This window comes from Achroia grisella, unplaced genomic scaffold (assembly GCF_030625045.1).
Source record: "Achroia grisella isolate CSIRO2021 unplaced genomic scaffold, CSIRO_AGI_Agris_v1 utg17986, whole genome shotgun sequence".
NCBI lineage: Eukaryota > Metazoa > Arthropoda > Insecta > Lepidoptera > Pyralidae > Achroia > Achroia grisella.
The window spans coordinates 4,089-66,801 of record NW_026712681.1 but is presented as its reverse complement, the minus strand read 5'-3'; the positions used below and the strand labels follow the sequence as shown (position 1 = coordinate 66,801).

Here is a 62,713-nt window from a genome sequence, read left to right as displayed (position 1 = left end):
CACATTGTACTTGGTAATGTATTATTCATAGTCACATATACAGATTATACTTATAGAATACACAATACACAATTGTTGAGACAAATTGAATCTTAAATACACTATTAATAGGGAGAACATCATAATCTATACATATAAATAAAATTGAATGTCTGTTTGTAACATTGAAATAACCGTTATTTACTACATGCATATGAATATATATACACCAAAATATCATTTTTTACAAATTTTTGTCTGTCTTTGTTCCGCCAATCTCTGGATTAAGTAAGCATTTTGACGGAACTTATTGGCTACCTGCCAATAAAAAGTCCTGTCAAATTTGGTCTGGATATAATAAGGAGCAACTTAGGGCTACTTTTATTTAAAAAATTTAATAAAAAATAAAATCTAAGCCGACTTAGTAGCGAGTACACCTAGTTTTATTAAAATAGGTAATGCAAACAAGCTTGACTACATTGTAACTCAACAAATTCACACAACACCACCTAGATTCCAAGTTAAGTAGCTAAAGCTTAAAGTTATGGGACTAGATAACTGGTACAAATACATAGTTTTTTTTTCGTAAATATGTATACAATATACATAGAAACACCCAGATTGTTACAAACAATCATACTCAGAATACAAATGTTTGTATCGTGCAAGGAATCCAACCTGCAACTTTCGGAAGTAAGGTGGTGTGCTAAAACTGTTAGACCACAGACATCAAAGGTTAATAGATATTGCATCTATAACTGAGAACAGTATCGTGTCCCTTGGTACATCACCAATAATAAAATTCACAAGGAACTTTGGGAAGGACTAACAGTAAAGGAGGAGATCCTTAATTGTAAAGCAAAATAAAAAGCAACTATGTAACCACACTTAAATCAACTGGCTGTCTAATTACTAAATACTTTACCCCAAGCGACTAAAAGAAGCGACATTGTGCAATGTTTGCAGTTTCAAGTTTTTAAGGAGAGATCCTCCGCTGGACACTCCATTCTTAGATCCCACACCCAAAAAATCTGCTTATAGATCTGGGACTGATTGCAGATAGGAAGAGAAAAAAAATATTCCATCTATGAAGATTTCATCATAGATATAGAAAAAACCACTGTAGTTAAGCTACTAACCTTGTCAATAGCGATTGCAAAACTGTACTTAGGTTCTTCAGATAAATTTGAAGCTTGGTTTATTGTCATCCTATACTACATCCATAGTTAAATTAAGACTTGAGATTAAGAATAGTACTGCTGGGTGTATGTTTAGAAGTCCCACACCTGGTGCACTGAGTCATGGCTGCCATCTGCTCTTAAATATAGTAATGTGTCATATTCTGAACAATGTATGCAGCCAGGATTTAGTAGTGATGTTATCTGAAACGAAACATGGGTGATTAATTTGTCTTTAGTTGGAATAGAATAGAATAGAAATAATCTTTATTCAAATAAACTTAATATGAGCACTTTTAAATAGTCACATTTGAATAGACATAGTTGAATAGTTTTTTTATTCTACCACTCATTCGGAACGCAGACTCCTAACAAGAAGATTGTGCAAGACACTTGTGTGTTGCTCTTTTAAGCATGATATATCAAAACCAATATTTTTTTGTAAATTGGATATCTGCAATTAGTATGGGTACTATAAGCAGCTGAGTTGTTGGTAGTTGATGTGGTAGAATCTCTATCCTTGACAAAGTCCTCATATTTCAGCTAGCTAGAAACCTTTCATCCAGCTCCAGATTATTTGCTTTTTTAGTCTCTTTGCTGGGTTATTGACTAGACCTCCTTTGTGATTATATTCTAGAAGTTAGCATCAGTAAGAAATAACTCCTGTAGTGATTATAGTTAACTTAGAAAATGGTCTATTTGAAATAAATGTAAGTAATTATATATTTCTAATACCTACAAATCATTTGATTTTTGGTAAACAAATTTAGTTCTGCTAATTTATAATTACAGTTCATGTAATAAATATGTATACTAAATGTGTTCAAACATAGAACAAAGACAACAGCATAATCCTAATTAAAAGTTATACTGATAAAAAATTACTATATATTAAAATGCAAACAAATCGATAGCCAGATAATGCTAAATGTACAACATACTCATTTAACGATTGTTATGGCTCCAGGAGATAACAAATATACAAACAAACTAGCAATGTTGACAAAAATTATTCATACAGTACTAATTCATTGTAATTATTTAAGGTAACATTGTCGTATAAAAAGGTTTTGCTAATGTGAAAACATCGCGCTACAAAAAGGGGTGGTTTAGACTACTGTAAAACAATAAAACCAATTCATTCTTACCTTTCTATTCTGGCTGTTTACCAAGGATATTGATAAAATAACTAACAAACTCCACAAATACATATGTGTCGTCAAAGGAAACATTTTTGTCATAACTATTGGCAATATGTTTTTTATTATTGTTGCAGTCTGGTAAGCCTTGAGTTCACGTCATGAGTAGGCGACCATAACATCAGATGCACATAAATAATTGGATGAAAGGAACGCCTCGTTTAGATGAGGTTTTAGATATGATTGTGTACGACAATTAACTAATAATGATTAATTTATTATAGAATTAAAATATTTGGTCAGATAATCATACAGTACAATAACAAAGAATAGAGGCACAGACTAATATAAAATTATGTCGTGTAAGTCTTTCTGATCTGTGATTTCGTGTCAATCTGTGCTGTAGTCTGTCGAGATTTTATAGTTTTTTTTTGTTTCGGTTTTTCTAAAGGCAAAAGGACTAAGCCTATACAGCCAGTAAATAGTAATTAAAGTAGCACGCTTTGTAGGTCTCATTTAGATGTCCGCTATATTTGTATATTTTCGATACTTATTGGAAGAGGATAGCATATTTTTTTTATTTAACAGGATTATGTTATTTCTCTGCCTCGTAAAAAATGTAAACTAAATAAAAACTAAATCTTAATCTTTGTAATTTCCAATTAAAAGCTTCTCACATGTATAATGTACTTACACCAAAAAATATGTATATATTTTTCCTGTCTGTCCGTTTTTTATTGCAAATCTCTAAAACAGCTGAACTGACGGACTTTCACTCGTAGATAGCTAACGTTATTAGAAGTAACTTAAGACTATTTTCGTTTTTGTAGTTTTATTTAATTTAATAAAAAAGGAGTTAAATTCCACGCGGACGAAGTTGATGGCAAAAGCTAGTATACAATACAAAAAAAAAATAAAAAACAAACAGTAAACTTATTGTATATTTACATTTCACAATACTGTCCTTAACATTGTTTCTTACATTGCTCTTCGTCAAGCTGAGGGGAGTGTTGTCGTTTCGCCTTTGACTTATTCGAATGCTTGTTTTGATTTCGTATCGCCTTCGACATTTTCTCTTCACCAATGCTGAAACAAAATGTTCGGTGTGTAGTGCGGTGGTTGGTGGTCGTCACCTCACCACGGTAGCGTTAACAGAAGCTTAGCGTGCCTTGGCGGGCCCCGTATACGCCCCTGAACGTTACACATGATGTGATGAGGTATTGCTATATAATATATTGCTACGTAGTATACCAGTGAAACTCGTCAAGATCGCTGGAAGGCATTGGATGCGAGCAGCGCAGGACCGATCGTCGTGGAGATCTTTGGGGGAGGCCTATGTCCAGCAGTGGACGTCTTCCGGGCTGCGATGATGATGATTATGATACCAGTGAAATAATTGTAAGATTTATTATACATTACTAAGTTTATTTGGTAGTGTGCTAAATGACTTATAAGTATATATATTGAGGTCCATAAATAAGTGGTACAAAATTACTCACTTAACATTAGCCCTGGAGCCAGGGCCCCAATAAGGGGTAGGATTAAACTGGAATCGAAGTCGTCCATCGCGTCGGCTGATCGGGTTAGCATCCAGCCGCTCTGTGAGGTCCACCTCTGACTGTATGGGTTGGGACAGGATGAACTTGGCAACTGGATCTGCGTCCAACCTGCAGTTCACAACTAGTCATTATTATTTATTTAACTTCAATGCACAAAAATAGTGTGTACATATGGCGGTCTTAACACCTTGCGGTGTTATCTACCAGGCAACCATAAGTGGCACTGAGAAAGATTTTTTAATTTCTATAAAAAAATATACATACATAAATATAAATATTATATGTAAATAAATACTTAATGATCTGATAATCTAATTATAATTACATGCTTATGTAAGTAAAAAAAATGGAGAATAAAACAAAAATTATCAAGAGAGAATTGTAGGGAAATTACAAAAAAAAAATTAAAATAAGGAGAAGGACAGTGAAAGAAGTTACAAATTTAAATAGTATTACAAAGATATGTCTGTGAGAGGCGGAGAGGAGAGGATTGTTGGTACTGGGAATTAGTGACCCTATTGAGTTGATGCTAGAATTGTATCATGCAAGTTTGACTCCTATGTGGCTTCTCTGGAATATTTTATGTTTTATTCCTGATGAATTCACAGTGATGTGCAATAAATCTTACTTGACACTTATTCTCTCATCCTCTAATCCTCTATCGGTGCTCCAGTGTATACCGTTAGCGCAGGTGGGTGCAGCATTCCATCATCACTTATTAAAAAACCAACCAGAGAAAACTTTGTACAAAATTTTACTCTGATTCATCAAGTGATGTTTTCAGACTCACATCAACTTTAGCATTCTCGTGTTTAGTCAGCTCTCACGTGGAATTTAAATTTATTTTTATAAAATAAAAGTAGCCTAAGTTACTGATGTAATAAGGATTACATCAGCTACCTGCCAAAAATAGTCCCGTCAAATTCGCTCCCGGCATTTTAGAGATTAGCCGGAACAATCAGATAGACAGACAAAAATTGTTATTTTGGTGTATGTATGGTACATACACCAAAATAATATTTCAATATATTCATATGCATCTAGTAAAAAAGGGTTATTTTAACATTATAAACAGACACTCCAATTTTATTTATATGTGTGCCATATGCATTGCCATTAAGAAGTATCAAGATATCATGTCTCCGCACCCTATATTTCTTTAAATGAACACAAAATTCTTACTTGGCCGGCTTAACTGGGTGCGTCTTCTCCCAAGTGCGTAGGATGTCCCACATGAGGTGCGCGGGCGCAGTTGTCTTTATCGACAACTTGGACGCATGTGAGTACGACACCTTATGTCCAGCGTTCATTATTGCTGACCTGTAAGACAAGTAAAGGCACTGAAATTTGTATTTTTTTTATGCAATTAGAAGTGGCAAATGGTATATAATAATAATCCAGGACAATTCGCACAGCGCCATGTAATCCTGTTTATGAACTAATGTGTAGGTAACACATGAAAGTATCTATATAACTTGTATCACCCGGGTGAAAGCTTATTTTATTAGCATATTCGTATTAGCTTATATATTATTATGATGTATATGCTATATTACTGTAGTGTCATCTAAATACGTTCAATAGTTTTTGCGTGAAAGAGTAACAAACATCCATCCATAATCACAGACTTTCGCGTTTATAATATTAATAAGACTAGCTGACCCGCGCAATTTCGTCTGCAACACATTTACTCAATTTACATAATATCTTTTTAAATTAAAAAATAATTATTGACATGACCCAATAAAAGCCAAATAAAAAAGTATCATCGTTTTCATTAAGATGCATAAGCTAAGCTAAACTTTGATGACACTTATATAAAGTGTCATCAAAATCAGTTTAGTAGTTTTTGCGTGAAAGAGTAACAAACATCCATACTCACAAAGTTTTGCTTTTATAACATTAGTAAGAAAAAAACCATCAATCGAAACGCAGCTTACTGCTTGGTTAGAGAAAGATATATGCTAATAATTTATAGCAAATCTTCTCGGATTAGTATAAAAAAAATTAACGTATTACCACACCTCATTACCATCATAGGCATAGTCTCCAAGTGCACACGCCCGAACATCTTGTCCAGGGTGTAGTACAACGGTACGCTGTGGAGCTCCTCCCGAACCATAGACAACACGCCTTCTATCCGCTTCGCTGTTCCGAACAGAGCCGGGTGCTCTTGTACGTGCATTAATACTCTGGATACAAAAGCTTCGTCGTGTATAGGCGCTGACCAGATAGGGCCACCAAGCTGTAAATTGCAGAATGGCTGTATTTCCTTTAGCTTACTTTATTAGGATAAATAAATATTTAAAAAACTGTGTACCTATATCGTAGTTCTACCTTTCAATAACAGTTTAGCACACCGCCTTAGTTCCGATTCCTCGCATGGCACATTTGTATTCACAAGTATGACTGTTTGTATCAGTCTGGATGTTTTCTATGTATGATAAGTATGTATTTACGAAAAAAAATGTAACTATGTATTTGTATCAGTTATCTAGTATCCATAATTACGGCTGATGGAATAGTGTGACGTGGATGAGAATTAGCGTCGCTGGCCGGGCCGACGCTGTACTCCGCTCTGTCGCGACCCTACCTCCCGAGGTACTAGACCTGCCGCGGCAGGATTAAGGAATATAGTAAACTTACATGATGCCTTTGATTGCAGTGCACACAATGCTCGCCCACGACCGGCGCGGGAGGTAAGTACGACTTCATCTGTTCGGGGTTCTTCTCACTGGGGTTGGGTTTGAAACCACCCAGCGGCTGCAGGGTTATGTGGTCACATCCCACGCAGTGGTACACCATTGACAGTTTACTGTTAAATTAATTACCACAATTTTATTTTAGAAATATAGGTAATCTTTATTGAAATAAACTCAATATAATCACTCTTGAATAGTCATATTTTTTATTCTACCACTCACTCGGAAGGCAGACTTATCACAAGAAGAATGAGCAAGAAACTTGTGTGTCGCTTAATTATATTGTGTTAATTAATTTTGTCCAAAAAGAAAAAAAAAGTTAGGGGTGTACAACCCTTATGCCTAGGAGTATGAAAAATAGATAATAGCCAATTCTCAGACCTACTAAGCATACAAAATTTCATAAAAATCGGTTAAGCCGTTTCGGAGGAGTATGGTAACTAACATTGTGACACGGGAATTTTATGTAAAATATTTGTATGTCAGATACCTAGTGGTCTTCTTGCAGTGTATCGCTCCTGAGTATACCTTTACAAACACACGGATGTAGAAATCTGCAGATATACTGAGCAGTGGCACTATGTAGCGGCTGTATCTATTTGCATGTTGCTCTATACATTGTAACAATATCCTTAATGCCTGGAAAGAAGAATGATAAAAATTTGTAAATATGAATGAATACAAATGTTTGTGCCGCGCGAGGAATCGAATCCGCGACTATCGGTAGTAAGGTGGTGTGTTATAAACCGCTAGACCACCGAGGCTGTGTGATATTTTGAATTTTTTAAACTCACCATTTCATGGCAGCATTTAGTTTTCAAACTAACAGCACCATATTTACAGTAACATGTTTCTGGTGAGTTACCAGCTAGTACCGCCATGTCTGTGGCGGTAACGAGTAGCAGGCCTCCTTCGCTGACACTCTGGACTGCAGAGTCGAGGAATATAGAGGGACATCCGTACGGGTCTAAATCGATAGCCGTAAACCGCTTTGCCGGTTGCTTGTGTTTGTACATCAGCATGCTGGAAATAAAAATAATAATAATCACCACATATGTATGTAGTTTACTATGGGCATAAAATGGAGATTAATTAGTTGACGACAGCCTCTGTGGTGTAGCAGTTTAAGACACAGAATTATTTCTGATTGTTTGAGTTCGATTCCTTGCATGGTATAAACATTTGTATTCATGGGTGTGAATGTTTGTATCAGTCTGGGTGTTTTATAGGTAAGCATTTATCAAAAAAAATTATCTATGTATTGATATCAGTTCTCTTGTACCCACAATATAAGCTCTGCTTAGCTTGGGACTAGATGGTGCTTGATGGTGCTGTGTGAATTGTCCTAAGATATAATTATTAATAATAGAAGCAATGGAAGTCAAACTCTGTGTTAAAGGACACCGAATATAGAGATAAATTGTAAAAAGATTTTAGTTAAAAAGGAATTCCACAAATAATCAATTGATATTTAGGGATAAGAAGCATTAGTGTTTTTAATTAGTATGTCACCAAGAAATACTTTCCCAATGAGGTTTTGACAACTTTTTATAACAAATGCAAAACGACAATATGCTGGTGCAGATAGAGGTAATAAAATCAAAAGTTTCCTCTTTATAATATTACTTAGGTCAGTAAGTAAATAAACAAGACACAGTAATTTGTATTCAATATAAAAATATTCATACCAAGCATCATCATGGTTGGTTTCTATCAAATTCTCCACCTGATTGTGTATAACATTAGCCTTGATAGTTTCAACAGCCTGTATTGAAAAGTCATTGGCAACAATTTTCGTAACATTTGGCACTTCTTTAGCATAACGGATACTTCTTAGACCAGTTGCAGATAGAGCTTCTAAAATAGTTATATCGATCTGCAATAAAAATATAACAACAGAATTAAATAACATATTATATATTGCTACTAACTGACTTCACGCAACTTCCTTTGCATTATATAAGGACATAGAGAAGGAGTTACAAAGAATGAAAAAACATATCTTTGGAACAATTAAAAACTATTGGAACTCAACGAAAGCTCTAAAAAGAAAAAAATTCAGCATATTAGAAACATTTTTCATTAATTCTCTAATACAATCTTAGTGTGATGTTATATTGAATGAACTCAGTGCTTTAGATGGTATTTTCTATATATCTTAATATGTACTTACAAAAAAACATAAATATAAAGTAAATGCATTTTTATCAGTTGTCTACAACACAAGCTCTGCTTAGCTGGGAATAATTATCATAATATTTTATCACTTTTCATGCAGGCCACCTAGATGGCAAACATTGGCTATCTAACATTTAGAAAAGTTTAATTTAAACTGGTAACTTAATCCAGGGATGTTTTATAAAATTTTATATATGCGATTTAAAAGTGGTTGGACCCTACTAATACTAGTACAATTTGCAATACAATAAAGTACAATCAACACTAGTGAAGCATGTTGAAGACAATATGTTAGCTTAAATCATGACATCCTGCATTATCAATGTTTAAAGCACAATTACAAGCAAATTATTAAATTAAATTAATTACATTACAGTACAATTAACTTTTTTTTTTCTATCTCACTTAATATATTTTGGGATTTTTGTAGTCAATTATGTCAACTGTATATATCCAACTTAATTATAACAACCTTAAAAATAATAAACAAAAATGAAATAATAACCAACTTAGAGGGATCTACAAAGACAACTTACTGCATTACTCTCTGTATTACTGTTTTCTGACATTACATCCATCTGTCCATCTTTTTTAGTTTTCTTCTCTGCCTTAGCACGGTTCTCAGTCTTATAGTCATCAGTAAAGATACTCAGTACTGCAATACTTAAATCTCTATTAAATTCTTGCACAGGATTGTAGAATACTTTCTCAGTGGTCAGGCAGATTTCAGCTTGGCCTTCTTTTATAGTTTTGTTTGGGATAACATCTGTTGATGTTTCCATTCTCATTTTATGCTGCAAACACAGCCTATGTTAGGGCAAATTAACAATAATAATAACAAATTTATGTCAACATTACCAATCTAAACGATACAAGCAGAGGCGAGAAGGCAAGTATGTAGTGTATATTTGCTAGACAAAATGCAAAACATAGTACTACTTATATTCAAATTTTTTCAATAACTCATTGATTATTCCGTGAGTTTCGGCTAGGAGGTGTAGGTAAAACAAAATATATTCTTAAAATGCCTTTATCCTAATGAAAATTTTGGCTAAATTCATGTTTTTAAAACGGTAATAGCGCAGTTGCATTCTGAGATTGGTTATTTAATTTAATTATTATAAAACTAACTTGTAAGATAGGATTAAAAAGTTTCCAATATCTTCGAAAATACATAAAAGAACATTAAAAAATTCACATGAATAAAATGATTCAGTATTTTGATTTATTTTCAATTCTATTGAAAATTTAATTAGAATACAAAAACACGTTGCATTGTTTTGACAAGCAGTCACAGACAGCTGACAACACTATATCAGTTCACAGAGCTCCACCTATGTCAATGTTGACAACAGAAAAACAAGCACAGAAATTGTATTAAATCTGTGCTGTCACTTTTGTTATAAATGTCATGTCATTTGAAGTATCTGGAAAAATAACCTATTTATTTTAAAATAATTATTATTAAATGAAACAAGACCTAAAAACTCAATTATTTATAAAGTAAAATGCATACTGCCAGTCGTTTGGCTAGGAGCTCATTGTTTCAGAATGTTAAACTTAAAAATTTGTCTGTAAGGTTATCTCGCAATATTACGAAAGTTGCATCACATATTAAACCGGTGGAACTAGAAGAGAGGGTATTAAGGTCCGGTCATGGGCTTTACGGTGTACGATACAGCCGCAGCTGCTGCTATAGCGATATTTACTCCCCTACATCGCGACAGGTAGCGAGTACGAGGTTTTACTCAACAGGGAATAAGAATGATCCCCCTGAGGGCGATCCAGAGTCCAAAGATGAGACGCCGCTGTTCTCAAGCCAGCTCCCGGCTACTGTCGCCGTGCCTGAAGTCTGGCCTCAAGTTCCTGTTATTGCAATCAACAGGAACCCAGTGTTTCCAAGATTTATCAAATTAATTGAGGTATATCATAGCTAGCTTTTATTATTTTCAATATATATTAATTGAAGTGAGTTAAAGTACCAATTGTAGTATTAATATACCATATAGTAATCTGTTTACTAACAAATAAACTGTCATTCCAAATATTGTAGTGATGTAGTGATTGACAAAACCTGGGATCTATATCCACTGCTGGGAATGCATTTCTCAGTAAGAATTATTAGTTTTAGTAACACTGTAACAGTTATATTACTATTAAAATTTAAATTTTATAAATAATTTAATTATTGTCACTATACTGTATTGTTGTTATGTTAATGAATGTTTACGCAAAAAAGAAAGTTTTATAAATATAATGTTTGTTCTTAGTACCCTCATTCTATACACCAGATTGTAATAAATAAATGTGCATCTTATATTTCATACATTATTTGGCGAATTCTTTGATGCAGCTGTTTAGCACAATATCTCATTTTCCAAAAGCTTGGTTCAATTTCTTAATTTAAAAACACTACTTATTTCCAGATATCAAATCCAGCTCTAATTGACTTAATAAGACGTAAAGTGAAATTAAACCAACCATATGTTGGTATATTTTTACGTAAGAAAGAAGATGACAAGAATGATGTGGTGTCCAGTTTGGATGACCTGCATGATGTCGGTGTATTTGCACAAATACATGAGATGCAGGACATGGATTATAAGTTGAGGCTGGTCGTGATGGCCCACCGAAGGATCAAGATCACTGGGCAGTTTGTTGAGGAAGAGATAGACACTGGTCCAGCAGGTAATATAATGGTGCAACCAAATTATCTGCATTCCCTTCCACGGGTTATAGTATTAGATGTACTGTATGTAAGGAATATTCATTCATTATTTTTAATTAATTAAATGATTTTTAACAAAAATTTATCTGCATCAATAATTTTTATTGTTGTCAATTTTGTTAAGTATCATTGAAAAATAATAAAAAAAATGAATATATATGAAAATAAAAAATGAATATTTGTAAATATTCATTTTGTGTAAAATAGACTGTTTTGGTTGCTAAGTCTTAAGTATTAATCTGAATATAGCCAGAAGGGCTGATAAAAAAAAGTCTTAAGTATACTCTTTAAGGTATATCACTGAAAACTGCCTTGGTGACTAAATAAAGTCTTATTAACATGCTATTGAATGAATGTGTAAGTGAAGTAATTGTTTTATTAACTTGGAAATTAATTAATTTAAATGAGGTGATTCAAAGTTTAATTTTTTCATTAGTGCAGTATGTTAATCATTTCGCTATCAAAGTTGTCTAACTGTTAATATATTCAATAAAAATATACTTTTTACTATTATATTTCAGTAAAACTATAAATAGAATAGTATCTACAGTTACCATTATAACATTTTAAACAATAGGTCACCAATTTTATTAATAAATTACATTATTTTCAAGTCTACTACTACTTCTAACATCTACACATAATATTTTATGATATATAAAAACAAACTGGCTTCATTTCTGAAATGTTTCCGCATTTCAGAAATGAAGCTGAAGTTTCCACTATTTAACGTGGAGTTTGACGTTACACGCGAAGAGACAGATGCTGAACGACGGCGGCGGAAGTACCGTAACTCGCGGAAGAAGCTGGAACCAGAGGCCGAAGGTACGAAGGAGGCGCCTAAGAAACCTCCCCCAGACCAGGTCATGATGGTGAAAGTGGAGAACTTGATGCACCAGAAATTCCAACAGACTGAAGAGGTGAAGGCGTTGACACAAGAAGTCATCAAGACCATACGGGATATTATCAATTTGAATCCTTTATATAGGTATTATGTTATAATTTTTTATTTATATCAAGAAAAATCAAAATTATCATCATCATCATCATCATCATCACTTAACATCAGTCGAGATGAATGAGTGAATGCACTCAAATTTAGTAATAAAAAAAACTTAAATAAAATTCAAAATCATTGAATCATTTACATTTTATTCAATTAGGTTTTATTTTGACTCCCATTTTGTTTTGTGTCCCGGATTGGTCGGCCTGTTCATACAGTGGTGCCATTGTTTATAGTGATTGCCACAATTTATATTATTTTGTTTAATTCCTCTACTATTTTAATTATTAATTTCCGCTACTACTACATGTGAGACCACAGAGACCACAAATATTCAGTTTTGAAACCTGACCACCGCTACAGAAAGCGTTACGACTTTCTCTATTGGTGATCAAATTCCGACCATTACTGATTCTATATCCATATTGCGACACATATGTTGCTTCTGAACGAATCATGAACAGCCAATGGACTCTCTAGAGTTAGGATATTGGTTGGGAGCCTAGTGTTCTGTTACACTAGTGACTGTTCGGCTACCAAACTGTGACTGAACTTCGAAAGTTCGGCTAGCTACTTTTGTTGAGAACTGGCAAGAAACTCAACTGGTACATTATTTATCTGCATAATAATGATTAACGGGTATAAAATGTAGTCTTTGCCAAATGGTATCTAGCTATATACATGCACACTGTTTGATGATTGGTTAAACGGTTAAATCAATGGTGTTAAGCACTACCATTTTGCGCCGCTGGCATAGAATAAAATAGATAAACTGTTTATTGAAACAAACTTAAACTTAAGCACTTTTCAATACTCATACTTATTTTTTAATCTACCACTCATTCAAAAAGCTTATCACAAGAAGAACGAGCAGGATACTTGGATGTTGGTTTTTTTTCGTTATGTTTTTACATTTTGATGAATACAAATTAGCAAATAGCACTAATTCATTAGAGCCAAAATATTAACAGCATAAATACTGCTAGAAAATGTGTTAATTTAGAAATCTAATTTAATATGTAATAGTTCATCAGTAAAAACCGTTTTATTCAGCCATCTTAAGAATCTCTCATGTGCAATAGGTTTTAGTAGGGTTAGTTAAAAAATACATCCAAGTATATAAAATATATTGTAGAAAAAATATGATAATAAAAACTGTATACACAGTTCAATTTTCGAATAAGCTATTGCGTTATAGATTCCACTTCTTAAATACAGATTCACTTGCAAGTGATGGTTGAATCAATTATTTCTGCATCTGCAGGGAGTCTCTTCATCATATGCTGGCTCAAGGGCAGCGTGTGGTCGACAACCCCGTTTATCTGAGTGACCTGGGAGCGGCACTTACTGGTGCCGATACTGCTGAACTTCAAGCCATACTTGAAGAAATGGATGTGAGTTGTTTTACAATACTAACTGACCCGCGCAACTTCGCCTGCATCACACTCGACATTTATCATTATATTTCGCCCAATATACACAATATCTTTTTAAATTATAGCCTATGTGTTATTGTGATGTATAAGCTATGTTACAATAAAGTTTCATTAAAATCCGTTTGGTAGGTTTTGCATAAAAAAGTAACAAACATCTATCCATCCTTCTATCCGTCCACGCTCCCAAACTTCCACGTTTATAAAATTAGTATGAAATATGTACCTTCATACTAATTTACATTGACCGTATATTCGTTACAGATACCCAAAAGACTGATGATGTCACTCTCTCTGCTAAAGAAAGAGTATGAACTGTCAAAGTTACAACAGAAGATTGGCAAGGAAGTGGAGGAGAAAGTGAAGCAGCAACATCGGAAATATATACTACATGAACAGCTCAAGGTATGTACTATAATGTAATATGAGGCTAAGTATGCCCACATATAAATTGTAATTAAGGAACGAAATTATAGATGAATTATAATGATGTTGTCATAAAGTAATTTTTGTCACCGGTTTGGTGTTTGGACAAATTGGTTTATTTATGCCAACTTTGCTATTTGGCAGTTAATATTCACAGAAAATTCTTAAAAATGTTCTGAACAACATTTATTTAAAAGAGCAACACGCAAGTTTTTTTCTCATTCTTATGATGAATGAGTGGTAGAATAAAAATATGACTATTCAATAGTGCTTATATTGAGTTTATTTGAATAAAGATTGTTTCTAATTTTTTTTCGACCTGAATATGTAATCTCTGTAGTGCAGTCGTGGCTAAAGTGTTGTTAAGTTGCTGTAGTCTTGTAATACAGTTTTAAAATTACATCTAAACAAAACACCTTTTACTGTGCCTTTGGGTTTTTAAATAATTAAACATGTTTTTAGTGTACTTTGTTTAAATGTGAGTACTTTTTACAGATAATAATGTTACACAGATATATAATTCGGATACTTTTTACTATAACTCAACAATAGTCATCAATAACATTTTAAAAAAAAATATATATGTGATTATCAGGTAATAAAGAAGGAGCTAGGGTTAGAAAAGGATGACAAGGACGCCATCGGTGACAAGTTCCGGGAGCGGCTCGCAGACAAGACGGTTCCGCAGGCCGTGCAGACCGTCATCGATGAGGAGCTGAACAAAATGAACTTCTTGGAGAGTCATAGCTCAGAGTTCAAGTTAGTAGTCACTATCTCTAAAATTATAATTTCCATTGCGTAGACGAACTTAGCATTCCATTGATTTCCGAGCAAGTCCCGGGACTTGTGAACCGTATGTAGATTTAAGGGGCCCCTTGCCAACGTACGTCAACACTCGCCTTCACCGCTTCTCTCCCTGTCCAGCCAATTATAGGTTTCCGAAATCACTTAGATTATGTTTTAAAGGCTCTTTAAAACATATTCAGATAACCTTATTTAACTAATATAGACATTATACAAGTCATTAGATTAGATTAGACATTAGTATGTGAGGCTGCCTCTACGTGTGCTTTCTCACGTATTTGCGTAATAGGTTGAGATAGAGAAATAAAAAATAAATATATTTTTATTCATTTGACGGCTATTGGTTCGGTAGTCTATTGGTTTTGTACACAGCTTTACTTCCGATGGTCGCGGGTTCTATTCCTTCCATGGTAGAAACATTTGTATTCATGAGTATGATTGTTTGAATCAGTCTAGGTGTTTTCTATGTGTGTATTTACAAAAGAAAATGTCTAAGTATTTATATCAATTGTTTAGTACCCATAACATAACAGCTCTGCTTACCGTGGGACTAGATGACGCTGTATTAATTATCCAGGGTATTATTAGTATTTATTAATCATCTTAATTATCTCTATATAGTGTCACACGCTGTTACCTTGATTGGCTGACATCACTACCCTGGGGCATCACCTCCGAAGAGAACCTGAAGTTAGAAGATGCCCAGGTGATCCTCGATGAGGACCACTATGGTATGGAAGACATCAAGAAGCGGATTCTTGAGTTCATAGCCGTATCGCAGCTCAAGGGTAGCACCCAGGGCAAGATTCTGTGCTTCCATGGTCCTCCTGAGTCGGCAAGACTAGTATAGGTGAGTAGAATTAATATTAATCCAGGAATATTCACATAGCGCCATTATTTCACACAGTCCCACGGACTATATGACATTGTAAACAGGCCTTGTATTATGAGTATTACACAACTGATATTAATACTTAGGTTTTAATTTTTTAAATACATACATAGTATTTGTGATTGGAAGGATGAGTACAATACCCACGACCTGGTGAATTGGTTGAGTTCGAATATGTTCCCTGGTTTTGAGAGAGCTCTGAATCAGCAGTTTTTCTGGTTCTCTGTTGGAGTCTATGTATATATACCTACTAAAAATATATTTAAGTATTTAATATACAACTGTGTCTAGTACCTATAACACAAACTTAGCTTGGGACTATATGTCGCTGTGAAAAAGATTTTTTTTGACATTCCTAATCCCAATATGATTCAGCTGGTGAGAAGGAAATTGTTAGTAATGTGTACCAGTACCGCGTGGTTACGCGGTTCCCCTTGCAAATGATCGTGGTAAATTGCTATTTGCCAAGATGGGTTAACTGACATGACTTCATGCTCATTTTATGGTGCCACATACCATTATCATTCATGAAAAAAAATGAGTATTGTGTTGAGTTTGAACGTGTTCTCCTGCTCCATCAGCTCGGTCGATCGCACGCGCCCTCAACCGGCAGTACTTCCGGTTCTCTGTGGGCGGCATGACGGACGTGGCCGAGATCAAGGGCCACCGCCGCACCTACGTGGGCGCCATGCCCGGCAAGCTGGTCCAGTGCCTCAAGAAGACCGCCACGGAAAACCCCCTCGTACTCATCGACGAGGTCGACAAGATTGGCAAGTGAGTATATATATGGACCTTGGTGGTCTAGCGGATTAGCGTACTGATTTATAGAAGCGGGTACAATCTCAACATAATACAATTGAATAGAATGGAAAATCGACATTTGAATTTTTTAATCTGCCGCTCATTCGGAAAGCTATCTCATCGCAAGAAACGTGTTGCTGTTTTAAATAATTGTTGTAACTTTACATTTTTAAGTTAAAATGGGAATACGAACTCCCAACAGGCACTAATTCATTATTTATTATTTTTTGCACATTTTGTCCCACTCAACATTACTTATGCCACGCTAAATTGACGGGAAGAAATCATTTAGAGTATTTTAGAGCCCTCCTTTGTTAATATTATTTTTGAAGATACTTAAATAATGTATTTAAAGTGCAATAAAGAATCTAATTGTAAAATACCATTCTGTATGAATAAATCGTACGTTGCTAGAAAAGTTGCTGGAAAAACCCACGGTACACACAATCACATTCCAGCAATGGCATTTCCAAACCGATACAATATTGAAATCTGAAAGAAAAGAGCTTATTCCTTCTCAAAAGGCCGTCAACGCAATTCTCCTGGTGCGGTGGTAATTTTAAAATCAAGTGAGCCCCGAACTATTTTGCCCCTACGTTATAAAAAAATGTTATTTCCACCAGGGGCGTCCACGGCGACCCGTCATCTGCATTACTGGAGCTCCTCGACCCTGAACAGAACGCCAACTTCCTGGACCACTACCTGGACGTGCCCATCGACTTGTCCAAGGTGCTGTTCATCTGTACGGCGAACGTCATCGACCACATACCGGAACCGCTCCGGGACAGGATGGAGCTGATCGATATGTCCGGTGAGGTTTGCAATATTGTTTTACTGTACTGATATATAATAATATAATTATTAGAATATTGCTCGCAACGCGTCCATTCCGTTCGCGAGCTACTCGTATAATGCCATTTTTGTCCGAGTCACCGTTCGTAGGCCGCCATCTTGTTTGACTGACTGAATGCACCTGGGGATAGTATATCCCACACTATCTCCGGATATTAAATTCCAGGCTTTAGACTATTTATTGTTTACACACATGATTTAATCTATACGGGATACAAGTACTAATTATTGTAAGACCAAGCATTTATAATTAATTGAATTTATTTTTTCATTTTCTGCCATTAATATATTGTAATAAAATTAATTATAATAAAATGGTACTACATACTAATCAGTACTACATTTTTTCTGACGAGTTCATCACTGTCCGGCGACTTCTTCACACATGCAATATGAACGCGCCGCGTCTGTGCGAATTTTTATTTTGTACCAAAATTTGTATATGTAATCTTTACGTTCTGGTTACGGCCTAGATTTACGGATTAGACTATTTCCTTTTGACAAAATTGCAGTAGCATATGCTTTTGGTCACTCTATTCTCTAGAATTTACAAATTTTTGGTTTTTCGGTTGGTATTTTTGGTAAACATCTACAAGCAGAAAATAATAGGAACTGAGTTTCCTGTCAGTTCCTCTTGGCTGAAATGCTCTCCGAACTGACGGTCGTTTTTGACATATTATAAGAGTCTGTAATAGACCTAAGGAATAAATATATTTTGATTTGATTAATATAAACAATTATGTTTTAAATAATCTCTCATAGAACTGTAATTACGATCATCATCCTCCTTATCTTATTTATAGGTGTAGTTTGTTTATAATATATATTTATAAAAATGTATATGTATGTATGCCCATAATATGTTTGTATGTAGTATATTATATATATGTGTGCTCTTATATTTATAACTATTTAATATATATATTTGACGACCTCGGTGGTCTAGCGGTCTGGCACACCGCTTTACGTCCGATGGTCGCGGGATCGATTCCTCGCACGGCACAAACATTTGTATTCATGAGTATGATTGTTTGTATCGGTCTGGGTATTTTCTATAAAAAATATCTATGTATTTGTATCAGTTGTCTAGTACCCATAACACAAGCTTTAGCTAGCATAACTTGGGTCTAGATGGCGCTGTGTGAATTGTCATGAGATTATTATTATTATTATAATATTATATAATTTTATTTCGTAAACTAACCGCCTTCGAGTACCTCTGCACTCCCTAAGGTTGGCTGGTAGAGAATGCTATGCTATAATATATAAGAGTCTGTAATAGACCTACATGAATAAATATATTTTGATTTGATTTGATTAATATAAACTTGGTCTGCATCAGGTTACGTTGCCGAGGAGAAGCTGGCGATAGCTCAGCAGTACCTGGTGCCCACCGCGAGGACCAACTGTGGCCTCACCGCCGAACAGTTGGATCTCACGCCGGAATCGTTGCATTCCCTCATACGATCCTACTGCCGGGAGTCGGGTGTCAGGAATTTACAGAAGCATATAGAGAAGGTGATTGTTTTTATAGATTTACAGTGTCTAATATAACTATATTGTTTATGCCTCATTAACTACCAGCCCCGACTTTATATAGGTAGATCCAATACATATATACGTGTATATATGTGCATCTACTTAGCGCTTCAGTTAGACACTGCTTTTTTATCGTTGCGGGTTTGATCTCTCGCAAAGTACAAATATTTTATATTCATTGTTTGTATTAGTCCGGGTATTTCCTATGTATATTATGTATGTATTTACAAAAAAAAGTATGTTATTATGTCAGTTTGTCTGGGTCTTAATGTCGCTGTGTGAATTATCCGCGGTTATAATTATATATACAGACACGAATTTAAGTATCTGGCGTAAAATTAGTTTCATTTATAAAATATATATATATTCGTTTATACAAATATATAACAAATCGGTAAAGCCGTTTCTGAAATTAGCGTCCACAAACACACAGACAAATAGACAATAACTCTAAAAACTTTATTTTAATTAGTATTAAATTAATGAAGTTCCCCAATACCAATTTTTCTGATATACATAAACAGTGATCACTTACATTTTTATTGTATGTGTATATGCGAGTAGATAGCGCGGAAAGTGGCGTACAAGATAGTGAAGAAGGAAACGGAGCAGTTGACTGTGACGGAGGAGAACCTCAGCGAGCTGGTGGGGAAGCCGACGTTCAAACACGACCGCATGTACGACGTCACCCCGCCCGGTGTCGTCATGGGGCTCGCCTGGACCGCCATGGGTCAGTACACTATCCTCTCAACTACAGGTTTCATACCGAAACAGATATATCAGTCAATAAATACCCTGAACACGCCTCTTAATATATACTTCTAACTGCAGGAGGCTGTTATCCTAAACACATGCCACATTGTCAGAAAATTTTTACGAACAGATTTGGCCGATATTTATAGTATATTCACCTAAAAATATAACATTGCTATGTACTTGGCTTAGGCCGGTACATACCAAAATTATCGGCGAAAGCTGAAAAGAAAAATAATAAAAAAAAAATAATAAGACTTTATTTCTGTATCCGGTATTACAACCTCGGTGGTCTAACGGTTTAGCACACCGCTTTATTTTCACCGCTGCTATCGAGTTATGGGTACTAGACAATTGATATATACAGATATATTTTTTGTAAATATATAGAAAATACAAACAATCATGACTACATATATGCGAGGAATTAAACCCGTGACCATAGGAAGCAAAGCGGTGTGCTAAACCATTGTGGAGGTATTTGACACAGGCAAGTAGGGAATAACTTTTTATTTCGGAAATACTCGTCAAGTGCAATGTTTACATTTTTTTTCGTTTTATAAATACATTTAATGCAGTCATGACTCCTTTTATTATTAAATGTAATTAAACCGCTTATTATTATTATTCTCGCTATCGTCTCACTCTCTCAGCTTTTGCTATTATTATTATTATTATTATTAGCATAGTAGATCGAACGTCGGATATCTTGGAATTACCCTTAAATAAATTCAAAACATCTGTTAAATCATATTTACTGAGCAAGGCCTATTACTCACTAAACGATTACTTGAATGACGAGTGTGCATGGCAATAGTTGTTCATGCACTGAATTTTCATTTAATGTTAGACATAGACACCTATATAAAAATACATTGTAAATAAACTGGCTTTAAAAAAAAAAGTAATTCAATTGAGTTTCTTGCCAGTTCTTCTCAATTGGATCTATATACCGAACTGGACGGTAGGGAAAAAATAAAATTATAATGTAAAAATTTGACGTTCATAAGCGGCTAAAATGTCCTACATGAATAAATGATTTTTGAATTTTGAATTTTGAACAATTTAAATGATTTTTTTGTGTATATTTCAAGTGGTTCCTAGATGGTTTAAATTATGGTGGCGCTGCCTTTCCGGGCATGATGTCGTCTATCGGGTGCGCTAGTGTATATATTATTATTTTCCAATCAGGTGGCAGCACGCTGTACATCGAGACGGCCCTACGGAACACGCAGCGTGATGATAAATCGCCGATGGGTTCCCTGGAGCTGACCGGCCACCTCGGGGACGTGATGAAGGAGTCCGCCAGGATAGCACTCACTGTCGCCAGGAACTACCTCGCTAAATACTACTCCGACAATGACTTCCTCAACACCAGGTCTGTTGTACTATGAAATATAATAAGAATAATTACATTGTGTGTATTGATAACTACAAGAAACTAATTGCTGAAATAATAAATAAATATACAAACTTAAAGGAAGAAGTAACAAGAATGTGGAAACAGGAAAAAAATATATATAAAACCGATAATAGTAACATACCTATATTATAGTCTGAAACAAATAACATTTATTTGTTTCGAAAACACCGAAAATTAAAATTATTTTAGTTTCTTACTTTTGTAGTAGCATCTCTTAGTTCATAGTAAATTCGTATATAAGGTTACATAAGGTAATATAAGGTAACATTTCTTTCTCTCTTGCAAGCTCCCAGGTTCTCGACAAAGTAGGTCATACCTAAACCTTTAAAGGGATGTGTACACACACACCCTCTTAAACTTTAATTATTAGACTTTGAATTGACTGAAAATTTAAGTTATGTGGAGACGTAAACTAATGGAAGGGTGCCGAGTGCTGATAGAAATATTACAATGGTAAACACAGACTTTACAACTAAACATAACTTTGAACAACGTTGTAATGTCATCTGGGTGGTGTCCACAGCCACTTGCACCTGCACGTGCCGGAGGGGGCGACCCCCAAGGACGGCCCGTCCGCGGGCGCCACCATCGCGACCGCGCTGCTGTCGCTGGCGCTGGACAGGCCGCCGCGGCCAGACCTCGCCATGACAGGGGAACTATCTCTCACCGGCCGGGTGTTACCCGTCGGCGGCATCAAGGAGAAGATTATAGCGGTCGGTATCATGTTGTATAAAATAAATAATACCCTTAGACAATTCACACAGCGCCATCTAGTCCCACGGTAAGCAGAGCTTGTGTTACGGGTACTAGACAACTGATATAACTACTAAATTATATTTTTTTGAAATGACTTACATAGTAAACACCGAGATCGATACAAACAATCCTTCTCATGAATACATATAATTATATCAATTCGAACCCGCGACCATCGAAAGTGAAGCTGTACGCGATACCGCTAGATCACCGAGGTCGTCCTGTTTATATGTATTTATGATTTCTTTTTCAGGCAAAACGAGTAGGCGTGAACTGCGTGATACTGCCAGAAGAAAACCGGCGCGACTTCGACGATCTGCCCACGTTTATAAAGGACAATATAGATATACATTTTGTGAATGCTTACGACGATGTGTTCAAAATCGCCTTCGATCGACAGGTTTAGCCTCAAACTGTTTTAGACTGTATCGCTTTGTAATAAGTTTCAATGTAGCGTGTTGAACGATTGAGGTTGCTTAGTTGCGAGTTGTGTAAAGTAGGTTTTAATTTATGGTTATGTTAGAGTGTATTTTATATGTAGATATTCATCACCATTATTGTCATTTATAGCTCCATAGTCTGGTGTCTTACAAGAGGTTTGTTTAGACTATTAAAATTATTTTTGCGAAACTAGACCTTATACCTACTATCGGCCTGCATTAATGGCCTCGGTAGTCACGGGTTCGATTCCTCACACGACACAAACATTTATATTTATGAGTATGATTGTTTGTATCAGTCTGGGTGCTTTCTATGTATATTATGTATGTATGTATTTACAAAACTATGTATTTGTATCAGTTATCTAGTACCCATACCACAAGCTTTATCTAGCTTACCTTGGATCCAGAGATTATTATTATTGAAATCCTGTCAAACTTTTTTTAAAAAAGTCTTCTGCGGGAGTCTGCCATTACTATTCACTTATTAATTCCGCCATGCAGCTTGCTTTAAAAGATGTTTCAAATATTATTAATTATTCCATTATTATTATATATAGTTTGACAGGATTTCAGTAATAATAACAATCTCTGTGTGTACCCGTCTGTGCTAACGGTTTACGCTGAAGGAGCACCAGTGACTAGTGGACCGGATAATAAAATGAACATGAGGTCAGGTCGCTGAGTCTATCCTGACAAATTAACCAGGAATTTATCATGATGGTTTTCAGGGGGAATAGCGTGAAAGTCAACCTGACATCGTACATTGCTAGCAATGAGGTCAGTCCATATTACTGACGATCCTCTTCCCAGATGTTTCGGTTGAAGGGTGAGTTATAGCAGTGGAATTACAGGAAATAGAGGCAAGAAAGCTTAGCACTCTAGAATAGCAACGCATCAGAGGGGCACTCAGTATGTTTGTAATTTAAGCTCAGGAGTTTGTTTGAACGCGTTAATCTCAGGTACTACTGGTTTGATTTGAAAAATTATTTTTGTGTTGGATAGTCCATTTGTCGAGGAATGCTTTAAGCTATATAACATTACGCTACGACCAATAGCAGCGACGTATCAGTGAAAATTGTTACAAAAACGGGGAAAATTATTTATATCTGAGGGCTTCCGTTACGTGCGCTGCGCGAAGTCGCGGGCACAGCTAATTCTATATACAGGATGGGTCATATTAATTGAAGCCATTGTGTTATATATTGCGTAATGTAACAAAATATATGTGTATGTAATATATATCAGTTGTTGGAATTGTGAATTTATTGTATGATAGAATGTAAATAGTAGCTAAGTTAGATTTAGTTAAATTCCAAATTGTTTAGTTATTAAGCAGGTTGTTTGATACGTGTGGAGTCACATGCTTGTGTATGTAAATATTTTATTACAATGTCATATAATGATATTATTGACAGTTGGGTTTTAATAAATTTTAATTCAATACCTATTCGTTAATATTTCTGACCAATTCTCAGATGATGGAAAACCCGATAATAAACCATAATTATTCTGTAGATGGTGGTAGGCTCGCCCCATTATATTATAACTATTAATAATTAGCATATCTTTTGACGGTTGTTGGACCACCTTATGACAAGTAATCAAAAACCATCATATGGCGTAAAATATGAATACGTTTGTCATTCCTAATAGGATAAAAACAATTCAATTTACGCATTTTTCTCCCGTAAATGTTGCTCCAAAAAGGGGTACCTAGATATTTAAAGAACAATATTATCAGAGAACAATATTTCTTGTACCCCAGGTTAATACTAGGTTTATAATTTAGATTTAAAGACATCACATTTTTTTTAAAGAATAGACATCGGACTTTTTTATCATAACCGTTTTTTTTTAATAAAATTTAATAATCACGGTACAATCATTTCTACCGTCCATTGTTGATGCCTAAAATTGCATAATTTAATATTTTGTTGATCACTTTAAAATGGAGTAATTTGTTAAAGTAGCCATTTTAATTCACAACCTTATTTCCTTAGAAAATGTTGGAAGAAACCTGGCGTCGCATGGAATAAAGAGATTTGTACGTTCAATACACAAGAGATACTGAAACATTTGTTAAAGATAATAAAAATAAGAAAGATATAACTAATGTAAATGTTTATTTTAAATATAATGTTATTTTTATTATATGTGTTTCATTTATTTATAACTTATTATATATTACTTTATATATAAATTCCCTTAAAAACTATTGAAGAAATTCTATTTCTTTAGTGACTTTCTGCCGTCTTCAAGTAATTGCAATAAAACTGGATAAACTTCATCATATGTTGTGATTTGGTTATCTCTGACGTGGTTCTGATACCGCTGCAATGCACCAGCAACAAACTCTATTCTCTCCCTCTCGTTCCTGTGAGTCTCCAACCACTGTACCAGCCTCTGTATGTTCCATCCAGCACATGTGTGGGGTGCCATCAACTGTGGGCCAGCATGAGAAAACAAATACATCATAACCAGCGAGTATGGTAAGCAAGCACCCTCGGATTGGCTCTTGGCAATATCATGAGGGTTTTTCTCCAATATTAAGTACAATGCTTTCAATTGCCTATAATAGTCTGACAGTTCTGTGAAATCACTCACTAACGGTGATAAGGCTGTTTCTAAATGTTTACAGTCTATTTGTAATTTCACTCTCCCAAATTTACTTAGTGGCCTAACATTGCACACATGTTGTATGAATCTCTCGATGCAGACTACAGCAATATTGTTACAACATTCGGTCAGTGCTGGCTTCTCACGGAACATAGACAAGTATATATCTTTGCAACGTGACACAAATTGTTGCAGTTCTTTCATGTAAGGTGAGCATGAAAGTGACTTTCCAGTTGGATCATCAGCTCTAGTCAAGTCTGGCTCCTCATGCATGGTCATAAGGATGATATAAAGTGAGTTTTTTATAGATTCCGCATACAATTGTAGGACAGGTAAACTGGATATATCTTTCAAGCTATTTTGCACAATTTGTATACTTTCAGCAGGTAACATTGCATTCATGTTTATGAGGACCCTTTTTATTTGAGACGAGAAGTAGTACATAGCATTGCACAGTTCTGCATTCTTTTGCTGTGAGCTGGTTGGTGATTCTATTATTTGGGCAACATCACTATCCATTGACAGTCTCTGCTCTGCTTCCATATTCATCTGCTTTATAGATTTTGCAACACTATTAGCTAAGCTTATGCTTAACTGTTTATCACCTAGGGATATACTGAGTGCTTCAGTTATCACTCTAATGGCATTATCTATTTGGTCCATAGTAGGTACTTGGTTCAAGTACCACATGCTCCTAACAGGCTCTAACAGTTTACCGAGAGATTTTGAAAGGAATGAATTCTCCCATTTGGATAAGCATGAGCGATTCATTTCCAAATCTTTGCATTTCAATTTTAAATGTAAATCATTGAAGCATTTTAGTAACTTTGGAAAATCTATCTCAATAGACTGATTGACAGACAAGGAGCTTTTTTCTAGCTGTGTGCTAAATATTTGTAAAAGGTTAGACCAAAAGTTCTTGGCTATGTTTCTAAAATTCCCAATGGCATGGAGTTCATTTACTACATTCTGCAACATGATCACTTTTGCACAGCAATTATATATCTCTTCTTTGAACAGTTTCTCAATATTGTCCCAAAGTATTATTTTAAAATCTAACGAGCTCATCATATTGGCTTTACCTGGTGTGACCTTAGCAGAGCCAGACCTTTTTACTTCAAAATGTCCTTCTGCTTTCACATTCAAAGCATTACCAATTCCTTTTTTCAATTCACTTAATATGTTGTCAACAGTGTTGCGAATCTGTTCATCGGTACATTGCAAATTATGAAACACTTTGAAGCATTGCAGCAATTTACTTTTATCACCACTTAGCAAACTAGTCTGTAGTGATACAGTAGCATTGCTTAATAATTCCTTCCTTTTATTATCTACTTCCTTTAAAATTTCGTCTAGTAAAACGATACCTTCGAAATTATAGTCGTTTATTAACTCATTAAGTTCGAAAAGTACGATTGCTTCCTTTGCTGGGTTGTCTTTTATGTTTATCAATTTGTTCCACAACGTGATGATTTTAGAGGTCTGCCTTAGTAAATTGCAGGTGATTTGAACTCTTTCCAACATTAATGTTTGATTCTCTAAAGCCTGATAAGGTGTGTTTACACGTTCTTTTAGTTTTTCGGCACCACGCAACAAACTTTGAACCTGCGATTGTACTGATTCTAAAGTGGTTTCCAAGTCAGTAATATGACTTGCCTGAGTTAAAAGATCATTGTGTTTCGCTAGTACTTGTTTTTCAAGACTTCTCCCTAGTTTTTCGATTCCTAATGCTAGTTTATTGACTTGGTCGGTAACAGACAGATTTTCGCCTGATACAGGTTTTACGCTGTCGTCCAGGAATTTGCTGTAAAAAGTATCATTTTCTATTTCCACACACACGTCTTTTGCTTCCATATTATTTAATATATATAGATATAATTTTATATTATATTATCCGCAAGAAACTATGAAATTAAAATGATAAAAATGTCAAATTTTTCTGACAGTTTTTGGTGTCGTAGACAAGTCACTTCAGTATAAGTGACATTGACAATCCGTCATTGTTAGTGTAGCCATATTAAAAACTGTTTGTACTACAATAAATGAGCCAAAGTACTCTCATTTTCATTTACAATTATCAAGTTATCCAGCTTACAAATCTGTAAACTTGATGACCCTTAAGTTCTAACGTATTGCAATGAATAGGAACAGTTCAGGTTCACTTAAAACGATTTCTAAGGACACAGTCGTCATCATAGTCTCTCACCTTCTAATAGTCCTGGGTTAGATCCGCACAATACTTCATTAATGAACTCGATTGTTTGTATTAATCCAAGTACTTTTCGATTTAGATTATATAGGTATACATTAAGCAGTAAAATTAGTATATTTAGCAGTAGTGTAGCGTGACAGATGGCCCTGGTTCGACATGCCGTGAAGATAGAAAGCTATATACGTGATACGTGAGATACTTCAGATTATACAGTTACATCACTAATGTTTATACATTTTGAATTAATTTTAATATTAATGGTGAACAAGTAAAGACTGAATACAGTTAGATCAATATACTATTATTTAATTTAAGGGACAAAAAAATGCAGAATTGGTTTGTCAATTTTATTTAGTTCAAATAGCACACATTCTTGTGCTACACTGTTACAGAATTAATCGTAAAATATCTACTATTTCCAACAAAATTGTGCACTAGCATCATAGTTGATTTATTTATTTTATTACAAAATATTCATCATTGATAAAATGCTTAATATGACGTCATTTCCTTTATCATGTACATAATAGCGTGAAAACAATTACATTAAAAAAAATTGACGGGCCCAAATTTTATGGCATATAAAATATTATGGGCATTTTTTATCATGGCAGCATTAAATATTATTTGTCTATACTCCATTGGTCTTATTTAACGCGTGGAGTTTTTAAATTTCGATAATTTGAAGAGAATTATAATAATATGTCAAGAGTTTTGGTCATATACACTAAAGTACGCGCATTTGTTTTTATATTTAAACAGATACATTGCCATTAATATTTACTTTTTTTTAGAAAATTTTTAAAAGCTCAACGCGCCAATTTTTTTCTCAATGGAATATATCATTTATTTTAAAAGCAAATTATTATACATATCAAACTACTTAGTTAATTATATAAAATAACTTAAATCTAAAGAAAACTGTCAAGTAAATCCATGTTTATTGTTGCGTAATAATAAAAATTCGTTTCGGTTCGTTCATTGTTTCCAGTGAGTAAGATCAAGGGCCAGCGCTTATTGACAATGGTACCTACCTATTTCAAATAAAAAAAACTTTTTTTAAATACCCTATGATTAGATATGGCAATAAACTGTAATGTTACTTGCCAGTTCTAATCATAAGGGTAGTGATAAAAAAATATTGTCATGCAAAAAAAATGTTTTTATGACCAAAAATATTTTATATAAGTAAATAATTTTGATTTGATATAGAACTAGCCCTTTTATTATTCTATAACTGACATTAGTCTGTGAGCGCTGGGCCTTGGAAATAACGTATAGGTTACAAAATGATTTATACTGCACTATAATTCCTGTTTCATAATTACTTAATTAACTTATAAACGAACAATTTACTTATCATGTATATTGTTGGAAAGGAAGCTATCTATAATATGTACATTATACAAAGACAAAACTTGTGTACTGTGAAAATGGAGACTGTAATCTAATATTCACAATTTCCGTTTCATTATGTTGATAGTAGGTTAACTTTGTTAGATATGCATTAAATAGATTTCTTATAGGAAAATAACAAAATTTAATACCTACATCTCATCATCTGGTTTTAGAAAAAAAAAATAGGTTATGTTTTTATGGTCCTATTTTTAGCATATAGGTAAAACAGTAACGACTAAAATAGAATTATTAGAAAAAACCGTAAAATTATGACTTCTCATGAGACCAAAATTAGCATTTATGATATTATGTTCAAACTGGATATTATTATAAATTTCTATTAGAAATATCTAAGGTATGGTAGGAGCCAAAGATATTTTAACCTAGAACAAAATGACTGACAGAAATATAAATTTTCAAACAGTTTTTTTTCAATATACGGGCATAAAATTAGACAAAGAGACATTAGTCGATTTGAGCATAAATCTAATTTGACAATAAACTGAATGAATTAATAACAGGCATGATGATTACAGCAAAAAAAAACAACGAAACATTGGTTATTATTTTTAAAATTGTTAAAAACTTTACAATTAATGTATTATTTATTTTATAAGTGAGATTTTCGTTACATTACATAAAATAAAACAGCAATCCAATCGATATTTGTAAGAGACACGTCGTAAGTGCAAAATATGTTTTACCAAAAACAGCCAGCTATCATCATGCCTATTGGCCATTGACAAAACCACAACCATTTTAAATCTTGTAACACAGAAAGGAAACATTCAGATATTGTGAGATATTACATTAACTTAAAACTAGAGGCGCGCAATGACATATTACATAGAAGATAGAAAACGCTACAGTATACTTTAGTTTAAGAGGGTACCTATACATATTGGTTGATATACGCAAGAATAGATCTTCATTATTATGTAGTCTTAACATGATTGTATAAATTCACAGATTATTCTTTTTAATGTGCGAATTCAAATATATAATACGATAATAATGTGACCATCCGTCCCGCTTTGTGTGGGACAGTCCCAATTTAATTTTAACTGTCCCCCTGTTCAACAAGAGGAAGTGTCAGGCTTTAGCCAACTTCAGCTTAAAAATATAAGACCACAACGTGTATGACGCCTGAAAAACTAAATACATGAGAACAAGATGTTCAAGTAAATTTATTAATTTACTTATATGTGGATATATGTGCTTATTTTTTAGGCGTTTCACTTTGCCAAGACAAAAATAATGGTCACGTTAATCAGTACGGGTACATATTTGTTCTAATGTCATTTATGCGCTATCATTGCAAATTTCGCTTACGGCTACAAAATCTCGACGTTGTCTCAATTTTCATCTGTACATCAGTATTATTAAAGGCAAAGTAACTTGCGAATAAAATGTAACAGATCTCATTATTTAACCCCAGTTTCCACTCACATATAAGCAGTAAATAAAATACATTTCGTAAATTGATAATTGTATTGTTATATATGAGATTTGTAGAAAACTTGTTATATATACTTAATTATATGTAATTCATTACATGTGTAGACACAACAAAATACATGTGAAAAGGACATAGTTTCATTAATTTTTGTTAAGTAAATTTTTTTGTATATATATTATGAATATTTAGTTGAATTAGAAAGTGATTAACATTTAAATCACTGCGTTAGATCATACTTAACTACAAGTAGAATTAGCTACAGTAGAAAACATTTAACAATGACCTTATATAACTTTATAATAACACTTTGATATTGTACATATGAAAATTAATCGTCATGCTTGTACACAGAATAGTCTGCGTGCTTATTTACGCGGGAAAGAAAGTTAAACAAAAGCCTCGCTGTCATCGCAACGTCGCAACAATAACACAATTATTTGCTTTTTTTTTTAAATTCTATATTGACCTTATTACAATATTATGATGTTTTCATAAATGTTGATAACCTAGACTGAATGTCCGACTTCTTCTACTATAATACTAAAGGCCATATTCGTTAAATTACTGTCGTAACAGAAAATGTTGTACTAGTTTTTATTAAAATAAAAGTACTAAGATCAGGATCATGTTAACATTTCATTTCAACATGTTAACTACTTTTTCGAGAGTGGGGCACAAGATGGCGAAGTTAAGTTGTCACTGTTCAGAATTATATCTAGCGAAAACAATGTTATTTATCTTCATACATCTTCTTCAACATTGGTCTTCTGAATACAGCATAACCTGATTTTCCGGTGATCTAATAGTAGAACGCAGTTTCCCTACGTACTGATTATGTTTTTGGTTTTATGTGATTATATTTTTAAAATAATAAAATCGATGCGACGTTGCGTGCAGGCAATCTTTATGATTAGAAGTATTATTTGGGCTTTTGCTAAATTATTAATAATCAATTTATTTTAATTGGATGTGTAATTTATTTCTGTTTATTAATTAAACAAATATTAAACTGATTTTTGAACGGCTAAGCCTCAACGCGATTTTTAGGTTATTTTGAATGTTACCATAAATTTAAAATTAGACATATTTTAGCGCGAAACGGTTTTGACATTTATCTACCTATCTAACATTGTAGAGTAGTAATAGTCTTCAGTGTTCCAAGCTTAACAATAATGTGTACAATATTCAACTTCGGAAAGTTGATATTATTATAAAACATATGGCAATTCGAACTTTTACTACAAGTGTACTATGTCTTTTAATAGCACCTTGAGATATTGGTGAATGTGATAGAGATTGAGTTTTCACGGTGTACTCATTAGATATTTATATATATACATATACACGTCTTTGTATTAATTTGACATCCTTAATAATAAAAACGTCAAACGTAACATTAACTATTGGTATGTTTTGTCTTTTTCTTTCAATATATTTAACTTAATTGTAAAGAAAGTAACAAACCAGACTAATAGTTAACATAGATTTGTAAGCTTTTGTTTTTATGTATAAGAACATTATTCTATTGCAATTACTATTATTATAAACATGTGACATGATTGTTATTAAGTAAATTACGTTCACATGTGACATAATGCGGCAGGACTGGCATTCTATACTGTACAGCAGTCCAATGCCGCACTTATAAGTAAAATTGTGTATTTTGTCGCAGATCATAACCCAATCTCCAATGTTCCACCTTCAAGCCTTCATCCCATCCCATTGGCTTAGTCAGCTCCGTAGGATGGGACTTTCACTATCAAAATGTACTCATTACACAGCCAAACATGTTGACTGCATAAAAATATGCATTGCATGCAGGTAACTAATGTTTACGGATATTCATCACATAGAGATTAAACCCCAATTTTTTAGAAACACCTAGACTAATTAGGGGATTATATTTTTTTCTGTAAGATTTAACACTTTAATTACGTGTTCATTTATGAAAACTACCAGAAGAAATTTTGTCCATAGACAATTATCAGAAACAATTATGTAGACTATTTTATATATTAATCTAGTAACACAAATGTTAGATAATTTAGGTATTATTAATTCAATTGAATAATGTAAGATTTTATTTCAAAACATACTTAAATCAAGCTATATTTGACCGATTGTTTATCTGTCCAATATGGTTTTGCCAAAATTTTTATATATAAAGCTTAGAGTAATCATCACAAAACTATTGACAATGAAATAGTGTCACTAGTAACATTGTTCACAAGTTGAACTGTTTCTGCTCTAACTGAAAATGTTGGAAAATTTTAATTAGACAATAAAGGATAAAGATTTGGGTGACTACATTATGCAAATCTGTTTACCAACAAATTTCTATTTCAAATGATTCCTTTATATGACACCTATATTTGTATTTAAAGATTCCTTCGATAATTTCGTTAAAGTCAGTGAAAAAACATTGTATTATTAATTTTTGAGTACCATTTGACTTAACTTCACTTTAAAAGTTTGTAAATTGTCAGTTTATTGAAGATGTTTGTACGTCAAATGACAGTACAATTACAATTAATTACAGAGTAATTAAAACTTTCAACGCCAATATTTTTTATGTTTTACGGCTCTGAATACAAGTCCTTTTGAGCCCAACTTTAACAAATCCACTATACTCAGAAGTTTACAATACAAATTACAAAAATTAGAGGCGTGACATTTCAAAACAGAATTGTCAGCAACAGATGGAACATAATCAGGCCATAGACAAGAAATAAAATGGCTATATACCTATTGTTTCAACAATGAACTATCAAATGTCATATATAAAAAAAATGTTATTGACAATAACATTTAGTCTTAATATAATCAATACAAGCTTACCATTAAGCAATATTTCCAGCACTAGGATATGGTTTGCGAGTGGAGTACTAAACGAAGTTCAATGGACTCTAATAGATGATATCCATAAATATCAGTTGCACATTAATTATATTTTACAGTAGTATGCACTTGAAAGGGGCCCGGGAACCCCTTTTGTTTCCTCTCCTATATTTTTTACCGCGGCTTTCCTTGTCCTTGCGGATCTCGCGGACTAGAGTGTAAAACGCATCATCGACCCCCATCCGCGTCTTAGCTGACGTCTCAACGAATGGCACGTCGTAACTCCGCGCCACCTGAAAAATATAAAGAAAAATTTTAGCTTTTGTAGATGTTATAATAACATACAACGACGACCTCAGTGATCTAGCGGCGTAACATACGGCCGTACTTCCGCAGTCACGGGTACGAATTCTCGCACGGTAAACACATTTAATTTTTACTTACTTATTCATAAGTATGAATGTTTGTATCGTATATATAGTATATTATATGTTATACAGTATATTGTGTTTTCCATATAATTTATGTATTACAAAAAAGAAATCTACGCATTTGTATCAGTTGCTTGTACCCATAACACAAGCTCTGTTTTGCTTGAGACTAGATGGGGCCTTGTGAATTTTCCTGGGGTTATTATTATTAATGACAATATTCAACCGACACCATGAGACTCATAACTGAGAAACGCCGAGAGCGTTCCCAAATAAATAGATCCCTATTTGTAAACGGAATGACAACAAAACGCGAGAAATGCCTGAGATATTATTATTATACAATAATTTGTAAAATATTTGCTAACTGGTAAAAGAAAATTAATTTGGTTCCTACACATTATGACCTAACTTGACTGCGTTAAATACATAAAGGTTAAAAATTGCATTGCATTGCAATTGCATCTAAGTACTAGTTACAATTAAATTACTTGAAATTTAATCCAGTCCTACAGGGCCAGACGACCACTTCTCGCTCAACCATCAATACCTATATACCGACGAATGGGTGGTGTCCCGTCAGTATATGCTGGTAGCACAGGCAGGTACACCATTCCAATATCATCCATGTGGGCCAGGGATTGTTAGTAATGTGGACTAATGATCTTATTGCTAACAATGTACCATGTCAGGTTGAACTTCACATGGTTCAGTGCAACACGAGTTTGTCAGGATGGGCTACTCTCCTATTCATCTTATCGTCCTACACCAATGCCTTGCCAGGGTAAACCATTATCGCGGACGGGTGCATCATTAGATTATCATTCATAAATATATATCATCCATGTCAAAAAAAACTGCTCCCTTACCTAATATTATCACTATTTTAAAATTTTATTTCTGAATAAAGTTTATATAATAAATATTATTATTACTTTTGTTAGGATTCACATCGATATTGTCGAAAAATCTGATATTTTATATTAAAAGAAGGTAGGTTTCATTATTACTTAGTATCGTTAAACTAGTTGCGTATAACCCCCACTCATATCTTCCTCTTTGTATAAAAGGGAGGGTTTTTGTAACCTCCGGTGAAGCTGTAAGGCCAGCTACGGCCAACAGCATTAGAGTAGTCCGTAAAAAAAAAAAAGCCACGGCATTCTGTCTTTGAGCACAGGATGTGCTGGTTGTATTTTAAATGCTAAAGTGAATTGTTTAGAGACATAGTTAAATTAATGTTATATAGCTGTTATTTTATTATAATACATACTTTACTAGTACATAGAGTTGATATATCTAACACTTTACACGTAATAATCTTTACATAGTATAAAATGAAGTCGCTTCCGCAGTCTATTCGCTTAGATGTTTTCAACTACGCAACAGATTTTAATGCAGTTTTTAGCAATAGATAGAGTAATTAAATAATTGTGAAGCCGGGGCGTGTAGATAGTATAATATAAATGTAACATATGTAATGAATTTAGAAGCTATGTCAAACAATGTGCCCATTTTTGTGCTCCTAAATAGCTTCTAAATAAATAAAGATAAAAACAGTTTTAAACAAATTTATATCAGTTCTCTCATTATACATTATATATAACAGTCCACTGACATAATATTTGAGGTATGCAGGCATATACAATGTTTAATCAGACAACAGTTGCTCTTATGTATTAATTACTATGTGTCACCTACTCTGTCATGTCTAATTATAAACAAAAGTAGAGAAGGGAATTGTTAGTAATGTGGACCATGTCAGGTTGACCTCTACACAGTTACCTTTATGGTTTCCATTATGACAAATTCTCGGAAAATTTGACAAGATAGGCCAACTGATCTGAACTTATAATCTAATTTTATCATCTTCCACAGGTGCTCCAGCAGTGAAAACCTTTAGTGCAAGCAGGTGTACCATACCATTATCATCATTAAAAAAAAATTAAGGTAACAAAGTAAGTGCAACATTCTATAGATTTGTCTAAAACAAATAAAAACATGTATTAACATTACTCACAATTGGTTATTATTTGAAATGAAATGAAATTTATTGATCCTACAAAGGTTACTATGTTTACAATTGGTTTTAAAATGTGATATAAGATATAATATAAGGAACATGAATGGGTAAACAGGAATGACAGAATACCAAATGTGTACATACAAGGAAGTTTGAAAGTTGCGCCAGTTATAGACAAGTTGCGAAGTGATTTGATTTGAGACGAGACGAAGATTGAGCTGGTATGTGGAGGAACAAGGATTATGTCTTAAGGAAAGTATTATATGAATGTAGGTGGATGGAAAGGGAGAGGACGCGCTAAAAAAAGATGGATGGATTGTGTGAAAGATGACATGAATAAAAGAAGAGTATGTTCAGATATGACGACCGATGGAGATCAGTGGAAGAGAATGACATACTGCACCGACCACAAATAATGGGATAAAGGCAAGGCAATGATGATAAAAATATAAGAAATAGTAAAGAGGATAGATAACTGGCCTACAATATAGGTTGATTAATAACCTGTGTTTACTACTATCAGAAATAAATAACAATTTGTTGAATCAAAAGAAGTGCAGTTTGATGCAACTGGTTTATATTAGAAGTGATCACATCTCACATAACATTCTTATACTGATTTAGTTTATCAAATCATACAGTTCACAAGAGAGAGTATAATTTTGTCTCTAGGCTTCATAACACAACTGCCTTAACCATTATAGAATTTTTAAACCAGAAGAAAATTGGCTGCTTGACAACCGAATAATGTAATGTCAGTTGGACTTTATAACCCTCCTTTAGCTTCTCATCTGGATATTGTTTAACAAAGCAAGTAGCAAGAAAATCCTAATATGGGATGATTAGAAGGAAAGGCATTCTTTCATGTAATAATGATTTTTGGTACAAAGATAAATCATGTTCTAGATTTACATATCTAAATTTTTTTTATTAAGAAGGAATATATCATAACATCCTAACATACTAACTTTCACATCTATACAAATATATAACATTAAAGGGTCTGTTTGGAATTTTAGATTAATAGCTTTTCACTAAATGCATATGAAATTATGTATAGTCATTACATCAAATAATTTGAGATTTTTATTGCCTCTCCCTGTTAATCTTTAAGCCAGCTGGACCGATTTCTCCAGGACTTTCACTAGCAGTAGCTAAGTTCCTCCTATAACATAGGCAGTAACTAAAACTTATAGATTTTTTTTTATAGAACAATGAATTCTATTCACAAGAAGTTGCGGGACATAAACATGGAATTTGATTTATATTTTTTAAAATTGCCTTTTTCATGTAAGTACAGTATATGTACTTTCATATACATTTAATTAAAAGTTGTTAATTTGATATAACAAACAGGCACTAATTTCCTTTACTTATATATTTTGTCTATATAATTAATAATTTTATTATATCTATTATACTTGTCTGTCATTCAAGAGAGTAATAAAATTAATTTAAATTTTACAATATTTGATAGTTTTATTACTGAGTCAATTCATCTTACTTACCTAACTTAATATAGTCAGTATCAAATGAGATCAATGACATGGTAATTGCTTTGTTCACACATTTGTGTTTGAAATGATGTTATTAAATAATAAAAACTAAAGTACAATAAGTCACTATTATTCTTTGGAACACCTATGGTTGACTGGCAGAATATGCCCCATGGTGTGTCCCCATATATCATGTTAAGTCCACAAATGTTTATTTGTATTGTGTGTATTATGGGATAAAATGCACAGAAGAATCATATTTTAATGTGAATGCTCATATTATTGGTTACACAGACTAACTATATTTAGGTACCTACATATAATTAACTTTCTTGATAAAAAATTATGATAATGAGGGTGACAATAAAAAAATATGATACACACAATTATTGTTATACAACATTGAAGTTAAAAAAAATATAAATAAATAAAGTGATCAGAAAGCAGAGTTAAATCCATTTTCTAAGCACTTTAGAGTTCAAGATTTTTTTAGATTATATATAACTAGCTGTTCCCACGACTTCATCCGCATCATGGAATTTAACTTTATTTTTCTAAAATAAAAGTAGTTTAAGTTATTCCTTATTACATAAGCGACCTGCCAAAAAAAGTTCCGTCAAAATCAGTCCAGCCATTTCAGAGATTAGCCGGAACAAACAGACAGACAGACAAAAATTGTTATTTTGGTGTATGTACCGTATTTATATTCATATGCATATAGGTATATTGTTAAGTTGTTTAAGTGGAAAAGAAATTTAATTAAAATAGAAATTTGTAAACTAAAGGTTTTTAAAATATTTTTTACAATACTACACTTATTATTTAACAATAAGTGTGATATTGTAAAAAAATGTTTTTGAACTACACTCTAATCATGAACAGTTATATATAATAGTGCAGCCACAACACACAATGTTTTTGAACTCTACACATCATGAGTGGGAATTTTGAAATTATATTTAAATGTATAATTGTTCTATTCTCTCTACTTTCTAATAGCAGTGACAATAGTCATATTAGAAAGCTTTATAGTCTGAAAATGTAGACCAAATACCAACACTTAATTATCTTCACTTAATTTACATTAGATTGGTTGGAAGAGATCTCCTTCAGAGATAAGGGCATCCTTACTCATATATTTTTAACAACAATGTTTTATTTTAACATATTAATTTGGAGTCATCACACACATACATACATTGCAATTTATAAAGCTATCTTCATAATATACAAAATTTGTGACTGTTGGATGGATGGAATGTTAAACTTGATGAAATTTTATATGCATACAAAGTAGGTCATAAAATAGGTTGTTATCTATTTTTTTAGATAAGGGTTGGTCTAAAAAAAATTTGTTTATGATTTTACAATATAAAATAAATACATCAAATTTTGCACCCTTCTACCACCAGCCCCAATTTTTTTAATAGAGATATTAATTTACATGGCTACTCCATGTTTACCAGGATAGCTGGTAAAGTACAAAAATTTTACATTATTCAACTCAATATTGTTTTGAATTCATATAAATACTAATTTAACAAATAGTATTACTTTCATGTCTTACCATGTCTGCATGTACTGAGGCACATTTGTATTACATAAATTGTGTTTTTATTGGTGAATCATTATTTGTTATTTCCTGACATGTGTAAACATTATTTATTCTTTAGCAGACATTATTGAGACCTACTTCTGATTTAGAGATTACTTACATGAAATTATTGAATTGCTGACAATAAAACTAATGTGTGCATTAGTTGGTGATCAACTGACTATCATTATTTGTAACAACTGAAGGTCAATATTAGTGGTAGTATGAATGTATGATAAATACTCACTTCTCTGGCCTGTGTCATGTCGACCGCCCACGCCTGCAGGTCGCACTTGTTCCCGACCAGCACCATGGGCACTTCCTCGGCGTCCTTCACGCGTTTGATCTGCTCTCGATACGAGCCAATGTCCTCAAAACTTTTAGCACTATTCACCGCGAACACCAGCAGGAAACCTTCCCCCGTCCGCATATACTGATCCCTCATCGCGGAATATTCCTCTTGGCCCGCCGTATCGAGAATATCCAGCAGGCACGTTTCACCATCTATTACCACTTGTTTCCTATACGAATCCTCAATCGTAGGATCATACTCGTCCACAAAATGATTTTGTATAAGTTGTATAGTCAATGCGGATTTACCGACGCCTCCGGCACCTACCACTACCAATTTGTACTCGGTCATGTTGCGTCGAGATAGGCAAAATATTTTTCACACCAACAATGTCACTGCACCAAGAAACAACGCCCCAACGACGTGCCACACCTCTTGTATATTACTCACATCGGCATGGCTGTCGCGACCTATGTTATTGCACTCGCTGTATCCGTAAAACAGCTAATTAATGTATTATTAGAGACAAATGCAATAAATAACAATGAGGCGGTTCACTCACCCTTTTACGACACAAGAGTCAGTGTTGCTATTATTTTTATTATGATCATTCTATGTCTATACCGGAAATAACATAATGCTGACTCGTCTACGTTACGGGCAATGATATGCACTATACAGCCATCACGTACAAAATTGTCTATCATTAGCTGTTGTGGTTACAATTTTACAAGCCAAGTATAGAGATAATACAATATATTTTAATAAATGATTTTATTATAAAATTTAATAAGTATATAAAAGTATGTAATTAAATTAAATGCATAGATGTATAGCTACCATAAAGTTATATAAATGTTGGTTTCCTCTTTTGTCATTGTCATATATACAGTGTCAATGCGACATTCGAAATTTGACATTGACATAGGATTTGTCATGTCATCAGGTATTACTGTAACCTATTTCAATTTTTTTATTTATTGTTTATTTTTGTATTATAAATAATTCTTAAACACGTTTGGTGTATATTAGTTTATTTAAAGAATAATGCCGTATTTTTTATTGTATATTAATGATTAGTTAATTGATTATTGATCGGTAATAAAATATATATTGAGCAGCATTCCATTAGTAATTTAATAAAGATAAGCTATTAAATAAGGTAACTAATACACATAAATCTAAAATTTAAGTGTTTTATCTTCTATTCAAAGTTGTGATAATCATTTATGGCAACAGTTAAAACTAAAACTACAATATTCAAATAGCTTTTGGAAATATACAGTCAATGAAAATATGATTGATTAGAACGCCAATTTTGACATAAATTTAATTATAATAAATGTGTTGCATGACTGCTGTATAGTCCTAGGAGATGTGATTCTCATATTGTATTTTTAACTGGACATTTTATATACCATATTTGATGCAATAAATTATTATTGTCTCTGGTTTCAGAATCATGACCAAACTATTGGAATGGATATCAGGTATATCTGCTGTATTTGCAGTATGGTACTCATTGATAGCTGGATATGTGAAGCATCCACTAATAGAAAGTAATATGAAGTTAATATTATATTCGCCTTTGATATTCATTTTGTTGTTTGCCATATATGCACCTACAGTTATACTGTACCGTGTATTTACATTCAATAATTGTGAGCGGGCAGCTAAAGAGCTTCAACAAGAAATTCACCTAGCCGAAAAGGATTTGCATGGCAAGGGACTTAGGTGGTGATCGAGTCATTCCAATTTTAGCTGTAATGTTGTAATATTTAATAAATTGTACAAATTTATGTTTGTCTATTATTTGATATTATTTTTCTGGTTTTATAATAATTACACAGATAATGGGTTATCAAGCATTCTAGAGCAGTTACTTGTTGATATGTTGTGTAACTATGTATAAATTGAGATTTGTTTATGACCAGCTTTTACCCGCAACCTTTTTCATGTTACTTGACATAGTGTTAGATTTATAAAGTTTATATTGCTTGTATCTATCTCCAACTCAATTAGTATGGCTAATAAACATACACAGTGCCTAATTTTATGGAGGCTACTTGAGCTAAAATATTCTTCAAATATTTTTGTACCAGGAACCTTATTTTGTGTACACAAGGTAACTCATAAGAGAATCATTCATATTCACCATAGGATGAATGGTTTATAATGCATACACAAGATTTAGTTAATCTTTTTTTTATTAATAAATATTTCTATAATCATTTGTTACTCTGTACATTAAATAAATAAAACAATAATGTCTTTGTGATAAGATTTATTATTTAAGCTAATTTAATATAAACAATAATTTTATGCATATATATCTATATATACAAATGTAATTATTGTACAATCCATAAGGTATTTGGACTTAAATGTTAAATGTTCAATGTTATGTGGTGACATTACACTTTGTCATTTCATAAGAGACAAGCAAAATTATTTCAGTTCTTTTTAATTCAGCCCATGAAAGCGGATTCACTGTTGTTTCAATGCACGTGTGTAGTTAAGGCTATTAAATATTGTATATTTTATCTCAACAATTGGTCCAGTTTCAAAGGCTTTTATACAATAATTAATTTAGTACAACAAAAATAAAACCGACTTCAATCATTACTCATATTACCATCTGATGATCAATGATGATTATCATCTCACGATAAGGGCCGGTGTTATCCAGTTTAGATGTACCTAATGATAATAAACAGTATAGAATGCTGTATTTTCCAGTTGTTTTGAATTAATCACAAAATAACTGAACCGATTATGATGAAATTTCAATGGGACCAATCAAACAATTATATCCGTCTTCAAATGACGGAGTTTTGACGTAATAAACACGAAAAATAAATGCAACCGAATTGATAACCACTATTCATTGAAGTCGGTTATTTTTTTAATATTAAAAGTAATTTGAATTAGCAACAAACCAAAAGTAAATATATGACATAAAGAAGTATTTTTTTACCATAAACAAGGACGTTAAAATATGTACCTTAATCGTCTACACATAGCAATAAAAATGCGTTAGCATCTTAATACATATATTAGTTTGCGTACTAAAATTGGTGGTGATATCGAAGCATTACTAACGCCCTATGCACCTACATATATCGTAATTGTTATTATTATGTTTTCTTTTTCTTCTCTTCTTTCATTTAGTATAAAAACAACGATTTGCCTACACACAAGATTTATTAAGAACGTTTCTGATACTGTTGCGAAGTCGCTACCAATTTTAGCACCGTGTGTAGACATTATTGAGGGATTTGTAATTTTATTACAGTGGATCACTTATTTTAAAGGTATCTTTGGATCTTACATCTAATTATTAAAGCTGTCAATCTTAATTATATTTGCAAAATATATGACAACCGGCAAAATATCACATACATTTCTTTTAATATTATTTTGTGTAAGTAATAGTTTTACTTAGTGCAAATAGAGAAAAATACTTTTTAAGTTAAGATCATTAATATTTCTTTCATTCTTTTTTGATAAAAGGTAATGTAGTTTTTATTAGGTACTATATACGGGGCGTTTATTAACTTACTATGATTTCGTCTTTCACTTGAGTCGTTTAGCTCAAGGTGCGACATGTACACCGCACTCAGCCTGAGGAAGACTTCCGAATGAAGTCGAAACAATTGTCGCGAAAGGCGAAAGTTTATCTTTATTTCCCCATATATAGTAATAAAAATTTGTGTCTAAAGGAAATGTTAGTGTGCAGTTATTAGCAAGAAATCGTAATACAGAAAATATACAATTGAAATGTTAGAATATTCGTCTCGAATAGGTACGACCTAATTTATAATGATTCTATTTCTTTAAATGTTCCTGTCACAGCTCTTTTTTTGCTTTCTTTATTGCGTCACTAATTTTTACAAACAAAAAAGTAAATAATTTTTATTTATCAACAATTTTATGAACATGATCCGGCTCGTAGGACCAGTTTGGAGAGTTATTTTGTGTTTTTTTATTTAGATATGGACAGGAACATTTAGAAATAAATAGTTATTAAAAATTAAAAAAGTATTAAGTATATAAACAAAGAGATTCAATCAACACTCATGAATATGGATGCAAAATTAAGAAAACAACAATTTCGTTCATAAAAACGTTAAACGACCATAAACATATTCTAGATAAACATTGCAATCTTTTCCTTTCTTACCCACGATTCTTAATTTAAAACGAAAGTGATGAACTTCAGATAAAGTTAAAATGGTTTTGTAAATTTCTATTAGCCGTATTATGGATATAATTGTAGTACCTACATATTAACATTACTCAATCTTACACATTTCGTTCATAAGTATATAAAGGACATCTGATTTCCCTAGGAATCTGAATTACTGATGAAGGATGAAAGAATGAGGATAGGTAATATTTTTTTATATTATTGTACTGGCAAACAACCTGAAGATGATAGCCCTTAGGACATCACGTCATCATGTGATAGCCGTACCTCTCATGCGTTTTCTCGCGGTATCGTTCTTTGAAATTCAAGTACGTACAACATTTAAAAAAATTATGAGGTTGGTTTATAATTTAATATTTTTATATCTATTGAGCTAGACAAATTCATACTAGTTTTAAGTATTTAAAATTTAATCTCGTTATGTTCCCTTTCGTTCTCGTTTTGATCGAAGGCTCATACCTAATACTTAATAATAATTCCTACCTAAACTGTTATTTTCTATCTAATCGAATTAATCTAGAATTAAATATCTAATGAAACAATTCAATTCCACCATAAATAAAGGTATATCTAAATACTTATATCGCACCTCTAGATCTAAAGGGAGCTAACTCAAAAATCTTAATTTTTGGGTTATGGACATCTTCGAATTTGTCATTTCAATACCTATCGACCAATAAAGCAGGTTCAAAATTATTTCCCATATTCAACGTTAGGTGACGTTGTATACCTATTTTGTTGAACGAGCGACCACACCCCCGACGCATCGAAAACAGCGACAATGCCAATTGGTATCAAACTTACAATAGAAATGCACGTACCCGGCGTAAACAAATTAGAGTCATTTGTGTTGCACCCGTATTGTTGCAATTTGAAGGAACATTATTTCGAGTTGTCGCCATTTTGATAGCCAATGTTGAGTTAATTAATGAAACATTTTGAGTTGAACTACTATTACTGGTAAGGTCAGTACAATTTTTATTTTCATTTAGAATTGATTCTGTTTTGTTGTATCATTTTCAAAACTAATAATATTTTTAGAAAATATAAAAATATCGATTATTTTTTGCCATAAAAAGAGAGTGTTATTCCACGTTAATATAATTTTTATTTCATTGTGGCAATTAAACACTTAGTTTTATTTTAAAGATATTTTTTCTAATTAGATCTGTTTAGGTGAGTTCCGCCAAATACATTTTTTCTATATTACTAATAAGATCGAAATAAATGGTTATGGTTTTTAAATTTAATTTTACATTGTATTTACCCAATAAGTTACATAAATAAATACTTTCTATTTCAGGCAAACAATGAAACGTGGATGGTGTTTAGTAAATATGGCAAAAGAAATGGACAAAGAAATTATTTGATGTGCATTTCAATTTATTTTTTGTTGAACGGAAGGTTCTATATTTTTTATGTTGTGTTAGTTATCGAGACAGCTTTATTTGTTAAAATATATACACTTTAATAATTCCAGTAGAGACTGTCACTAATTATTTTTATAGTACTAATAAATGATATATTTATTAGGTCCTTACATATGAAATTGGCGTTTTATCGTACTGGCCACTTTAATCTCAAATATCTCCTCTTTGGTTAGAAATTCCAATTTCAATACAGCTATTTACTCATGCAATTATTTTCAAAAACTGTAAAACATATGTTTTTCCCATCTTTCATTTTTTTTGTGCCACTCAGTTTACTAAATGGAAAACTGAAAATATTGCGTTATTTACAAGTATTTACGAGATCATTGAGTTCCGCCAAGAGGCACCAATGCTGCAGAAACGGCATGAAGGATTAATTATGTGTATGGCGGTGGTGTCTCAAAAGAAAACACAGTGCGTTTTTGGTTCCAACGTTTTCATTTGGAAATTTTGGCTTGTAAGACGATCCCCGGGCGGCCGGAGTCTAGGGTTGATACTGAAAAATTGAAGGCTATTGTGGAAGCGGATACATCGCAAACCAAATCCGAATTAGCTGCAGGCCGCGGTGTTAGCGACAAAACGGTGTTTTAATCCACTACCCTCATGAATTGAGTGGAGCAAATCGACAAACGCGGGTAGACTGCTGCGTTACTCGATCGAATCATTACCTATGACAAGTGGATCTTGTACAATAATCGGAAACACTCATCGCAATGGCTGAACCCTAATCAACCAGCCAAATCCTGCCCCAAATGAAAATTAACTCAAAAAAGTTACTTATGAGCGTTTGGTTTCTTAAATCTAGCCAAACGATTACGGCAGACGTGTGTTGTCAACAATTGCAAACCATGATGGAAAAGCTAGCTATTAAACAACTGAGGCTGGTCAATCGCCGTAGGCCACTGCTACTAAAGGATAACGCTAGACCACGCACTGCACAACAGCCAGTTATGAAATTAGAAGAGCTTGAATTGGAATTTCTAAGACATCCACCGGACTCCCCGGACCATGCTCCAAAGGATTACTATTATTTTTGAAATTTGAATAATTTCTTGCAAAGCAAAAAATTCAACTGCTATGGGGCTGTCCAAAGAGCCTTCAAAAATTTTATTGATTCCCGTCCGAATGGTTTTAGTAAAATTAACTAAATATGAGATGGCAAAAGTGTATAAATAGCAATGATACATATTTTGATTAAATTACCAAACGCCAATTTCATATGTTTGGACCTAATCGATTGATTTTTCATTACTGTTAACTCTTTTATTGCTAAATCATGAGCCAATATACCCCTACTGCTGGTCACATATAACTCTATGAGTTGTATTAATTATAAATAATATTAAATACTATAATATTTTGTGCACAAGTTGCACCTACAAAAGGGAGCCAACTAAAAACGAAATTCACAAATATGGGTTTAACTAAAAATAGTACAAAAAATATACCCTCATTGATATGCTATAAGGAAACAACTATAAAAATTCAATATTAAGATGCAACCCTTTATTAAAATCCAAAAATCTTGATATTTATCATATCCAACTGTAACTAACGTTCATACATCTATACAAAAAAACTTCTGCAAAGCACAGGGACTTGGCAATCAGTTTTTTGCCTTTCCTGTAAAATGAGTTTTTTTGAGTTAATACCTGTTTAGATCTAGAGGTGCGATATGATAAATTTATTCGCATAAAATATTCTTAAAGTTGCATATTATTTATTGTCATGGGTGCTCTACATATACTACGGTTTGCCGCGTTCTTTTTAGTTTTAAAATAATTAGCGCATTGTCACTCCATACTTTTTACACATAAATGATATAATTATAAAAAAAAAAGACCGGTCTTTTTGGTATTCGAAATATGAAGTTCTAATATGCAGTTAATTCTAATGTCAGTATAATTTAATTTCAAACGTAAAAATTTTGGTGATTATGTTAATCTGTTTACTGTGTTGAGTAGGATTATAGGATTTTACAAAATTTTAAATTTGGAATATAAATTAAAAATATTGATGATACCCATTTTGCGTCTTTCCCTGTCTTAAAGATCCACAGGGGTAACTTAAGAAAATATATACGTAGGTCTGTATAGGAACATTATTTTCAGTCAAATTCAGGGCTTTATCTTTATAGAGGTACATCACATACACCTACCATAAATGCTTATTGTCAAATGTTACCGAGGACCACTTGATATCGATAAGTATTGTTCAAAAGTATTTTTTCAGCCTTTCATAAACTATGAACACGTGATCGATGTATTAGGTGTGTACCTATCAATAGTAGTATGTAGTGTCACTGGGTATAATATCAATCTATTAGAGTTAAAGGCGGCATGATACAGCTTCATAGAGTCGAAACAAATTATTATTGGTCTGACAGGAATAGCTCTTCGTCGATATACGCTTGCATCGAACGTCGAAAACAAAATTTTGAATATTTTATGCGAATGTAAATAATTTTCCACATGGTTAATCCATAAACTACATAGGGTTTCGCACTATTTTAGTAATCTAACGTAGCTGATGATATGACTGATGCGTATAAAGTCTATCTAATTAGGTACGTGAAATATTTTAAAGAAGTGAAAAGATTTAAGTAATAGTTTAGTAGTTAGAATCACGGCATATTTTTGGACTGTAATATTCTACGTACATTTATTTCAATAGCTTGGCTGAATTAGCCTGAATTCAAAACTTAACTATTTAGAAAAATATACAAGAACTTGATTTGAAAATAGAACTCTTCTGAGCAAGCCAATTGGATACCTACTTAAATTTTTCCGCATCTACGGATATTATACACTGAGCCGGTAATCACTATGTTTTTTTGAAATATATACAGGCTGAATATATTGCACATAATATTCAATATTGTAAGACCAGCTTGCAACACTGTATTCTTGCAGAATACATGTAAATAATTACAAAATGATTACAAATTAATTATTAAATATCAATCGAATCATCCTCGTATCATATCGTAGGTACCACAATATCTTGCGTATATATTACTTAATCTACTTATAGCGAGCAAGTGGGCGCCCACGAGTGCCCCGGATTGGTCGGCCTGTAGCTACAATGGTGGTATTGTTTGTAGGGATTTTTATTTTTTTCGGACTACTCTAATGCTGTTGGCCGTAGCTGGCCTTTACAGCTTCACCGGACGGTAGGGTCGAGTGCAGATGTCACTCCAAACCCGCGGAAGGATTTATGGAGCTTCATGGAGGATTGACACAAATTGCATATTTTCATAAATACGTAAGTAAATCCGCAGATGCATTAATACATTCACAATGCGTATTATTTATTAATCCTTTGTTTAACACTTTTTAATCGTCACCTTTTGATTGTTCTTGTTTATTTTTCTTAATATACATACGATACGTACTAGATGTGCTTAAAATATTTTAGGAAGAATAGCGACTTTTTAATTATTCATGTATTATATTTTTTATCTTGAGTCTAAAACTTGAAGCTATTAATAAGCTATACTCGTAGATGTCTAAAATTCAGCTAGATAGGTAGGTATAAGATAATTTTTCATTCTAATAGAATGAAAAATTATCTTACATAAATTAAAAGTTTTATTTTTCATAATTAGATGAACAGCATCCAATTATGATAAAATTTTGCCAAGTTATTGCTGGCATTTAAGGGAAGGCTTATAACCATATAAGCATATCAAATTCCAGCAATTATCTATGCACAAGAAACAATTACGTTAGGAGCCGTGCATCTCGTATTCGAAATTTATTTGAAAGTTTGTACATTTCTGTAACCTTACGCTAGCAATGTGCCTGTCCAAGCTTCTACTATGATCCTAAAATATTTCAAGCCTTTTTACACATTCTAAAATAAGGACATTTCAAATAATAACAGCGAACTACGGAACACGTTAAAATAAATTCCACCAAAACAACAATGCTACTTGTTTACTTAAAATTGGTCCGAATATTATTTGACTCCGCGGGCGACTAGTAAACTAGGCCTTCGGTTTAATTACATAATGGCACTGAATATAATAATTATAATGTCGACTTATCTATTCAACTAAATCTTCACATCAATGGCGCCGGTCAAATTAAAAACTCAATTCGTTACTTTCTTAATATATCTGTGGGAGTGCTTGTAAATATGTGAAATAAGTACTGTGGTAAATGTATACTATAAACACATAATAAAAAAATAGAAAACTGCCACTTCAGATGGAAACAGCATGCAATTAGATAAACTTAATTTAACGTAATTTGGTCAGAACAAAAGTAACTTAGGGTTTAACTACGCAATCCTATCGCTTAACAATTCTCATTGCATTTAAAATGAGAATCTACATTTTTTAAACATGTCTGAACTATGTCACTGTCATAAATCCAATACAACCCAATTTAGCTTGTGTTATCAGCTGCGTCTTCCTTGTCCCATTCATTTGTGGTCGACGTAATATGGTTTTCTCTTCCATTCATCCCTATTCACAGTCATCTCGTTAGATATTTACTCCCTTTCTTAACTTATCATTATTCACACAGTCCATCCATATCGTCTTTGGTCTGTCCTCATAACCATCCTCAACACATTCAATGATTGTTCTAAAATCACAAACTTATTCATTTTAATCTGTTGCAATTTAGAATTGTTAGCATGTCGGTTGAGACGAAGCGACTTTTATGTTTGCTATATTTAGAGAAAGAATATAAAACATTTACTTTAAAACTTATATATATGCTAGATTCCTCTGACAAATCGACTTGTTTTCTATTTTTATATTATTTTTTCAGTAACATTTTATACAAACTGGATATTTACCGTGATTATTTATTTGCTCTTTACTGCACCAGAAGTATATTACAAAAACACATATACAGATGTAATAAAGTACAAAAGGCAGTTCTTATCGCGTAAGCAATCTCATCCAGACAACCTTTGGGTAGAGGAGAGAAGACAGAATGTAAATAAATAAATGTTGTTTATATGGGCGACCAGAAAGCTACGATTTCATTCGTTTTAGTTATAGTTAGTAACTTAAAATGTAGTATTTTATTAATAAATTAAATATAAGTTAAATTATTTGTTTTTTTTTGGCAGCTGGATGGACCGAAATAAAATAACACGGCAAATGTCCCGATTATATAACGCATATTATTATAAACGAAGAAGAAAAATGTTTAAAATAATATTGTGAGATTGCTCCATAATAATGATCAAATAAGTTATATTAATAATGGTTATTTATATCTATCTATGTATTTCATATCACCTTCATCCAATCTAATTTAAAACTTTTTAAAATGTAATAATAAATAATTATTATAATATTTCAACGATGCAACCAGAAATGTTCTTTAAATGTAATAATAAATAATTATTCTAGTAATAATTTGGACTCTGCTTCCAAATTTGAAATCGAGAAGTTCATGCCAAAGCGGTGGTACTTTATTTTAATAATTCTTAGCACTAATTTTATTTAATAAAAAAATATTCTTGACTCTAAATTAGGTACTTATACCGATGAGGTTTAATACTCGAGTGAGAGTCGATATTGCAAGTGATTTTATATTACATTTGGACATAGTAAATTTGAGGTAAGCACCTAAGTGTTTATTTTTATTTCATTTGACGCGTTTATCCACGTAATATTAAAGAACAACGCTATATTGTATAACTTTACTGCACAATTCTGAATTTTAAGTAGATTACGAGTTGCAGTTACAAGATATGTTGTATAGCCCGTAATTGCAAATGTTAAATGTCATACAAATTGCAAATTATTATTTAATAAGAATAATTTACTACCAATTAAAATTATGTCTATGTCCAGCAGTGGACATCATCCTGGCTGCGATGATGATGATGATGATTAATGAAAATTATATATTTAAAGAACACACACTTTAATATAATGGCTATTTAACTAAATTAGGCAGCAAAAGGTCTTGGTTCATCGTATGCCCTCTAGATCACAGGATCACAGGACCAAATAGATGGTGTTAGACCTTTGTATGGACTACTATTTGCTCTATCGTTGAACATTATAGCCTATTTCTTGAAATTGTTATGAATTTACATAAGGTTATTATGACTGTTTACATCTCTGCTGAAATATTAGAAAATCAAAATTATAAATAAAGTGTGGTGAGCTTATTCTTTAATATCACGTGTTGTAGATTTATCAGGCCGCAGAATTTTAAAATACTAATAAGTAACCATTTCGTCCATCTTTTTATGAGATTGTTGAACACTTCTTTATTTTTCCAGCTGGATTAACGATCCAAGGATTTTAGAAATCCAAACCTAGAATTTATTTTATACCGGATCTCATACGAATCTGACGACGGCGACGGCCAGAAGAGAGATTCCGGCTTTAAGTTCAAGTGAGGGGGCGATGTGCGCCGCCGACGAGTTTCCAGCTAAGATTAAAGCCCGAAGACGCTGCCGTTCCCGGTACCTGCAGTCCAGAATAAATAAGCTAATTAATACCTCTCTTAAAATATCTCGACTTTTCTATGCAGGATATTTGAAAAACCACATATAATAACTCTACAAGTATAATAATTAAACAAATAATAACAAACATAAAATAGTATTTTTATAATATAGGGGTGTTAAGTCCTGGATAGCCAATAAAACTAGTGGACTGTGATTAATATATATAATATGAAAACAGTTATGAAAGATAGACAGATGTACATTAAATTAAGAAAGGTGGAATTATTTGTAAGCCGGTAAGTGTTGGTTCCGGTCGGACAAGAAGTGCCGGTGTCCGGCACCGGCCGCAGTTGCCGATGCGCAGCGCCCCCGCAGGCCGCGGAACGGTGGCTTGAGTAGTGTGGACTTCTGGATGATGGTAAGAGATTACCGTCGTTCTGACACTAATGGAATTTCATGTGTGTTGTCGGATTTTAGAAGTAGGAGAAGAGACAACTATTAAAAAAGGGATATATGAAATGCGCTAACACTTTAAGAGCGTTTCTTTTATTTTGTGCTCCACAGATTACATTTTGCCATAAAACAGTTTATTCTATGGATTTTGATATGGTTTGGTTTCAGAGATGACCAAAAATTAAAATAAAACCAAGGACGGACTTATCGGCACCGAGTATTTATGTATTTGTTCCATTCGTAATCTCTATCTCTCTCTGAGACTCTGAGAGCTAGTAACTATTTTGCTCAACTGATCCTCGTTGGTGGTAAGAATTGATTTACAATAAAAAGATAATCACTTATAAAGAAAAGTTTACGAAGTTAATAGATATATAAAATTAGTGTGGTGTCACATTTACCTGGTGTCTTCGCCGGGTGGGTCTAGGCACTCGAATTCGCAACATCGCTCGCCGACTCGAAAGTTTTTACAAAACTGTAAACAAGCGGAAACATAAATTAAAGAGACGAGACGAAATTCTTAGCAGTCTAAGAATTCGCGTGTTTGTGCCGAGTCCATCTTTTTGCAGAGAGAGAAACTCTGAGCAGTTGTTTTTGTTGCAATTTCTATGTTTAAATATGACTGACTCTCCAGATTATTAATATGCTCTCTCTTAAAGAAAAAAGAGAGAGATGAACTTCTTGGCTTTCCCTGGATTCACTGTACGTGTGCCGGGTTCATCGTGTGGAGAGAGGGAAACTCTGAGCAGTTCCCGGGACTTATGACCCGGGTGTGGATTTGAAGACGTACGTCAACACTCACCTTCATTGCACATGTTTCTCTCCCTGCCCAAACAAATCTTGTAGGAGCCTGCTAGTGCAGCTTTAGATACACGTTCTAGTATAGAACTTACTGCAGTTTTAGGCAAATCTGAATTTACATACAAAATACGCAATGTAGAAGTACAAGTTTTAGGCAAATCTGAATTTCATACAAAATACGCAATGTAGAAGTACATTTTACTTTATTGACGTCGAGACTATTACAATAAATTGTCTACACTACTCTTAAGTGGCTAGTGATTTGGAAGAGTCCATTTCAGAATTTTTAGGTCATCATAACAATCCATTATCGTCCCGTACCTAGGTAGGCCCGATGTTCCTTTCAGAAGATTTCTTTGTTATCGAATGAAATTTATTTAGCGTACTGTTACTACGTATATTTATTAGCAAAGGAATTTAATTTCAGTTTTTCTTTTACCTATTCCATGTGTTTGTGAGTTGTTCTCTTATACGGTCCTCATGACATCTTACGCTTGAAAACGAGTGATGACATTGTATTTTTATTCCGACTTCTTTTTACTTTATCTTCTTTAACTTTTTTGGTAAATAGTGATGATTATATATGATGTTTACTTTATGATTTCACGATTTCTAATGAAGCTTTACTTATAAGCTATATACTCTAGACCAGTGTTTCTCAACGCAAGGCCCAAGCTCAATAGGGGGGCAATTCGAAAATGGACTCTTTATTAAAATTATATGGAAAGAAATTTTGAATTTTTCATTGTTTTAAAAATTTAATTACTGTTTTATTAACAATTTCTTAGTGATTTATTCCTAAAATTTTCTTTCCTAAAAGTTTCTTAAGAGAATGTATAAATTTTTTTATGTTAATAATTATGTATGTTACATAAGATGGAGCATGACACTAAAAAGGAAACACTACTCCTACTAGAAGGGAACGTCCCTTCTAGTAATATTATGTTATCTGTGCTTCTAGTAAAGCTGTGTAGGATATATTTCAAAGTATTTTTTTTAAGAATTGACCACAGTGGGGTAACTGACCGTCATCTTCTGAATCTTTTCACTAATTGCCCCTTAGCCTGTAGATATATATATATATATATATATATATAAGATTACCACACAATTTTTATTATTCATAACAAATATTAGTCGTCTACTTGTCACACCAAGTAATAAATAATATATTTTAAGTACCCACTGTGCATTCAATACTTTGGCAACGGTTATTTCGGCCCACATTTGGCAAGTTATAACACGATAAATTATTACGTGACCTTACTTTTATGTATTATTTTATTTCATAGTGCTATATTTAAAATTTGTTACCGAAGTAGTAAATCATCGCGAAATGTGTTTATAGGACATACATTTTCTTTTAGGACTACGATATTTTACAGCAAAATTTAATAATTTATATGTACTTATGGACTTGATCTGGATTATATTTATATAATAACAAAGCAAACGTTTATCTAATTTAATTTTATATGAGACAAGAAAGTGACATATTTAAGTTGCGCGCGCAGCTTTGCATGCGCACTGCCTATACATTATATTTATGTACGTATACAGCCATATATTCAACACTAGCCGACCCGTGCGACTTCTTCTGCGTACATTTTCCCCGTTTTTGCAACAGTTTTAGTTGCATTTCCGCTCCTATTGGTCGTAGCGTAATGTTATATAGCTTGTAATCTTCCATGATACGCTAGATCAGTGTTTCCCAACCTTTTTAGTGCCATGCCACATCTTAGACATTCTAAAATTCTTATGCCACCCTCCTTTCCCCCTACTTAATATATATAATTCATAACATTGAAAAATTTAACTATTCACTTGAGAAACTTAAATAACAGGTTTTAGAAAGATCACTATGGAAATTGTAATTAAGTAAGAGACAGTAAGTAAGTTTTTATTCATATTCATAATTTTAATTTTTCAATTCGAAAATGGACTCCTTACATATTCGAATTGCCTTATTAACAATCTGAAAAATTTAATTCTTTTACTTAAGAAACTTAAATAACAGGTTTTAGGAAGATCACAGGACATTATAATTGAAACAGTAAGCAAATTTTCAAATTCATAATTTTGGTAGAGTCTATTTTCGAATTGTCCCCCTACGGGACCTGGGCCACACTTTGGGAATCACTGTGCTAGATGAAAGAAGTAACGTGTGAAGGCAGCCATTGAGCCCGTAATCCTCTACTAACAATCAAGTGGTGTTGCTTTTAGGACTGGTTTTAGTTATATGTCGAGCCGTATGCTTGATTGTGGAATTCATATAAATGATACTCACATAAGGCGGATCACAGTATATGGCTTTGCACCACATCGGCTCAGAGTGGTAGCACACACAGAGGGAACAGACTCCTGGGCCGGGCACGTACAGCAGGCCGTGGGGGACCGACTTGCCCTCCCAGTCTAGGCATTCCTCCTCCACACACGCTGGCAACATACAAATCAGTTACAAACATTATTAATTTAAAATATAATATTTGTATGAAAGGGGTAGAATATGTAATGTTTTTTTTTAAGGATGGTGTGTGAATTGTCCCAAGCTAAGCAGACTTGTGCTAAAGAGCCAAGCCATCAGGCCGACAGATAGACATTCGATTAATCATATACATAATGTAATTGACAACGGTATGTAGATTTAACTAGTCAGACAATTAAAAACTATTTTATAACATTACAAGCTGTCCCCGCGGTTTCACTCGCATGAACTTTATAGCATATATGTTTTTCTTATGTATAAGCTATATTACTGTAAAGTTTCATCAAAATCCGTTCAATAGTTTTTTAGAAAAAGGAACAAACATCCATCCATACTCACAAACTTTCACATTAATATAAAAAAATAAGATTATTCAAAGTTTTAAACAATAATTTCATTTCTCTGTAAGGATTGTTTAGTTTCGTGAATCACAAGTTTATAGCTTTTGTACACTTTATGACTAACGGTGTATAAAGAAAAATGTATAACTCTTTATACCTGATAGATAGCAGGCATAAATGCAACTTGTAGGGAAATGGTTGTAGATTTATAGTCGAATCGAAACAGGTAACATAATCCGAGCCGTAAACGCAAGAGGAAATCTTGAAGAATATACGTACATACTTGTGAGAATGTTCCAATAAAACGTTTTATTTATAATCTATACTAATATTTTATTACAGTGGTTGTATGTCTGTTATTTTATCACGATTATTATTGTCAAACGCCTCAACTGATAGTAATAAAATTTATACGTACATACAATTAGCAAAAATAACAGGATCTTACCACATTTTGTATGTTTTTATTTTTATTAAAGATGAAGAAGAAAAGATCATAGGTAAATAAATAGGGATGATAAAATCCCGTGATTTTCCTTAATTGTACATATAAATGATGATAGCGTCATATTTAAAAAAGTATGTAATCAAATTCAAATTTAATTCAAAAATCATTTATTCATGTAGGACATTTTACTCGCTCATGAACATCAGATTTTCTATATTTTTTTCCCTACTAATCAAATTTGATATTAAAATACATATATATCGCATAACAAGAATGGGCGTATGATAGAGTGTTGGCGTACGTTGGCAAGGGCCCTTTAAACCCGGGTGTCAGTCCCAGGAATTACTCTGAGTATACCTCTCGCCACACCGTAAACCCGGCACCGGTATAGTGAATCTATGGAGTGCTAAGAAGTTAATTTTTTTAATGCAATTTTTGTGTAATGCTGTCTTCTGGACTAGCTTCGCATACTATACCTACTTATTTTTTGTAACATTCATAGCAATATGTCATCCATGGCTTCGCTTGGATCACTGTGCCCTCTCTTTCTCTTTCAAATAAAAGCGAGAGTGAGTACAGCAATAATCATAGTTATATTTATATATAAAAATTAGTATTGTGACCTCAGGTCTATAAGTAAATAAACATATAGGTCACTAGTGTTGTCTTTTGTTATAATATATAGTACAAGTTGAGCCCTGGGATTTACCCGGGTGAAATTTATAGCCTATATGCTATTCTGATGTATAAGCTACATTATTGAAAAGTTTAATAAAAATCCGTTTAGTAGTTTTTGCGTGAAAGAGTAACAAACATCCATCCATACTCACAAACTTTCGCGTTTATAATATCAGTAAGATTTATTGCTCACAATGACAACATATGTGCCAAGTCGTAGAAGGAACGAAGTCAACACAAAACCAAACAGACGAAATTAATGTTCTGTTTTTATGTTGTTACTTTCCTTAATAAATCTCGGCGTTCGTTTCCTCTATTCCTCACGACATCCATCCCCATTCCTTTATTTAGTTTTTTTCTACCAAATCTAACGTCTTAGCGAGTGACATCTTTATATCGATTAAAGCTCCGGAATTCTTTTTTTATATTACAATGGTGGCAAGCATATGGCCCATCTGATGGTAAACGGTTATAGTATCATATGGACACCTGAAACACTGTGCGTGTTGCGGATCATTAAACCTTACAACTCCTATATCATTATCATTTATACCGAGGTAGAATTTGTCTGAAAGAGGAATATGACATTTCGCACACTGTAGAGAAGGAGAGCAGAAAGTTTTTTTTTTTATTATGCATATAAAAAACTAGCGTTTGCCCGCGGCTTCGCTCGCAGTAGTAAATATTATTATTGAGTGTAGTTTTTGCGGCTTTACTTTTGTTTAGCGTGTGTAAAAAATTAGGGCCTACAAAATGTAAGAAGATTTATACAAACTTTCATTCCCTATTTTATCCCCTTAGGGGTGGAATTTATCAAAATATTTTCTTAGCGGATGCCTATGTCATAACATCTACCTGCATGCCAAATTTCAGCCCGATCCGTCCAGTGGATTGGGCTATGCGTTGATAGATCACTGTCAGTCACCTTTGAGTTACATATATTTAGATATATTACATCAACAAAAAATCATTACACACTATATTATTTATTCAACACACATACCTACGCAAATATACTTCTTTGTTTATTCTTAAAAAATATATATTAGTTATTGCGTGTTGAAAGTTTCTTTTGTATTTTTTATTATGATTGAAATTTGACCACTGGGCCGATACCTACTAGTAAAATTTAAAAACAACATAAAAATGCTTCGAGGTGTTTGGGTTTTTATATTTCTCTCGTTCATTTTTATCGTTTTATATGTATTTACGTACATTTAACAATCAGTAAGCCAACTGTAAAACGTTATGGATAGTTCACTGTTAACAGTCTATGTAGAGAAAGAGTGCAGAATGCCTAATATTTTTTAATATTAGGCATAAAAATCTATTACATTAATAAAAAAAAAATTACACATATTATCATATATTGAACACACCTACATATATTCTCTTTACTTTATTCTTAAAAAATATACATTTGTTATTGCGTGTTCAAAGATTATTTGTATTTTTGATTATGGTCGAATTTCTACCACTGGTCGGCTACTAGTAAAATTTAATAACAACATAAAAATGCTTCGTAGAATTTGGTTTTTTATATGTTTCTCGTTCATTTGTTTTATATGTATTTACACACATTTAACAATCAGTGAGCCAACTGTAAAACGTTATGGACAGTTCTATTTCATTGTTAGTGGTTTCTGGCGCTAGACCGGCCCACACGGCCCGTATGTATAAATAATACGGAAGAATAATAAAAGTGTATGAAAATAAACAGATTTATATAACTGCCGGTGACGCAGGACTCGAGTGACACTGAGACTCTTTGGGATTCTGTCTGGAGCTGTATTTACGCAGTAAAGTAATGAATAGTACTAAAAATCTAGTGGTGAATTTGTTTGTTTACCTCTTGACAACGCGATGGCTTCAAATTGTTATTAAATATGGCGAGAAGAACGACTTTTTATACCACATTGGTGGCAAATAAGCATATTATTTGATGGTAAATTGTTGCCGTAGTCAAGTAATCTTAATATACCTTTTTTGAACCCTGTACTAAGTGAATATTGTACTATAAGTATCTAGAGAAATCTTCTGCAGATAGTTCATTCTAAAATGAGAGCGTATGCGGGACGAAACTTCTGCAACAAGCTGCACTGTCCGTAATCAGTTAGGTTGATGATGGGGTATGCATTATCACACCGCCTGTCGCCTAAGTAATTTTGACAAAATAATATTAACTCTGAACAATTCATATAGCGCCAACTAGTCCCAAGTTAAGCAGAACTTTTGTTATGGTTAGTTACAGTTTTTCTATCAGTACTCACTGATAAAAATACATAAATACATTTTTTCTGCATACATCTAAATATATATAACTCAAAGGTGACTGACTGACATAGTGATCTATCAACGCACAGCCCAAACCACTGGACGGATCGGGCTGAAATTTGGCATGCAGTTAGATGTTATGACGAACGAAAGGAACGCTAAGGATTTTGATTAATTCTACCCCTAAGGGGATAAAATAGGGGATGAAACTTTGTATGAAACTTTGTCAATTTTAAACCGATCGGGTTGAGATTTTGGATGTATTGCTATTATGATGAAGGCATCGCCTAAGAAAGGATTTTGATAAATTCTACCCCGAAAGGAATAAATTAACGCGAGCAAAGCCGCGAGCAAAAGCTAGTACATAATATATATAGTAAACACTCAGATCAATACAAATGTTTTATTATGCTACTCATGAATACAAATACTTGCACATGGCGAGAAGTCGAAGCCGAAATCTTCGGAAGTAAGATTGTGCTAGACCACTAAGCCCGTCATATTATGAGTTATTTTGTCTTATATTTATATCAATTTATTATATATTTAGTGTATCATATCATAAATCGGCACGGCAATACACTACCCCAGGTCCAGGTCTTGTGCCGAAAAACAGCGTTGCAGCGCTCCAGCCGCTGCAGCATTATGCCGAGCACGGACCTATTCAGTAGATGCTTCGACAGACATACACATTCACGCACATACACGTAATTTGTGAACTGTTTTTTTTTTTGTAATTGTCGCACTTTTTGTTATTTATTTTTTTTGTTTGTGTAATGTTTGTATGTTTAATTTTTTCTGCTACTGAATAAATATCATTTCATTATAATAATGGTCTTTTGTAATAATTGTAAAATTTTTTAAACCTAACGGAATCTGCCGCGTAACAATACGTAATGTAAGAGAAATGTGATTATTAGTAATGTTATGTAGAATTCTCTTAACTGTGGTAAACTGAACTAATGAATATATTGTAAGCCTGGAAACCATCCTGATAAATTCGTGGTGAATTTGTCACGATGGGCTAACTGACCTGACCTGATGTTCATCTTATCATCCTCCACTGGTGCCCCGACGGCGTAAACCGTTAGCCCAGGCGGGTGCCCCATTTCATTATGATCCATTAAAAAAATACGCAACGTAAATAATAATTATGTACGCATGTTTAGAATTTATAATGTATTTTTTAATGCTTGGATTACGAAATTAATATTTGTACGCTGTAACTGATGAAACTTACATTATATATAATTAGTATGATTAAACGCTATTCATGTTTAAAAATTAATTTTATTTCAATTCAAATGTACAATGTTCGGTTGCATTTTCACGACACGAAATCAACAACGGTTGCCTAGCAACGGTAACTAAGCAACAATAAAAATTATAAGGTGCCATATAATGGCTTGTTTAAACAAGTACCATTGTACATACCATAATCTGACAAATAAATATATTAATATTATTATAAAATTACAACAAACGTATTTGCATACATTACAAAACATGTGCTATATTTAATGCGGTTTTATATTTTTCATCAACCAAACAACCCGAAAGGTACAGTGTGCCCCCACATTAAATCATGGCACAGTGAGGGTAGGTGGTGACCGCACAATATAATGAAGCCGGTTATAACTAAAGTTTTATGAGGCGATGAAAAATAAAGGCCCGTTTTATACTTTAATTAATAATATACATAACTGTATGAGTAGTTGAGTATGCATATCAGTATGTTACTGATCTTACTTGCTTACATCTCTTAAATACATCAATTTATTATTTTTTTTATTTTTGCTTAATACGTAAAGCAAGTTTGTACCTCTTTTTACGGAATTAGCGCGGACGAAGTAGTACGACATTTCGCACACTTATAGTCTGTATAGAGTCCCTCTAGTGCAGAATGCTAATATTAATATTAAAATTATGCATAAAAATACATTAAATAAATAAAAATTCATAACTCATACATTTATCAAGATAGAAAGTTGAAAATTAGTATGTATTTAACCAATTGTCTGCTTTCTATCTCGATAAATATACGAGACTAGCTATACATGCAACTTCGTTCGCGTAAAATAGTGACCTGGACCGAATAAGAAGATAAGAAAGAAGTAGTGAAGAATGGTAATATTTTATTTAAGTTATTAATTAAAAATACATTATCATATATATACATACGCATTTACACGTAGAGACGTATTTGATACACACATGCATATATGTATACTCTTTTGTTTATTGTTAGTCTGTGGTCAAATTGAAAACAGATTCATATTGTTTTGTTTTAATATTATTTGTCTATAGTCTTACTGAATGTTAAATTAATTGTTATGAATTTCCAACACTGGGCGATCACTAGTACCTATATGAATAGATACGTTAAAACGTAATGATTATTTGTTCAGTATTTATTTAATAACACAACAATGATATAGGAACCAAGTTTCATAAGAATTCATTTATAATAGAAAAGTGTAACCCCATTTGATCAATTCCGTATCCCCTTATAACGGGGATCGAAATTACGACTCTCTGAGCTGAGGTTTAAACCCATAACCGTACCCTTAGTTGAATCCGTCAGGAAGGAGCTGGCCTTCAGGCGCTCTTTTTCATCGATTGAAGATGTAAAGGCCAACAGCAAACAACAAACAAAACAACAATTGTTTAAAATTAAACTTTTATAAAATGTATATAAGTTTTATTTTAAGATAAGACTACTTACTATAAGAAACTTATCTTATAGTAAGTAGTCTTATCTTTAAATAAAACTAAAGATTGTTTTTATTTATATTATAAAATCACGCCATAAATCTTCTATAACAGACGCATAGGCCATCATACATATATATACATAATAAAATTATTATATAAATAGAATGGTACAGAAATAGGAACAATATTTAGTCAAATAAACTTCAGATAAACGCTTTTGAATAGTCACATGTTTTTTATTCTATCACTCATTCGTAATGCACTACTAGAAGAACGTAAAAGAGTAAGAAACTTGCGTGTTTCTCTTTTGATTAAATATTATTTAACATTACATTTTTAAGATATTTGTGATTACAAACGGTTACAGTAGCAGTATTAACATAAGTAAATATTCATTGCTGGAGCTTAACCAGCGCTACGGGATGCGTTATGACTTTCTCCAGTAGTGATCAAATTATTTGCAAAAACCTAAACGATCTCGGACCTAAATTTGCGGTCTCAGAGGAGTTTCTTCGTGTTCACTTAGGTTGTTGAATGAACTACCTGCAGAGGTTTTCTCACGAGACTACAGCATGGGGGCTTTTCAAGGGTATATTAAGGTTTCTTAATGGTAGGAAATGAGCACGTAACACCCCTGGTGTCTCAAGCGTCCATAGACTATGCAGTGGTTCCGAATTAGTTTTTGCTTGCCACTTCAAAAAAAGATCTCAAACCTTGCGTAGCCCTTATTGTAGCAATCGCACTAATATAATAAATTTGAAAGTTTGTGAGTGCGTGTGTATGTTTGTTTTACTGATAAGCCGCATCGTACCCCGATGTAACTTCACGTACCCTTGGGGGTACGCACTAATTGAGAAACACCGGGCTACCGTAACCATTTACCATCAGATGGACAGCATGCTTGTCAGACACCATGCGACAAAAAATCCGAAAGGTTTTGAATCTCCACCCATATTGCAACACGTGTTTCGTTCCTAAATGAGCCATCAGGCAATGAATAGAGTATGGATATAGTTTTTAAGCCTAATGTAGTAGACTAGTCCGATCGATCCCCCGTCCAATTCAAACCTGGATCGAAATTACGACGACCTGAACCGAGGTTCCAACCCTTAGCGGTGGGGGAAGGGCATTGTTAGTAATGTGGACTGATGATCCCATTGCTAGCACTGTACCATGTCAGGTCGACCTCCACGTGGTTCCCCCTGGAAACCGTCGTGATAACTTCCTGGTGAATTTGTCACGATGGGCTAACTGATCTGACCTCATATTCATCCTATCATCCTCCACCGCTCCGCCAGGGGTAAACCGTTAGCGCAGGCGCACTATACCATTATCATCCATAAAAAAAACCCCTAGCGGTGCCCTCAGACTAAAGCCGTATCAGTCAGGTGGGAGTTGGTCTTAAGCCGCTCTATAAGTCCTTCCTTTGGCTTGGAGTGCCATCTGCACTCGCCCCCTGTCGTCCGTTGAAGCTGCGGCTAACATTATTAGAGAAGTCCAAAAAA

General features: G+C 33.2%; 5 protein-coding genes across 5 annotated transcripts; 1 reads left to right on the top strand and 4 right to left on the bottom strand.

Moving 5' to 3' along the window:
• Window positions 1-3,240: 3,240 nt before the first annotated feature.
• On the bottom strand, window positions 3,241-9,934 carry LOC131841500 (tRNA (guanine(26)-N(2))-dimethyltransferase-like). The gene is made up of 10 exons (XM_059189822.1): window positions 9,867-9,934; window positions 9,308-9,529; window positions 8,246-8,433; window positions 7,352-7,580; window positions 7,048-7,196; window positions 6,502-6,670; window positions 5,880-6,100; window positions 5,038-5,175; window positions 3,796-3,963; window positions 3,241-3,382 (listed from the first exon to the last, which is right to left on the bottom strand). The coding sequence occupies exons 1-10, from the start codon at window positions 9,909-9,911 to the stop codon at window positions 3,262-3,264; spliced, it is 1,650 nt and encodes a 549-aa protein (XP_059045805.1). The 5' UTR covers window positions 9,912-9,934; the 3' UTR covers window positions 3,241-3,261.
• Window positions 9,935-10,154: 220 nt separating this feature from the next.
• On the top strand, window positions 10,155-24,652 carry LOC131841497 (lon protease homolog, mitochondrial-like). The gene is given in 16 exon segments (XM_059189818.1): window positions 10,155-10,657; window positions 11,162-11,423; window positions 12,166-12,451; window positions 13,731-13,860; window positions 14,164-14,304; window positions 14,921-15,084; window positions 15,751-15,956; window positions 15,959-15,979; window positions 16,603-16,795; window positions 17,446-17,633; window positions 19,017-19,192; window positions 19,778-19,943; window positions 21,158-21,344; window positions 21,913-22,102; window positions 22,399-22,545; window positions 24,589-24,652. Coding segments are annotated over 16 exon segments (2,907 nt in total). The 5' UTR covers window positions 10,155-10,243; the 3' UTR covers window positions 24,625-24,652.
• A 98-nt stretch (window positions 24,653-24,750) lies between these two features.
• On the bottom strand, window positions 24,751-27,116 carry LOC131841499 (conserved oligomeric Golgi complex subunit 5-like). Its single transcript, XM_059189820.1, has one exon. The coding sequence runs from the start codon at window positions 27,056-27,058 to the stop codon at window positions 24,815-24,817; it is 2,244 nt and encodes a 747-aa protein (XP_059045803.1). The 5' UTR covers window positions 27,059-27,116; the 3' UTR covers window positions 24,751-24,814.
• Window positions 27,117-33,038: 5,922 nt separating this feature from the next.
• On the bottom strand, window positions 33,039-39,535 carry LOC131841498 (GTPase HRas). The gene is made up of 2 exons (XM_059189819.1): window positions 38,900-39,535; window positions 33,039-33,404 (listed from the first exon to the last, which is right to left on the bottom strand). The coding sequence occupies exons 1-2, from the start codon at window positions 39,293-39,295 to the stop codon at window positions 33,225-33,227; spliced, it is 576 nt and encodes a 191-aa protein (XP_059045802.1). The 5' UTR covers window positions 39,296-39,535; the 3' UTR covers window positions 33,039-33,224.
• An 11,367-nt stretch (window positions 39,536-50,902) lies between these two features.
• On the bottom strand, window positions 50,903-55,268 carry LOC131841501 (integral membrane protein DGCR2/IDD-like). Its single transcript, XM_059189823.1, has 4 exons — window positions 55,256-55,268; window positions 54,555-54,721; window positions 51,868-51,941; window positions 50,903-51,032 (listed from the first exon to the last, which is right to left on the bottom strand). Exons 1-4 carry the CDS (start codon window positions 55,266-55,268, stop codon window positions 50,903-50,905), a joined length of 384 nt encoding a protein of 127 aa, XP_059045806.1.
• Between the last annotated feature and the right edge of the window lie 7,445 nt (window positions 55,269-62,713).

What these genes read in the sequence shown, in the direction of transcription:
- LOC131841500 (XM_059189822.1), bottom strand. Translation starts at nt 9,911, where the DNA reads ATGTATTTTCGAAGATATTGGAAACTTTTTAATCCTATCTTACAA. An exon ending in AAAAAGATGGACAGATGGAT is followed by an intron (nt 8,434 to 9,307) that starts GTAATGTCAGAA and finishes TTTTTATTGCAG; the next exon opens with ATCGATATAACTATTTTAGA. An exon ending in CACTGCAAGAAGACCACTAG is followed by an intron (nt 6,671 to 7,047) that starts GTATCTGACATA and finishes TTAATTTAACAG; the next exon opens with TAAACTGTCAATGGTGTACC.
- LOC131841501 (XM_059189823.1), bottom strand. An exon ending in TATACTGTGATCCGCCTTAT is followed by an intron (nt 51,942 to 54,554) that starts GTGAGTATCATT and finishes GCTTGTTTACAG; the next exon opens with TTTTGTAAAAACTTTCGAGT. An exon ending in CCACCCGGCGAAGACACCAG is followed by an intron (nt 51,033 to 51,867) that starts GTAAATGTGACA and finishes TCTGGACTGCAG; the next exon opens with GTACCGGGAACGGCAGCGTC.
- LOC131841499 (XM_059189820.1), bottom strand. Translation starts at nt 27,058, where the DNA reads ATGGAAGCAAAAGACGTGTGTGTGGAAATAGAAAATGATACTTTTTAC.
- LOC131841498 (XM_059189819.1), bottom strand. Translation starts at nt 39,295, where the DNA reads ATGACCGAGTACAAATTGGTAGTGGTAGGTGCCGGAGGCGTCGGTAAA. An exon ending in ACATGACACAGGCCAGAGAA is followed by an intron (nt 33,405 to 38,899) that starts GTGAGTATTTAT and finishes TATATTTTTCAG; the next exon opens with GTGGCGCGGAGTTACGACGT.